Source organism: Bombina bombina, chromosome 1 (assembly GCF_027579735.1).
Source record: "Bombina bombina isolate aBomBom1 chromosome 1, aBomBom1.pri, whole genome shotgun sequence".
NCBI lineage: Eukaryota > Metazoa > Chordata > Amphibia > Anura > Bombinatoridae > Bombina > Bombina bombina.
In genome coordinates, this window is record NC_069499.1 from 1277376282 (window position 1) to 1277448370 (window position 72089).

Below are 72089 nucleotides of genomic sequence, written 5' to 3' on the forward strand. Positions count from 1 at the left end.
TTGCATTGGGGGCCCATTTGAAATCGAAGTTTATCTCTAATAACTTTTTAGTGTGGGGAGGGAGGTGCACTTCTATGGCTTCACATTTGTCATTATTAATTTTGTACCCAGACAAATTGCCAAAGTTAGTTAGGAGGTCGTATAGGATTGGGAGGGATAGCAGGGGTTTACTTATTGTTAATATAATGTCATCTGCAAACAGCGAGAGTTTGTGTTCTGTTTTGCCTACCATAATTCCAGCTATATTGCTCTGGTTTCTGATGCTTGCTGCTAAGGGCTCAATGCACATGGCAAAGAGCAAGGGCGACAGGGGGCAACCCTGTCTGGTGCCATTATGAATATGTATTCTTTTAGATTGGTATCCTGCTATCCTAAGATACGCCGTTGGGTTTGTGTATATGGCTTGAATTGCTTTAACAAAGGAGCCCGATATGCCGAACTGCGAAAGAGTCTCAAGCATATAGTCCCAATGGATCCTATCAAAGGCCTTCTCTGCATCTAAAGAGAGAAACAGAGAAGGCACTTTTTCGTTTGTTGCAAAACTGATAAGATCAATAACCTTCCGCACATTGTCAGGAGCCTCCCTCCCCATAATGAATCCCACTTGGTCATTTACTATTAGTTTGGATATATGTGAGTTTAGTCTCGTGGCCATAATTTTAGTAAGGAGTTTGAGGTCTAAGTTTATGAGTGATATTGGTCTATAGTTTTTACAATGTAACTTGTCTTTCCCTGGTTTAGGGACCACGCAAATTCTAGCCGTTAATAAATCATTTGGGATTGTGCCTCCCTGCATTATATAGTTAAACATCTCCGCTAAGTGGGGGGCAAGATCCATTGAGAATTTTTTGTAGAAGCTACCTGAATATCCATCAGGCCCAGGAGCTTTGTTGCTTTTAAGTTGTTTGATAGCTATAAGAATTTCTTGGGTTGTAATGGGAGCATTCAACTGGTCTAAGGCTGTTGAGTCAAGGGTGGGTAAATGGCATTCTTTTAAAAACTCCCGTATTTTATTACTTCTAGATTCTGTATGGCACTTTGGTAATTGGTATAGAGACTGGTAAAAGTCCGCAAAGGAGTTGGCGATGCGCTGGGGATCGTTAGTTATGGAACCTGATTTAGTCTGTATCTGAGGAATGGAAGACGCTCTAGTAATATTTCTGATTTTTCTGGCAAGCATTCGGTCAGGTTTATTTGCGTATATAAAATACTGAGCATCAACCATCCTCAGATTTGCTATTGCTTCTTCATCAAGTAATTTATTTAATTCTGCCTTTTTGGATGCAATTAATTTAATTAAGTTGGGGTTTCTATCCGCTATTACTTGTGTATTAAGCTTCTCGAGCTCTTGTTTTCTCTCTATAATTATTAGTTTTTTCTGCTTGTTTAGGTTAGCTTTCTCATGAATTAGTACTCCTCTAAGGAAGGCCTTGAATGCACCCCAAATATACAGAGGGTTCGGGGTTGAATTTTTGTTATCTGTCCAAAAGTGACTAATTTGTTGGGTGAGTTTTTGACATATAATTTCATTCCTTAATAATGAGGGGTCCAAGGACCAAGATCTGTCTCTAGAGGGGTCGAACAGGCCTTTAATTGACATTTCCACAATAGAGTGGTCGGACCAGCTAGTTTGCGCTATATTTGCATTGGTTATTAGTGGACATAGGATCTGACTGGCAAAAATATAATCAATTCTGGAAAAAGAATTGTGGGCTGCAGAATAGTATGTGTAGTTCCTAACCCCTAGATTACGGATTCTCCAAGTATCTAACAAGTTGTGATCTAGGATAAAATCACTTAATATTTTTTTTGAAGATAGTCCAGTGGCAGGGGATCTGTCCAATCTGTCATTTAGAGTGAGATTAAAGTCCCCCCCAATAATAATTTTGTGTTTTTTCCATGAGGTTAAGAGTTTACTGATTTTAGCTAGGAAGTGACCCTGGTTATCGTTCGGGGCATATATATTTCCCAATACTATTGAGTTCCCATGAATTTTCCCCCTGAGTATTATAAATCTACCCTCTGGATCTCTAATTACTTCTTCTTCCTGGAAGTTTAGGGATGCGTGCAGAATAATAGAGACTCCTCTTTTTTTCTGTTGACCAAAGGAATGGTATTGTATCGGAAAGGCCTTGTCCCAGTATTTTGGGTTTTGTGTGGAAGTGAAGTGGGTTTCCTGTAATAGTATTATATGTGCCTGTTTGCTTTTGTATTCTGCAATAGCTTTTTTTCTTTTGACGTGTGAGTGGAGCCCTCGCACATTATGAGATAGTATGTTAATTGACATTATGTAGTAGGGTTGTTAAGCTAATATGTGATCTAATAGTGACCTGAAGAGGCCAGAACAAATGCTGTTTGTGAGACGTCTCAGTCCTACCTTGTAGTATCAGTGCGTTATACCACCACCTTTGTCTCGTAGATTTGATCCCCCAGATGCTCAAAGAAGGATAGAAAAGAACTGAAGAGAAGAGAAAAACATAAACTGTGAACAAAACATTGCGTATAAATATAAACATTAGTATCAGTGCGAGATACCTAGTTTCCCTATATATAGGAACATTGGCTACAAGGTGTATACATAATATCAGTAACAGCGACAGATAATTTAGTTCTATATGGAACAAGAACGACAAACCAGGATAATTTAGATAAAATCTATTAAAGTAAACAGGGGACAGTGTTTAGTCTATACTCGTCTTGGTTTTCAAACTAACTGCTCTATCAGCGGCTAATTGGGTTAACTGATAACAAAAGAATGTGGCCTGGATGTATTTTAGTGCGGCCAGGAGGGGCCGCCTATTACCAGTGATGATAGTAATGTGCCACTTAATATTAAGCTGAGCTATTATAAATAGACTAGTGTGAGTAAACTAAGCTAAATAGAACTATAACTCTAAGGAAGCTGCCTTACTGTTAGGCAACTATTTGACCATGAGAACAGTAGTCATACAGTTTATATATAGAACCCGGACTTTCATAATTTAGATGTTTCTCATAAGTTCTGCAACTTGGTGTGGAACACACGACACTCACTAGTGTCCAGCTTACAGTCTCTAAGGAGCACCTGAGGCAGGAACTTTTATCAGTTAGCCACAGCCTGCGATTGATGGGTTGGTTCTGTATCTAACAGTGTTTTTTTTTATCTCCCTCCTGTGATAAGAAAGGATTTGTTTTTATGCTCTTTAGCCATTATACACTAACCAGGCTGTAGATTTTTTTCTTACCAACCAATAAGTTGTCTACCCCACAGACCAAACCAACACAAATGTATGCACTTTTCCAAATTAAAATTTACATCTTTATTGTAATGATTTTTTACATGAAAAATATATTATGCATGATGGAGCATTTTAAGTTTAATATCCCTTTAAATGGCCATAATATTGGGAATATGACACGTATTTCGTTAGAGCATGTGATTTTAAGACTATTGGCCCTACACTACTGTGTGTTTTACCCACCAAAAGGGGTTTAATACATAGTAGAAGTACTGCTGGGGACCCACAGAGCACTGCTGGTCCAGAGTGAAAACTGTCGTGGGTCCAATCGGCATCGCTAGTTGCATGACTCAGTTGTGTAACTAGCACTGTTGATTGGATCAGTAGCAGATTCTGTTTGGGACTAGCAGTGCTTTGCAGGTCCTGAGCAGTACTTATAATATGTGTTTAACTCCTTTACGGGACTTAAAGGAACACTGAACCCAATTTTTTTTATTTTGTGATTCATATAGAGCATGCAAATTTAAGCAACTTTGTAATTTACTCCTATTATTATGTTTTTCTTTGTTCTCTTGCTATCTTTTTTTGAAGAAAAAAAAAAGGCATCTAAGCTTTTTTTTGTTTCAGCACTCTGGGTAGCACTTTTTTATTGGTGGATGGATTTATCCACCAATCCGCAAGAAAAACCCAGGTTGTTCACCAAAAATGGGCCGGCATCTAAACTTACATTCTTGCATTTCAAATAAAGATACCAAGAGAATGAAGAAAATTAGATAATAGGAGTAAATTAGAAAGTTGCTTAAAATTGCATGCTCTTTCTGAATCATGATATAATTTTTTTTACGTTCAGTGTCCCTTTAAACACACAGTAGTGCAGGGTCGCTAGTCTTAAAATTACACGCTCTAATGAATTAGAGCATATCATTTTTTTTTACTAATAATTTGCTTTAATATTTTAATTTAACTAGCAAAGGAATACATTTGAGCAGTATATAATGTTTGATTCTGTTCATTCCCAAAGTAATATATGATTTCACATATTTTGTCAGTGATAACCAACTTCTCAACACATGAGGGCCACAGATCAATAATTAAGAAGCCTTAAGGACTACATATCAATGTATGGTTATTAAATAAATAATATATTTCCAAAAAATGTCTAGTGGCACAGGAACAGAGTCATAGTCCCCTTTGTATGACGTTCTTAACTCCATAGGGCTCTTTTTCTTTTTTTTTTTTTTAAATAAATTTTTATTGATGGCAACAAACATATTATAGTGTACGGGATACAAAATGCAGAGAGGACCACAGGTCCAGACATAATAAGAATGGCATATTCAGTTTACATAGAAATCAGTGTCACAGCATAGCAAGTGTCTGAACCTTAGAGTCCATCTAGAAGAGTCCCTATTTTCCTTTTTGGTGCAGTAAACATAAGAAAAAACATGTATATGTATATATAAATTAGTAGGTGATGGGTACTGCTTCCCATATCTGTGGGCTTATACCACATCATTTAGGATAACAATGGTAACAACATATAAGCAAGCATTGGATCAGCCACATTCATCGTCAAATGTCTGTGATATCATCAAAGTAAAACATACAAAACCGGGTGTGTATGGGAGAGGGGGTAGGGGGAAGAAAGAGAAGGGAAAAGCTCAGAAAAGGGGGAGAAGGAAAGAATCATGAAGGGAAGGAGAGAGAGAAAAGCTCTGGGAAGTTCTCAGGTGAGAATGCGACTCAGTCTATCTTAATCTCTGGTTTTTGTTTGTGTGTAGAGAATTTCAGGGCTCCCATATTTGAAAGTGCAAGTCAAGGGTACCTCTATTAATAGAGACCGCCTCCTCCATGCCTCTGATGTAATTGATCATTTCTAATATTTTATGTAGTGCGGGGGGGGGGGGGGGTAACCTGTTGCTTCCAGTGTCTCGCTAAAGTGAGTTTCGTTGCCATCATGACATATATAAATAGGTGTTTTTGGGCCTTGGTACTCTGGGGAAGCTCTATGTGGAGTAAGCATCTTTTTTGGGGTTCGCACTGTTGGGATGCCTAGTTTGTCGCATAAGTCTAGTACCTCTTTCCATAAATTTTGTATGTAGGGGCATTCCCACCATATGTGCCTATCATCACCTCTATTTCCACAGTTCCTCCAACACAAATCCGAGTTAGTGTGTGAGAGCCTGTGCAATCTGTCCGGAACCCAATGCCATCTAGTCAGGAGCTTGTAATAAAGTTCAAACAGTGTGACATAGTGAATTGTTGTTTTAGTCAGTATAATAGCACTCTCCCTGCTTTCCGGCTCCCCAACAAATTTAAGGTCTCTTTGCCAAGCTAGAATGTTATGGGTCTTTTTTAGCTTTAGGGAATCCATTAAGCATTTGTAGTGTATTGTCATAGGTCTCCATCCCTGCAGTCCTGCCTTTCATCTTGTTTCCCATAAGGTCATATCCCTAGGGGTCTAAGTAGTAAACCCACAGCTATGTATAATGGATCGAAATCTCATTGATTCGAATGTGAGTTTTTTGGGGACATCAAATTTTAGGTTCAATTTGTTAGTAGAAAGCCAACTGGCTCCATCGTATAGGTCTGTGAGGATTTGCATTCTCGAGGTTTCCCAAAGTTTGGGGTTAGATTCGGGGAGGCCCAAGATCAGGCCCCTGATACTATGAATTGGGGAATGGTGAGGGGCTACCTGAGGGTAATGTCTTAGCTTGTGCCATGCTTTTAGGCAATCAAGTATGACTGAGTTAGTGATCAGGAATTTAGCTAAGCTGTGTTGGGGGAGACATGGGAGGTCTTGGAAAAGAACATTGGCAGGAAGCGATGCTTGTTCTATCTTGTACCATCTGGGGCGCTCACCTGACCCTTGCCAGTTAGAGATATGCGTCAGCATTGCAGCGTCATAATAGGATTTTAAATTGGGTAACCCTAGTCCGCCTTTTGCTATTGGCGTTTGTAGGATAGCATGCGCTATACGGGGTTTGGTGTTGCCCCAAACATAGGTGTTTAAGACCGATTGAAATCGGTCCAGGAGGGCTTTCAGAACTCTCAGGGGCAAGCTTCTGAAGAGATAGGTAAGCTTTGGGAGTAGCATCATCTTGAAAGCAGAGATTCTCCCCATCCAGGATATCTCTCTGTATCTGGGTAGCGTGACATCGTGGTTTAGGGATTGTAAGATGCAAGAGTAGTTCCCCTCCACCACCCTTTTCGGGTCATGCGATAGGAACACTCCTAGATGCTTAATGCCATCTCTATTCCATTTGAAAGAATATTGCTCCCGGAGGCTGAGAACTTGGGTCTCAGGTAGGTTCAGGGAATAAGATTCAGTTTTATCTACATTTAGTTTGTAGCACGAGAGAGAGCCGAAGAGTCTAACTGATTCTAAGAGGGGAGGCAATGATCTAATGGGGTCTGATAAGAAGACTGTGAGGTCATCAGCGAAGAGGCTCAATTTCTGAAGGGTACAATGAAGAAAGAGGCCTTTAATGTCTGAATGTTGACGTATCGCGGCCGCTAAGGGCTCAATGGCTATAGTGAACAGGAGTGGGGATAGAGGGCACCCCTGTCTAGTCCCATTACTGAGAGAAAAGAGGTCAGAACAGAAGCCCAATCCTCTCACTCTGGCTGTGGGGACAGAATAAAGGGCTCTAATGGCCACTTGAAAGGCTCTCGGAATACCCAGATGCCTCATAACTTCATCCATATAATCCCACCTGACTCTGTCAAATGCCTTCTCTGCATCAAACGAGAGGGTCAGGAGTGGGAGGCCCATTCTATGCATCACTGTAAAGATATTTAGAAGTATCCTAGTACTATCAGAGCCCTGTATAAACAGGGTAAAACCAACTTGGTCTCTATGGATGATAGCAGGTTACAGTTTAGATAATCTACTAGCTAATATTTTTGCAAACGGTTTGACATCTATGTTTATGAGCGATATGTGTCGATAGCTAGAACACAGCTGTGGGTCTTTCCCTTCCTTAGGTATGGTTAAGATACTGGCCTCAAGAAACTCAGGGAGTAGCGAGCCCGATTCAAAGGCTTGGGTGAAGAGCCTCTGTAGGTAAGTTGCAAGAATGTCACTATAGGACCTATAGAATAGAGGGCAAAAGCCGTCATGGCCAGGGGTTTTATGGGCTTTAGCTGTTTGATTGCTTTCTTAATTTCAAGTAAGTTAATAGGTTCAGATAGTTGTTCGATCCGATCCTCAGTCAGTTTAGGCATGTTTAACGATTTTAGAAATTTAGCTATAGTCGGGAGTTGTGCTATGTCCATGTTTTCCTGTTTCCCAATATTGTATACATTTTCATAATAAGTTCTAAATGCCTCACCTATCTCTTTCGGGGAGTAAACCACTTTATTTTCTATTTTTATTCTTTGGATTTGGGACGATTTAAGTCTAGCTCTAAGTTTATTCACCAGAAGTTGATCTGCTCGGTTTCCTTGATAATAGAACAATTGTTTGAACCGAAGGATATTTTTCTTTACCTTTTGTAATTCTTTATTTGTTATTTCTGACCGAACCTCCCCGATGCGTGCGGCTAATGTTCTAGTAGGGCTTGTTTTATTGTCCCTCTCTAGTGCTCTTAATTCTCCAAACAACTGTGCTAGGGCCGCCCCTTTTTCTCGGCGTAGCCGAGCTGCCCTTTTTAGGAAAGTCCCCCTCATGTACGCCTTCATAAGATGTCATCTTTAGTCTGTCCTAGGTCGTTGAGAGAGAAAAATTCTGTTAAATCCTTGGCTGTCTGACTCGCCCACGGGTTTTTAATTAGGTAATCTGTAAGTCTCCATGTCCCTTTCCCAACCCCTTTTGGAGAAAAAGTTAGGTCGATCGAGACCATATCATGGTCCGACCATGGACACACTGTGATCTGTGCTTGGGAGATACTGTCGAGAGACCAAGAGTCACAGAAAACCGTGTCTATTCGGGAGTAAGAGTTGTGAGCTCTGGAAAAGAATGTGTAGTCACAGTCAGAGGGATTTAGGCACAGTCAAATAGGTTATACTGTGTCATGATGTTTTGGAATTTCTTAGACTCCATCACTACTTTATTGTCAGGTTTGAGTTTCTTGGGGTGAATTTTGTCTAAGAGTGGGTCCCAGGTGATATTAAAATTTCCTCCCAGCAGAAGAGGCCCTCGTCTAACTTTTGTAGCTCGTTCTAGTATTTGCTGCAAGAATGGGCCCTGCTTCTCATTTGGAGCATAAATGTTCACTAAGGTACAAACCACATTATCTAATTCACATACAATAATGATAAATCTACCCTCTGGGTCTATATCAATAACACTCAGAGTATAGGCAATGTTTCGTCTCAGGAGAATCGCTACTCCTCTCTTCTTAGAGCCATGTGTGGTATGTATACAAGAGGTATATAAATGTGACTTAAAGGTGTGGTGAGGTGAATCAGTCCAATGAGTCTCCTGAATGAAGGCAATGTCAATGTTGGATTTCTGTAAGTGTCTTAGTAGGAGGCTTCTCTTAGTAGGGGAATTTAAGCCCTTAACATTAAGGGTGGCTAGTCTAATTGGAGGCATAGAGGTAGTATTGATATGGGTCTGGATTTCCAACTATGTCCGCTTCTGAGAGGTAGATTATGAGGCCAAAACAAGGCCTGAGTAGTGAAATACCTAGGCGTAGGAGATTTTGAGAGAGAGAGGAAATAAAGGTAGAAAAAAGATAAGAGAAGAGGGGAAAGAGGGGAGGGGAAGGTGAGGTACTTACAAACATATATATCTCTGATTTTATAATGATAGTTATCATAACAACAGTGAATAGACTCAGCATGCTTTCCGTAAGCGCATAGAAGCGCTGTTCAAGGTCACGCTGGAAGACTTTCATCAAAGGGATCAGCGTGGCTCTATGGTAAGTATACATATACTTACACTGTGGGGGGGGGGGGAGAGGGAAGGGGGTCTAGGATGCCTTAAAGTATAAAACATGTTAATTAGTCTTGGGTAGTCTATTAGTTTATCTATTTACATCTAGCTACCTTAAAGTATATTGTACGTAGTTTCTAGATGTGGACCCCGTATGAGGTATAGGGTATCTCCCCAGCCAGGGAGGGATTTCTAATGTGGCTAGGATCATAGGAGGGTTTCTTTATCTGGGCCTTGAAAGGAGATTGATCCTCGGTGAGTAGGACCGTGGGTTTAGATAGTGGTGATCAAACCCCTTAGGGTCACTTACTTCGGATCATAGAGGGTTGTATGAGAGTTTGGGGTAGCCCCTCTTGAAGGAAACAGGAACAAATCACAGATTCTAGAGCTAGACATGAAGGGGGTGTGGGTGTCTTGGTTAAGATTTGGTAGTGGTACACTAATGATAGGTGTGGTAGTCCTGTACGGGAGGACCCCGCTACTTTAAGTAGGGGCCTGTATTGGACTTTTGTGCATAAAACAGAGGAGGGATGTAGTATAGTGCAAATAGTATAGAAAACCTGTGTGATTCACATCATCTTGAGCAACTTTGTAACGTTACATTTGAACCTAGTGCAAGAGAAGAACAATAAAAAACAAACAGACAAACAAAAACAAACAAGCAATAGTCATATAAAATATGATACAAGTAACATGCTAAAATTGTCACTCTAGCCATAGACTGAGCATGACAATCACGGTGGCACTAAGATTGAGGAGGTAATGTGTGGAAGGAGGGGTCAGGCGCTCCCAGTTCAGACAGCATAGTCCCGGTCCCTCGGTAGAGGAGAGCATCCCACACCTCTCGATCGACCTATCATGAGTTCCAATATCTGGTATACCTAACCTTGAGAATCATTTACATTACCCAACATTAGAACTATGTAACTTTGACATTCACTAAAGCCTGAAAGAAAAACAAGATCAACAAGAAAGAAAAACTTTTTTGAAAAGGATATTTGCAGAAGGGTGCTTTAGAGTCCTTCTATTCAGTGTGTGGACCTATCAGTTCTTATGTCTCAGAGCATCAAGGGGGCTTCTTTTTGTTCAAGACAGGTCTTTGACTTTTCTGGGGTACTCTTTGAGGTTGAGGTTGCCACTCTGGTACATTAATCCCTAGGGCTGGAGGACCCGAAGGGATGATGGCCGGCTCATCAGCAGAGGGTTCCAGAAGTTTCCATCTCTGGAGAAGCGAGTGGGCCTGCTGAGGCATCGAAGCTGTGTAGAGTTGACCATCTTTTGTGATAAGTAGCTTCACTGGGAAGCCCCATCGATATCTGATCCCTTGAGTACGGAGGATTCTAGTATAATCAGCGTAAGTTATCCTCAGATAGAGGGTATGAGTAGAGAGATCTGGAAAGATCTATATATTTCTCTGAGAGGGCATTTCCCTTTAGGGAGGTGCTGAGGAGTTTATTCTTGAAGACAAAGTAATGAAGCCTAGCCACTACATCCCTAGGTTTGTCCATTGCTATGTTTCTGGGTCTCGCAATTCTGTGAGCCCTGTCCATCATGAGATCGCTGTCTGTGGCTTTGGGTATTAATTCCCTAAACAGCTCTTTCAGATATGGTTCTTTGTCCTGTGGTTGGACCTTTTCTGGGATGTCCCTGATCCGAACATTATTTCTGCGGGACCTGACTTCCAAGTCCGCCATTTTCTTTTCCATATCTGACATTTGGTTAGCGAGAGATTCTGTATAAGCTAGGAGGTTAGAATGGTCCACAATGAGATCTTCCTGTTTTCTCTCTAATGTGTCCGTCCTATCACCTATGTAGGCAATGTCTCTTTTCAATTCAGCTGTGGATTTGTCAAATCTCTTTGTTAAAGAATCATGATGGCTCGCCAATAATGTTGTAATGGTTTCAACTAGATCCGGATGGGATTCTAGGCTAGCCACTGTGCGAGATAGAGAGGTCCTCAGAGTTTTATCTGGTATAGAATTGGAATAAGAATTATCTTCATCTGAAGCCCCTTGGTGGATAGATGTGGTAAAGTGATAGTGCTCTAGCATAGATTTCTTCTGTGTACCAGTCTGTTTAGACTTCTTTTTTTGGCTGTGTGACATTGTTAGGCTGTAAGCATGGTGGGTCTCTTAGCATTCACGTTATATACAGAGTTTCTGTATCCGTTGGTCCAAACCTAAGATTTTCCAGTAATAAACAAATGGAATAGGCCAGGGAGATATGACTTTTTATGAAATTTCATCTGTGTCCATATTTAAGGAGCCTGACTACTTAAAGGTATAGCTCTCTCTCAAGAATAGGTTGGAGACCACCAGTGACAGGCTATTAGAATAGAAGACATCTCTATACCCCCTTCCCAAGAAATATCAAAAGGCAGATGACATTTAGGGCGACTTGGAGGGAGGGGTAGGTGTCATCAAAGCAGCAGGCCCCTGGAGTAGTAGTGGACCTAGGGTAGTGGTTAGCAAGGAAGTGATCAAACCACATTTCTTTTCCAACAGGTATCTAGGAATAATATATGGTTTCTTCAGTCTAGTTGCAGACTTCTGTGTTAAGTAAAATTAAAGATGGCATTTTTCCCGCCCCTCCAAATCCCTGCTGTGTGTGGGTTTAAGTAATGGTATACGTGTCTATTATTTTTTTCTGTTTATCCAGCGTTCCCTTACTTCATGTACTGTTATTTCTTCTTAATCCTCTTAACAGAGAGGGGTCAGGTCTATGTAATTATCAGAACGCTTGTGGCCTCCTGCCAGCTACCTAGGCTTGTAATCAGGGAATGCACTGTTTAAATAGGGATCTTAACCTATCTTTGTGGGTCCGTTGTGGTCCCTGGATTCTAATGTCCTTATTTGCTTACCCCTTGCAGGCTACTGTGCACCGGAGAATGGTGGGTGCTATCCTGGGTCTTTGTGATGTTTAGGCCCACTTTCAGGTTGCAGAGTAGGCCGAAGGCGCAGTCTTTCCTGAGGCTGTATCGGTCTTGTTTGCTCCAAGAAATTTCGTTGCACTTTTTCCTTCAAATACTCGCTACCGGATCATCCAGTTTGCTTTCAGATGGTGCTGTCACGGATTTTCCTTCTATTTACCGTGTTTTTTCGCCTTTTATAAGTAGTTTTTGAACACTTTTTGACAGAGCTCTTTCTCTTTGCTTCTGCTCACACTGGCGGTTAGTTCCGCCCCCCATAGGGCTCTTTTGAGTTGTAGTCACCCTAAAACACACATTTTTAGTTCCGATTTTTTCCTGAGGCCACAAAACTATGCTACAAAAACAAGGGCAGAGGGCCACATGTGGCCCTCAGCTGCAAGTTGTTTTAGGACACCAGTAGGGCTCTTTTGAAATTCCTGGGTGGCACTTGATTTATATTTTATATGCCTGGGACAGCCAAGGATTCCATTAACCTAACATTCATATAAATATTGGCCTTGATATAAATAAAACAATGTTACTTTATACTTAATTTCCATGAACGGTGATGTTTCCTAAATGGCATTTCTCCAATAAACAATAAACAACAATAATAAGCTTATTACATTAACATGCAATTTGCATATATTACATGAATGAAAAACAATTCTTTATGACCATTTACACAGCTGTTTTATTAATATGGTTTATTTAAATTGGGCTGCTAAACTGCTACCATTTCTATTAATCATGTTACTAGTTTGCATCTCCTCCTCCAGATTAATTAGCCTCAAGTTGTTTTGTATTTTCCTGGAATAGGTGTGAAAACTTTCTTTATATGTTCTGTCTAATGAGAATTCCCCACATGCTGTGTGAGACTCTGAGTAAGTGAGAATGTCACATAAGTTTAGTAATTTCATATGTTTATTAAATCTATTACTGAAACCACCACATACTCAGTAAAGGGCTACATCCTTAAATAACACGGAAGACAATAAACATAACATTTCCATGTTTTCACCTTATTCCATTAAGTCATTAATGATTAATTAAGCGAGAGTTAACTCAGAAATGTCATTTTCTATGAAGATCAGGCAGCAACTGCTAATATACAGTTATAATGAAAGCAACATACAGTATATAAATATTTTTAGTATAAATTTCTGCAAACCCTAAATTTTGACAAATAAAGGCTTCACTTTATGGACTGTCAACCTGAATGCATCTTCGGGTTTCTCCGTTACAACGATTTTGAAAAGCGCAACGTGCAGACATGGGGTATGCCAGGTAGAGTAGCTTACCAATTTATTCATATGTCTATGTGGATTATCATTAGAAATATGTAGCTGTTTCTTCTGGTTTCATTTTAGGAACCTGGATTGACACAAAAAATATGGCCAACCTTACAGTCGAAAACTAATAGGAAATATTCTACTTTATTTGTTGTCTTGATAATGTACTGAATTTCATATAGATCAAGTGAATGAGCCAAACAAATGTTAAAAGGCACTTATTAAACTCTACAGTAGTTCCTGAACACCTCCTTTCGTATCATATTTTGTACTATGGACTTTTCCAATAACTTGGAAATGAGCAAAATCCAACAGGATAGTAAATATGGTTTAAAAATAGGACTATTTTCTAAAGACAGCAGTTTTTATACTTATTTTTACCTCTGGTCATCACAAATTTGATTCCTTTGCGGTGATCAAGAAAAGCGGTCAGGCAAAGGGGAGCTGTGCTTTATATTCAGGATAGAAGGTAATTAATACAGGGGCTGGTTTTGTCTTGGAGCATTTTCTTAAATTTTTTCCCCCTAGAAAGTGTGTTCTCAAAAATGGACTTCCCTCATTATAACCGTTCTGGAGATGTAAACTTTCTTCTGGTCCTTTCAGTATTGGAGTTTAAATTATGTTAATGTAATGTTATAATTCAAAGCAGCTGCATGCATAAGTTGCCAGCAATGTAATATAAATGTCAGACATAGTGAACTAGGAAACAGACTTTCTCAGGTACTAAAAAAAAAAGATATAAGAAAAAATAAATAACAGAATGAATGGCATTCCCAAAAATAGAACTAGAACTTCTACTAGAAGCAAATGTCTTACAGCTTCTAGATGATATGATCATCACTTGTCAGTTCAGCCCAGATTACAGTTTTCCTTCAAAATGCTAAAAATAAAAGAGAAAGACAAACATGAAACATAAATAAAGTCGATTTTCTACCCCAGGCATTTGTTGGCTATTTTTGTTACACATTGATGCCTTTGACAGCTTAAATTCTGAATCCTTAACCTTCAAGAGACAGTAGAAACTTCTTAAGGATGCTAGGTAGGACCAGGGGCACAGTAATGCACTACTGGGAGCTAGCTGAGATAGCTGGTAAATGGTGGTCTACACATATACCTCTTGGACTTGGCTCACAAGATGTAGGTCCCATTAGTTCATTGCTGCTCTGGAACTATGTGTTTAATGCCTTTACAGGGGTTAAACACATAGTTATATGCCAGCAACAGTGCAATAATAAATTGCTCTAACGCATTATAGTATTTTCTTTTTACACTTTTATGCCCCTTTAAAGTTACATCAAATACAAAACTTATGGCTAGATTACGAGTTTTTGTCGGTAATGGTGTGCGGTGATAACAAGCCTTTTTTTCTCACCGTTCACTTAAGACAACGCTGGTATTATAGTTTTTTAAACCCAGCGTTAGCCACAAAAAAGTGAGTGTAGAGCAAAATTTAGCTCCACATCTCACCTCAATACCAGCGTTGCTTACGGTAGCGGTGAGCTGGCTAAACGTGCTCGTGCACAATTTCCCCATAGGAAACAATGGGGTTGAGCCGGCTGAAAAAAAACCTAACACCTGCAAAAAAGCAGCGTTCAGCTCCTAACGCAGCCCCATTGTTTCCTATGGAGAAATACATTTTATGTCTACACCTAACGCCCTAACATGAACCCCGAGTCTAAACACCCCTAATCTTACACTTATTAACCCCTAATCTGCCGTCCCCGACATCGCCGACACCTACATTATAATATTAACCCCTAATCTGTCGCTCCGGACACCGCCGCCACCTACATTATACTTATGAACCCCTAATCTACTGCCCCCAACATCGCCGAACCCTACATTATATTTACTAACCCCTACTCTGCCCCCCCAATGTCGCCGCAACTATATTAAATGTATTAACCCCTAATCTGCCGCCGCCAACGTCACCGCCACTATAATAAAGTTATTAACCCCTAAACCTAAGTCTAACCCTAACACCCCCCTAATTTAAATATAATTTTAAATATTCTTAATAAAATTACTACAATTATATAAATTATTCCTATTTAAAACTAAATACTTACCTATCAAATAAACCCTAAGCTAGCTACAATATAACTAATAGTTACATTGTAGCTAGCTTACGGTTTATTTTTATTTTACAGACAACTTATTTTAACTAGGTACAATAGTTATTAAATAGTTATTAACTATTTAATAACTACCTAGCTAAAATAAAGACAAATTTACCTGTAAAATAAACCCTAACCTAAGTTACAATTACACCTAACACTACACTATCATTAAATTAATTAACTAAACTACCTACAATTAATTACAATTAAATTAAATAAACTAAAGTACAAAAAACAACAAACACTAAATTACAGAAAATAAAAAAATAATTACAATTTTTTTAAACTAATTACACCTAATCTAATCCCACTAATAAAATAAAAAGCCCCCCAAAATAATAATAAATTAAAAGGGCCTCTTGCGGGGCATTGCCCCAAAGTAATCAGCTCTTTTACCTGTAAAAAAAATACAATACCCCCCCAACATTAAAACTCACCACCCACATACCCAACCCTACTCTAAAACCCACCCAATCCCCCCTTAATAAAATCTAACACTAACCCCTTGAAGATCACCCTACCTTGAGACTACCTTGATCCAATCAGCCAATAGGATTGAGCTCACATTCTATTGGCTGTTCCAATCAGCCAATAGAATGCGAGCTCAATCCTATTGGCTGATTGCATCAGCCAATAGGATTTTTCCTACCTGAATTCCGATTGGCTGATAGAATCCTATCAGCCAATCGGAATTGAAGGGACGCCATCTTGGATGACGTCACTTAAAGGTATCGTCATTGTTGAACAAGACTCCGGATGAAGAGGATGTTCCACGTCGGCTGTATTGAAGATGGACACGCTCCGCATGGATGAAGATAGAAGATGCCGCCTGGATGAAGACTTCTGCCCCTCTGGAGGACCTCTTCTGGCCAGATCGGATGAAGACTTCTGCCCCTCTGGAGGACCACTTGTGCCCGGCTGGGTGAAGACGTCTCAAGGTAGGGTGATCTTCAAGGGGTTAGTGTTAGGTTTTATTAAGGGGGATTGGGTGGGTTTTAGAGTAGGGTTGGGTGTGTGGGTGGTGGGTTTTAATGTTGGGGGGTATTGTATTTTTTTTTACAGGTAAATTTATTTCTCTTGTGGTGTATCCAGTCCACGGCCCGCCCTATCATTTTTAAGCGATAAAGTTCAGGCTTTCACAGAGAAGACAAGGCACATGCACTGATTATGGTCGCTCTTCACAGTCAGTGCTCCTTTAAACCGTTGTTTCTTTTAGAGCCACCGGCATTTTTGCAGTGGAAGCATTCTTGGTGAGAAAGTTGCCCGGGGATATGCTTACAAGGTGAGGCTGGAGGAGAAGACAGATATGCTGCCTCCCCTTGTCAGCTGTGGTGGGTCTGCAAGCACAGTGCTTATCGTAGGTCTTAGTAACTAACAGACTGGATGCGTCTGTGCACTGCTTAGATCAGCTTGTTATGTCTAATCATAAACTCTCAGCGCTAATGAATGCTAGTTACTAATAGCTATATTTCTCTGCATTTATGAACTCACAGAGTAAATAGTAAATGGACACTTAAAAAGTTTAATTACTTGAATGATTGTAATTACTGTATGTGGCATGTGAAGGGCAGAGATTGTTTCAAAGTGTATTTTTATTTCCCTCCCTCTCTCCCTTCTTTCCCTTTTCCCCTCATCTCCCTTCCTCCCTCAACTCCCTCCCTTCCTCAACTCCCTCCCTCCCTTCTTTCCCTCCCTCCCTTCTTTCTCTCAATTCCCTCCCTTGCTTCCTTCTTTCACTCCTTTCTTTACCTCCCTTCTTTCCTCCCCCCCCTTTTCTCCCCCCCCCACACTTTTCTATTCTCTCTCTCTCTCTCTCTCTCTCTCTCTCTCTCTCTCTCTCTCTCTCTCTCTCTCTCTCTCTCCCTCCTTTCCCTCTCTTTTCTCTCCTCCCCTCCTTTCCTCTCCCTTCCCTCAGGGAGAAAATGGTATGAGATGCATGCAATTCAACCTACCTGTATGCAAGTGTTTTGCTAGCCCATTTTCTTTTAAATTGTTATGAAAAAAAATTAAAAAAAATTGACACACTGACCCAAAAAATATTAATGGTAAAACCTTTTTTTTTTTGGAGGGGGCAGCAGGGTTTTGAGTGCCTATGGCAGCAAAAAAACTAAATTTATGCTTACCTGATAAATTTATTTCTCTTGTGGTGTATCCAGTCCACGGGTTCATCCATTACTTGTGGGATATTCTCCTTCCCAACAGGAAGCTGCAAGAGGACACCCAAAGCAGAGCTGTCTATATAGCTCCTCCCCTAAATGCCACCCCCAGTCATTCGACTGAAGACAAGCAAAAAGAAAGGAGAAACTATAGGGTGCAGTTGTGACTGTAGTTTAAAATAAAAAACACCTGCTTAAAAATGATAGGGCGGGCCGTGGACTGGATACACCACAAGAGAAATAAATTTATCAGGTAAGCATAAATTTTGTTTTCTCTTGTAAAGGTGTATCCAGTCCACGGGTTCATTCATTACTTGTGGGATACCAATACCAAAGCTTTAGGACACGGATGAAGGGAGGGACAAGGCAGGCCCTTAAACGGAAGGCACCACTGCCTGTAAGACCTTTCTCCCAAAAATAGCCTCCGAAAAAGCAAAAGTATTGAATTTGTAGAATTTAGAAAAAGTATGAAGCGAAGACCAAGTCGCCGCTTACAAATCTGTTCAACAGAGGCCTCATTTTTAAAAGCCCATGTGGAAGCTACCGCTTTAGTGGAATGAGCTGTAATTCTTTCAGGAGGCTGCTGGCCAGCAGTCTCATAAGCTAAGCGTATTATACTTCTTAGCCAAAAAGATAGAGAAGTTGCGGAAGCCTTTTGGCCTCTCCTCTGTCCAGAGTAGACAACAAACAAAGCAGATGTTTGACGAAAATCCTTCGTAGCTTGTAAATAAAACTTTAAAGCACGAACCACATCCAGATTGTGTAAAAGACGTTCCTTCTTTGGGGAAGGATTAGGACATAATGAAGGAACAACAACCTCCTGATTGATGTTCTTATTAGATAGTACCTTGGGAAGAAATCCAGGTTTGGTACGCAAAACTACCTTATCTGCTTGGAAAATCAGATAAGGGGAATCACACTGTAAAGCAGATAACTCCGAAACTCTTCGAGCGGAGGAGATAGCCACTAAAAACAGAACTTTCCAAGATAAAAGTTTAATATCTATGGAATGCAGAGGTTCAAATGGAACCCCTTGAAGAACCTTAAGAACTAAATTTAAACTCCATGGCGGAGCAACAGGTTTAAACACAGGCTTAATTCTAACTAAAGCCTGACAAAACGCCTGAACGTCTGGAACCTCAGCCAGATGTTTGTGCAAAAGAATAGACAGAGCAGAAATCTGTCCCTTTAAGGAACTAGCAGACAATCCTTTCTCCAATCCCTCCTGGAGAAAAGATAATATTCTAGGAATCCTGACTTTACTCCATGAGTAACCCTTGGATTCACACCAATGAAGATATTTACACCATATCTTATGATAGATTTTCCTGGTGACAGGCTTTCGAGCCTGAATTAAGGTATCAATGACCGACTCGGAAAAACCACGCTTTGATAGAATCAAGCGTTCAATCTCCAAGCAGTCAGAAGCATAGAAATTAGATTTGGATGTTTGAAAGGACCTTGAAGTAGAAGGTCCTGTCTCAGCGGTAGAGTCCATGGTGGAAAGGATGACATGTCCACCAGATCTGCATACCAAGTCCTGCGTGGCCACGCAGGAGCTATCAAAATCACCAAAGCTCTCTCCTGCTTTATCTTGGCAATCAGACGAGGGAGCAGAGGAAACGGTGGAAACACATAAGCCAGGCTGAAGGACCAGGGCGCTGCTAGAGCATCTATCAGCGCTGCCTTGGGATCCCTGGACCTGGACCCGTAACAAGCAAGCTTGGCGTTCTGACGAGACGCCATGAGATCCAGTTCCGGTTTGCCCCATAGATGAATCAACTGGGCAAATACCTCCGGATGGAGTTCCCACTCCCCCGGATGAAAAGTCTGCCGACTTAAAAAATCCGCCTCCCAGTTCTCTACTCCTGGGATATGGATAGCTGAGAGATGGCAAGAGTGAACCTCTGCCCATAGAATTATCTTTGAAACCTCCAACATCACCAGGGGGCTCTTTGTACCCCCCTGATGGTTGATATAGGCTACAGTCGTGATGTTGTCTGACTGAAATCTGATTAACCTGACCGCAGCTAGCTGAGGCCAAGCCTGAACAGCATTGAATATCGCTCTTAGTTCCAGAATGTTTATCGGAAGGAGGGCTTCCTCCTGAGTCCACGAACCCTGAGCCTTCAGGGAGTTCCAGACTGCGCCCCAGCCCAGAAGGCTGGCATCTGTCATCACTATTGTCCATTCTGGCCTGCGGAAGCTCATTCCCTTGGACAGATGGACCCGAGATAGCCACCAGAGAAGAGAATCTCTGGTCTCTTGATCCAGATTTAGCAGAGGGGACAAATCTGTGTAATCCCCATTCCACTGATTGAGCATGCAAAGTTGCAGTGGTCTGAGATGTAGGCGGGCAAATGGAACTATGTCCATTGCAGCTACCATTAAGCCCATTACTTCCATACACTGAGCCACTGACGGTTGAAAAGTGGAATAAAGAGCACGGCAGGAAGTTAGAAGCTTTGACAACCTGACCTCTGTCAGAAAAATATTAATTTCTACTGAATCTATCAGAGTTCCTAGGAAGGAAACTCTTGTGAGAGGGGAGAGAGAACTCTTTTCTTCATTCACCTTCCACCCGTGAGACCTCAGAAAGGCCAGAACAATGTCCGTATGGGACTTGGCTATTTGAAAATTCGATGCCTGAATCAGCATGTCGTCTAAGTAAGGGGCCACCGCTATGCCCCGTGGTCTTAGAACCGCTAGCAGGGACCCTAGTACCTTCGTAAAGATTCTTGGTGCCGTGGCTAACCCGAAGGGAAGAGCCACAAATTGGTAATGCCTGTCTAGGAAGGCAAACCTGAGAAACCAATGATGATTTCTGTGTATTGGAATGTGGAGATAAGCATCCTTTAAGTCCACGGTAGTCATATATTGACCCTCCTGGATCAGAGGTAGGATGGTTTGAATAGTCTCCATCTTGAAGGATGGGACCCTGAGAAATTTGTTTAGGATCTTGAGATCCAAGATTGGTCTGAAAGTTCCCTCTTTTTTTGGGAACTATAAACAGATTTGAATAGAATCCTTGCCCCTGTTCCTCCCTTAGAACTGGGTGGATCACTCCCATGACCAGAAGGTCTTGAACACAACGTAAGAATGCCTCTCTCTTTATCTGGTTTGCAGATAATTGAAAAAGATGAAATCTCCCTTTTGGGGATGAGGCTTTGAAATCCAGAAGATATCCCTGGGAAACGATCTCCACAGCCCAGGGATCCTGGACATCTCTTGCCCAGGCCTGGGCAAAGAGAGAAAGTCTGCCCCCAACTAGATCCAGTCCCGGATCAGGGGCTACTTCTTCATGCTGTCTTAGAGGCAGCAGCAGGTTTTTTTGGCCTGCTTTCCCTTGCTCCAAGCCTGGTTAGGTCTCCAGACTGGCTTGGACTGGGCAAAATTTCCTTCTTGTTTTGAAGTAGAGGAAGCTGAAGCTGCGCCACTCTTGAAGTTCTGAAAAGAACGAAAATTAGTCTGTTTGGTCCATAATTTGTTGGACCTATCCTGGGGAAGGGCGTGGCCTTTCCTTCCAGTAATATCAGAAATGATCTCCTTCAGTCCAGGCCCGAATAGGGTCTGCCCTTTGAAGGGGATGTTGAGAAGCTTAGACTTTGAAGTAACGTCAGCTGACCAGGATTTAAGCCATAGCGCCCTACACGCCTGAATGGCAAAACCTGAATTCTTAGCCGTTAGCTTAGTTAAATGAAAAACGGTGTCAGAAATAAATGAATTGGCTAACTTAAGAGCTTTAAGCCTGTCTAGGATATCATCCAACGGGGTCTCCACCTGAAGAGCCTCTTCAAGAGACTCGAACCAGAAAGCCGCTGCAGCAGTGACTGGGGCAATGCATGCAAGAGGCTGGAGAATAAAACCTTGTTGTATAAAGATTTTCTTAAGGAAACCCTCTAATTTTTTATCCATTGGATCTAGGAAAGCACAACTGTCCTCGACGGGGATAGTTGTACGCTTAGCTAGGGTTGATACTGCTCCCTCCACCTTAGGGACCGTCTGCCACGAGTCCCGTGTAGCGGCATCTATGGGAAACATCTTTTTAAACGCAGGAGGGGGAGAGAATGGTAAACCTGGTCTATCCCATTCCTTCTTAACAATTTCTGAAAACCTTTTAGGTATTGGAAAAACATCAGTGTAAACAGGCACTGCAAAGTATTTGTCCATTTTACACAATTTCTCTGGGACTACAATGGTTTCACAGTCATCCAGATTGGCTAAAACCTCCTTGAGCAACAAGCGGAGGTGTTCAAGCTTAAATTTAAATGCTGTCATTTCAGAGTCAGACTGGAGTAATGCCTTCCCTGAATCAGAAATGTCACCAACAGATAGAAGCTCTCCTGCTTCGGCTTCTGTACATTGTGAGGGTATATCAGACATAGCTACTAAAGCGTCAGAAAGCTCTGTATTTGTTCTAGCCCCAGAGCAGTCTCGCTTTCCTTGTAACCCTGGCAGTTTGGACAATATCTCTGTGAGGGTATGATTCATAACTGCCGCCATGTCTTGTAAAGTAAACGCATTGGACGCGCCAGATGTACTTGGCGTCACTTGCGCGGGAGATATAGGTTCTGACACATTGGGAGAGCTAGGTGGTTTAATCTCCCTTTTGTCAGTCTGAGAAACCTCTGGTGATAAATCCTTAAAACACATGATATGGTCTTTATAACTTATAGAAAGGTCAGTGCATTTGGCACACATTCTAAGAGGGGGTTCCACAATGAACAAGGAGTTTCCTCTATGTCAGACATGTTTAACAGACTAGTAATGAGACCAGCAAGTTTGGAAAACACTTTAATAAATGTGAAAAAGCAATTAAATAAAAACGGTACTGTGCCTTTAGGAGAAAAAAACTACCTCATAAACTGCAAAACAGTGATAAAAAGTAGTAAACTCTACGAAATTTTTACAGTGTGTATAAGAGACTAAAGCAGCATTGCACCCACTTGCAAATGGATGATTAACCCCTTAGGCCCCAAAATGGATTAGAAAAACGGAAAAAACATTTAAAAACAGTCAAACACACTGCCACAGCTCTGCTGTGGCCCTACCTGCCCTTAAACACGATATTTGCAGAAAAAAACACCCTCTAAAGTGGTCCCAGATGCCAGGGGACTCCTTTAGGGAAGCTGTATGTCTCAGTCTGAATATCAACTGCGCATAAAGTGCTCGAAAATAGGCCCCTCCCACCATGCACTGAATGTCAGGGTTTTTTTTTTAGGAGTGATCTAATAAGCCATGTGGAAAACTAGGCCCCAAAATAAAGATTTATCACCCTCAGAGAAAAAACGTTTTTACTATAAAACATGCAAACGTTTTACACTAAGTAATATACAGGGAGTGCAGAATTATTAGGCAAATGAGTATTTTGATCACATCATCCTCTTTATGCATGTTGTCTTACTCCAAGCTGTATAGGCTCGAAAGCCTACTACCAATTAAGCATATTAGGTGATGTGCATCTCTGTAATGAGAAGGGGTGTGGTCTAATGACATCAACACCCTATATCAGGTGTGCATAATTATTAGGCAACTTCCTTTCCTTTGGCAAAATGGGTCAAAAGAAGGACTTGACAGGCTCAGAAAAGTAAAAAATAGTGAGATATCTTAAAATTGCAAAGCTTCTGAAGCGTGATCATCGAACAATCAAGCGTTTCATTCAAAATAGTCAACAGGGTCGCAAGAATCGTGTGGAAAAACCAAGGCGCAAAATAACTGCCCATGAACTGAGAAAAGTCAAGCGTGCAGCTGGCAAGATGCCACTTGCCACCAGTTTGGCCATATTTCAGAGCTGCAACATCACTGGAGTGCCCAAAAGCACAAGGTGTGCAATACTCAGAGACATGGCCAAGGTAAGAAAGGCTGAAAGACGACCACCACAGAACAAGACACACAAGCTGAAACGTCAAGACTGGGCCAAGAAATATCTCAAGACTGATTTTTCTAAGGTTTTATGGACTGATGAAATGAGAGTGAGCCTTGATGGGCCAGATGGATGGGCCCGTGGCTGGATTGGTAAAGGGCAGAGAGCTCCAGTCCGACTCAGACGCCAGCAAGGTGGAGGTGGAGTACTGGTTTGGGCTGGTATCATCAAAGATGAGCTTGTGGGGCCTTTTCGGGTTGAGGATGGAGTCAAGCTCAACTCCCAGTCCTACTGCCAGTTTCTGGAAGACACCTTCTTCAAGCAGTGGTACAGGAAGAAGTCTGCATCCTTCAAGAAAAACATGATTTTCATGCAGGACAATGCTCCATCACACGTGTCCAAGTACTCCACAGCGTGGCTGGCAAGAAAGGGTATAAAATAAGAAAATCTAATGACATGGCCTCCTTGTTCACCTGATCTGAACCCCATTGAGAACCTGTGGTCCATCATCAAATGTGAGATTTACAAGGAGGGAAAACAGTACACCTCTATGAACAGTGTCTGGGAGGCTGTGGTTGCTGCTGCACGCAATGTTGATGGTGAACAGATCAAAACACTGACAGAATCCATGGATGGCAGGCTTTTGAGTGTCCTTGCAAAGAAAGGTGGCTATATTGGTCACTGATTTGTTTTTGTTTTGTTTTTGAATGTCAGAAATGTATATTTGTGAATGTTGAGATGTTATATTGGTTTCACTGGTAAAAATAAATAATTGAAATGGGTATATATTTGTTTTTTGTTAAGTTGCCTAATAATTATGCACAGTAATAGTCACCTGCACACACAGATATCCCCCTAAAATAGCTATAACTAAAAACAAACTAAAAACTACTTCCAAAACTATTCAGCTTTGATATTAATGAGTTTTTTGGGTTCATTGAGAACATGGTTGTTGTTCAATAATAAAATTAATCCTCAAAAATACAACTTGCCTAATAATTCTGCACTCCCTGTAAGTAGTAACATGAATATTACCCTTTCTTGCAAGCATGATCTCAGTTGCTGTTAAATCACTGTATCAGGCTTACCTCAAATACACCAGGCACTGTCAGCATTTTCTAGACCTTATCATCTCTCTAGAAAAAAATATACTGAACATACCTCAAAGCAGGCAATCTGCAGACCGTCCCCCCAACTGAAGTTTTCTTTCCATACTCTTCAGTTATGTGTGAGAACAGCAATGGACCTTAGTTACAAACCGCTAAGATCATCAAACCTCCAGGCAGAATTCTTCTCCAATTTCTGCCTGAGAGTAAAAACAGTACAACGCCGGTACCGTTTAAAAATAACAAACTTTTGATTTAAGGTAAAAAACTACACTACACCACATCTCTCTTGATACTTCCATTCACCACATCTCTCTTGATACTTCCTTTCTTGTCGAGAGCTGCAAGAGAATGACTGGGGGTGGCAGTTAGGGGAGGAGCTATATAGACAGCTCTGCTGTGGGTGTCCTCTTGCAGCTTCCTGTTGGGAAGGAGAATATCCCACAAGTAATGGATGAACCCATGGACTGGATACACCTTTACAAGAGAAACCTAAATATGCCCCAGGGTTCAGGATTTGTCTCATTTGCAGATATGCAGCTGCGGCTTCTGAGTTCTTGCAGTACAGGCTTGCTTCTGAAAGCCTGAAGCTGCAAATTAATTTGTGGCAGTTTTAACACCTCTGTTTGATTCTGCCACTTCGGAGGATTGAAATCATCCTGTACTGATTCATCCATGATGATTGACAACACAGAGCAGGGGGAAGGACTACATACTTGTACAGTGATAAATATGAGAGGCTCACTCCAGCATCTAATGCAGGGGACAGGTTTTAGAATGCAAAAGATATTTTTAACATGCTTAATTAGTGATCTTTGTCTGCATAATAGAAATGTTTTTTCTATCCCTTGATCTGAAAACTAGATCAGCAAACTTACTAGAAACAGCTGAGATATTATGTCCCCATTTAGGTCAATCAAGTGCAGCATTTGATCAGTGCTCTGAAATAATTAGCCATTCACTCTTAGGTGGGTATCCTTAAAAGTTTCAGTAATTACATTTTAAAAATGATAATTTATTATCATCAATATACTGTACTTAAATTTTCAAAATATACAAACTGAAACTTCTTGTTTTAATGTACCCTTAATGAATAAAAGATAATTTACTGACTTTAAAAGGTATATAAAACCCAAAAATGTTGTTTTGTGATTCCGAAAGAGCATTCAGTTTTAAACAACTTTCTAATGTATTTTTTCTTTGTTCTTTGGTATTTTTTGTTGAAAAGCAGGGGCATAAGCTTAGGAGCTGGCCCGAGTCTGGAGTTATCCATTTGCAAGAGTACTAGATGGCAGAACTACCTAGGTATCTCTTCAACAAAGAATAACATTAAAACAAAGCAAATTTGATAATATAAGTAAAAAATGGTATGCCCTGTCTAAATCACAAAATAAAAATCTTATCCCTTTAAGTATCACATTCCAGTTGAAATAAAGCATTACTATGTTTTACTAGCTTAATTCAATGATTCACACTAGTTTTTGAGAATTTCAGCAGCAATGATACTGTCATATATACTCCAACATAATTATACATTACAAGCAATTAGGAAATCTCTAGCTGTCAGTCACATAGCTAAACTATTCAGAGACATTTCATTTGAAAGATTTTCTCTCATTTCTATCTTCTCTACATGTGTAACGTCATCTCTGAAACATCACCATATATGTACTGATTTCTGTGTATCCAGAGATTTTCAGTATGAATATTAACAGCAATTGTAGCTGATCCTTTGTGATCCTGGTTAAATATAAATGCAAAATAGGCACTTCAGTTGCTAAGGGTTGGTCCACGAAGAGCTTTAAAAGCAGCAATTCACAAAGCCTTCAATTTTACAGGTAGCAGTTTACAGTCTGTTTTTCCTATTAGATTAGTTTTGTCAGTAGAATGAGGACAGAACAAACAGCTGTACGCTTCTTAGATGCAATGACAGTGCCATCTGCTGGTAAGATAGCAGCACTAACAGTCATGTAAAAAAATAACACAATTATTTTATTTGTTGACAGATTTAGTGAAGGGCTATCTCACTTTTTGAATCCACTCAAAATAGATTGCAACATTTAGGTACCCTTACCACTAGCAGCAAATCAGAAATCTACCTCATGCTGATGATTACATTAAGGTTTCATCTGGTCGCAAGAGTTTAATAAGGATGAGCAAAAGTATTGGTTTTATTCATTAAAAATAACAAAAGTTAGCCACGTTTGCTTGTTTTAAACTATATTTGAAATGAATGCGACATTCAAATATTCAAATGTGTAGACTGTCCCTTTAAACAAAAACCCTAACTTTCACTGAAGAAATGCTGCAAAGCTAAAAAATAAAATAACAATGTATTATTTGTGCAATATATAAATGCTCTTTTAACTCCTTCCCACCCTTAGGACGTTATATGCCATCCTAACCCCACTAGGCTTTAATGCCCTTAGGATGGCATAGAACGTCCTAGCCTTTTGGCTGTGCGGAAGTCAAAGGTGTTTCCTGAATGGGATCGCGGGCTGGAGGGCGTGCCTAGCATCATAGGTACTCCCCCCAGACACAATCCCATTATTGAAATCGCCTGATCACATGAACAATCGCGTGATTTAACTTTTTAACTTATTTGTTTACATCAGAACTTTGTTCCGATGTAGACAAATAAGTCCGGGGGGCGGGAAGGGGTTAAAATATTTTATTAAAATATTAAAGTACCTGAAAGTCATTTAAAACCTTATTCAAAAGACATAATTTTGATGGATATATTAATGAGAAAAAAAATTATACTTGCTCTCCATAACACAAACTTAGACGCACAGCTTTTAAAGATTATGATAAAAATAATGCAGACTAAAAAATAATTAGCATTGCAAACCAATTGACTTTGTGTTTGAAAACACTTAGGTTACAGAAATCTGTCTAAGCATCTGTTTAGGACTTCAGACTTCAGTTTAGGGTGGGATCCCTGCAACTCCAAACAGGTAATTTCTGTACCTGAACATTCTTAATTAGTGTACAGACACAGAGGAAAAAACAAAAGTTATCAAATGCAGAAGAACCTACCAAACAGAATAACTGAAAGACCCAGCAAAAATGTAAGTTTGTAAATTTAATGTAGTATAATAGTTATCTATTTATTTATAAAATATTTTACCAGGAAGGGTACATTGAGATTTCTCTCGTTTTCAAGTATGTCCTGGGTCCACAAAACATTGCATAGATACAATAGGGTACAATAAAATACAAAAACAATATTAATACATAATATATGCAAAATTTAACATAGAACAGGTATAAAATATATAATCAACCATGACAGGTGCATTCTGTTTTGAGATATGTAGAGAGGGATCTCTTAAAGGATATTAGGCTTGGGGAAGGTTTAAAAGTGTGTGGGAGGTTGTTCCATAATTGTGGTTCTCTGTAGGAAAAGGAGGATCGAGTTGCTTTCTTTTTGTATTCACTCATTGAGGCAAGCTAAATAATTTGCTGGTACTGGATCGGAGGTTATAGGAGGTGGGAATAGCCGGGGAGAGCATTCTGCTCAGGTAGGGTGGGAGCTTCCCAAAAAAGCCCTTAAACACAAGGCAGGAAAGATGGAGGGTGCGTCTGGATTTCAGCGACAGCCAGTTTAGTTCTTTTAGCATGTCACAATGGTGGGTCCTGTAGTTACATTGTAGCACAAAGCGGCAGAATAGGTTATACAATCTATTAAGTTTATTAAGGCGAGTTTGCGGTGCAGGTGCATATACTACATCCCCATAATCCATGATTGGCATCAGCATTTACTGTACAATCTTTTCCTTTACTGTATGGCTGAAGTAGGATTTGTTTCTGTACAGGGCACCTAGTTTTGGATAAAGTTTAGATGCAAGTTTTTCTATGTGGAGGCCAAAATATAGATTGGGGTCTAACAACATAGCCAAGTATTTAAAAGAGTGGACTGCGATCTGCGTGCAATTTGATTTTGCATACAAAGAGAGAAGCGCTCTACCAGGAACGAACAACAGCTCAGTGGCTTGTTCTATGGCGATTTACCACCCGGAAGCAGCCTCTTTTAGACCAGTGTGCTTTTCACAGAAGAAAACTTTCCTGAAGTATATCAGTCTGATCCTGCCAATTAAGGTCAGTCCAGCCCCGAAATACCAGGCAATTCTCCTCTGAACAAGGAACATGACAACCCCAGACGATCGTTTCGGCCTCCTATGGGCCTCGTCAGTGAGGTGCAGCCACATTCCTCTAAGCACACTGGGCAAGGAGTCCACGTCTGGTTTCCCCCATCACCCATAGGGAGACTTCCCCAGGGTCATAATAATTTGCATACAAAGAGAGAAGCGCTCTACCAGGAACGAACAACAGCTCAGTGGCTTGTTCTATGGCGATTTACCACCCGGAAGCAGCCTCTTTTAGACCAGTGTGCTTTTCACAGAAGAAAACTTTCCTGAAGTATATCAGTCTGATCCTGCCAATTAAGGTCAGTCAAGCCCCGAAATACCAGGCAATTCTCCTCTGAACAAGGAACATGACAACCCCAGACGAGCTGTTGTTCGTTCCTGGTAGAGCGCTTCTCTCTTTGTATGCAAATTATTATAACCCTGGGGAAGTCTCCCTATGGGTGATGGGGGAAACCAGACGTGGACTCCTTGCCCAGTGTGCTTAGAGGAATGTGGCTGCACCTCACTGACGAGGCCCATAGGAGGCCGAAACGATCGTCTGGGGTTGTCATGTTCCTTGTTCAGAGGAGAATTGCCTGGTATTTCGGGGCTGGACTGACCTTACTTGGCAGGATCAGACTGATATACTTCAGGAAAGTTTTCTTCTGTGAAAAGCACACTGGTCTAAAAGAAGCTGCCTCCGGGTGGTAAATCGCCATAGAACAAGCCACTGAGCTGTTGTTCGTTCCTGGTAGAGCGCTTCTCTCTTTGTATGCAATTTGATTTTGTTTTGATGCATAGATGGGAAGTTTGTGTAATGTAGGTCCCGTTCCAAAGATCATTGTGACAGTTTTGTCAGTGTTTAGGAAGAGTTTGTTTTTTGAGATCCACTTTTCTACCTTTGTGAACTGTGCTTCAAGCTGCGGCAGATCGGGATTGTTTGCATAGATTACCGTGTCATCTGCGTTCATGTGTACAGTTGAGGATTTGCAGACATTAGGCAGATCATTTATAAATAATGTGAAACCACACGTGACTGGGAGAGGGAGGGAGTCGCTGTCAGAAATGGAGACATATTGTGATCAATCCGATACATATGATCGAAACCAGGTTAGCGGATGATCAGCAATACCTGAGTTTTTTAGTTTGAGCAGTAGTGTGTTGTGGTCTACTGTGTCAAAGGCCTTTGCAAAATCAAGGAAAATAGCTCCAGTTAGGTCTCCTTTTTCCATGCCAGTTTGGATGATGTTGCAAATTTTTAGGAAGGGCAGTTTTAGTGGAGCGATTCGGGCAAAAACCTGATTGATCAGGGGTCAGATAGATAGATTGTTGGTAATACTCACATAATTGCGTATGGAAGCATTTTTTAAAGATTTTTGACAATACTGGGAGCAATGATATTGGGAGATAGTTAGTAACCAAGGTTATCTTCCCACTTTTATGGATAGGCACTACTCTTGCAGTATTCCAAAGTTTAGGTATGTATCCAGACACCAAGGATTCGTTAATTAGGATTGTGAGAGGTTTAGCAATTGCCGGCGCACTGAGCTTCAACAGCATCGCTGGGATTTGATCAGATCCAGACTGGTTTTTCATTTTTAGATTGTTAAGGTGTTTCTTAATGACATTGATGGGTGCAGGTCTAAAATTGAACTTCTCTGAACTTCCGCTGATTTAGTGGGGCCTGATCCACATTTGTAGTTTCAGGATGCATGGTGGTGGAGCATCCGACAAAATAATTGTTAAAGGCATTTGTTACTTCTAAGGGGAGTTGCAGGGTTTTGTTGTCCACATTGACAGTGGAGGTTTAGGAGTGGATTGGTGGAGTTTGTAAGTTATTTATGACTTTCCAAAACTTTCTAGGGTTTGATATGTTATTGTTCTGATTTTCACAGAAATATTGGGCCTTGGCCAATTTTGTTTGTTTAGTGCATATATTTCACCATTGTCTATATACACAGTGAACGTTCATAGAGCCAGTATGCATGAACATTGACCACAATGAATCCCAAAACTGGTAGGTTTGAATGAGGTCAGCTGTGATCCAATTCAAATGTGCTCCTTTTACTCTCGCCTTACACAGCGGGCATGTAAATTCCAAACTTGTAGGAGTTGGGACTGAAAGAATTCAACTGCAGAGTCTAAATCCGGGATTAGGTTTTATCTGTACCAGGGAAGTTATCAGGGCAAAGGTTGAATATTTTATATAATATAACTTGTAAAGTTATTATAAGCTTATGCAGTATAATAACTTGCAAAGGCATAGACTGTATATGCTCATTTAGCATAATAATGTGCAAGGACAAAGAATAATAACTTAAAAGAACATAACTTGCATAAGCAAATGTAATATAACCTGCAAGGACTTGCAAGCTTGAATATGCTCATGTAATACGATAACTTCAAAAATAAATCTTGCATATGTTCATGTAGCTTGATAGCTTGTAAAAATACAGCTTGCCTATATTCATGTACTATGATGGCTTGCAAATATATCTTAAATATGCTCTATATAGTATGAAAGCTTGCAAGGGTCTAACTTATATATTCTCATGAGTATAAAGCATACAAGGATAAAACGGATATATGCTCATGTAATGTAAAAACATGCAAAGCTATAGCTTACATATGCTCATGTAGTATGAAGGTGTGATGTACAGGGTTAACCAACCCTTTAACAGTCACCAGTTTGTCACAGAATGGGTTAACCAACATTTTCTACTTTAACCAGTTTGTCACAGTCTAGCTACTCCAGCCAAGCCTGTGACTTACTTCAGTGGGTTCAAGGGTTAAAAAACTCTTTTGTCTGTACTAGACCAAGAAAAAAATCCCAAACTCCCTTTAATGCCACCATCTCTGCTGCCACCACTTTAAGATTATTATATAGGGTATCCTAAGGAAAACCCCAGACTAATAGATTAAAAATCTCAAAACACAATTTGGCAAAATTCAATCTAAAAACACAGTACTGTTATTCTATCACTTCGGTAACATGGTTCAAATATCAGACAAAGGCAAAAACTTAATGAAGGAACATTTATGATAAACAAAAAAAGAGTCACAGTGCATTTATATAAAAAAGGAAGGAGTTAAACACAATTACACACAAGAGAAATATATCAGAACCTATAACTTTACCAGAAAAGTATATGATCCAGAGAAATAGCAGCGATATTGTCAAACATGCTGCTACACGCAGTCTCCCATGCAGAATTAACAAAATTATTAGTTCTCCTGATTATTTTAAGGAATATATGGGAGGGCACACAGAGGAGTCTGGGATGGGCTTTCATAAGGGGCCATAAACTTGTGCCAAAACTACCTAAAAATATATATTACACTCTATTTTATATTCAGGCGCTGCAAACCCAGAAACTCTATAATGAACCATACAGGAAATATTATACAAATTAATTTGGTCTAGCAGAAGAGATTACTTAAATGCATAATATTTAGAAAAATAGTATTGTGATTTGACTCAGCTCTAGCACTTAATTGTCCTCAGGACTATGTGGTGAAGAGGGGCTCTGTCTCATCACTTTGTGTTGATAGCCCACTGGCTTCAGGCACCAGACCACTGGACATGTGTGCACTCTAGTGAAACTTTGAAAATATTTATGACAGGAAATATGTTTTTTTTAAGGCTAAACTCAGGGAAATACTGATCAGAAAAAACAAGGCACCAGGCCTCTGGATGTTTGTGCACTCTAGTGAAATTTGGAAACTATTTGAGACCAGAGGTCTGTTTTTAAGGATAAACTCAGAGAAATATTTATCTGAAAAAAACAAAACAAAGTAATTACACAGAGATTTTTTTTTAACTCATCACAACCTAAAATCATGATGGCTTACAAGAATATAGCTTACATATGCTTATGTAGAAAGATAGCTTGCAAAAACACACGCCTAGATTCAGAGTTTTGTCGGTAAAGACCCCCGGTGCTAGCGCTGCTTTTTTTCCAGCGCACCCTTAAGACAACGCTGGTATTTAGAGTTGTCTGAGTGGCTGTGTTAGGCTCAGAAAAGGGAGCGTTGAGCATAATTTAGCGCCACTTCAACCCTCAATACCAGCGTTGCCTACGTAGCGGTAAGCTGGAAAAACGTGCTTTTGCACGATATCCCCATAGGAAACAATGGGGCTGAGCTGGCTGCAAAAAAACCTAACACCTGCAAAAAAGCAGCGTTCAGCTCCTAACGCAGCCCCATTGATTCCTATGCGGAAACACTCTCTAAGTCTGCACCTAACACCCTAACATGAACCCCGAGTCTAAACACCCCTAACCTTACACTTATTAACCCCTAATCTGCCACCCCGCTATTGCTAACACCTACATTATATTATTAACCCCTAATCTGCCGCTCCGGACACCGCCGTCACCTACATTATCCCTATGAACCCCTAATCTACTGCCCCTAACATCGCCGACACCTATATTATATTTATTACCCCCTAATCTGCCCCCCCCCCCCAACGTCGCTGCCACCTACCTACACTTACTAACCCCTAATCTGCCGACCGGACCTCGCCACCACTATAATAAATGTATTAACCCCTAAACCGCCGCACTCCCGCCTTGCAAACACTATAATAAAGTGTATTAACCCCTAATCTGCCCTCCCTAACATCGCCGCCACCTACCTACAATTATTAACCCCTAATCTCCCGGCCGCAACGTCGCCGCTACTATAATAAAAGTTATTAACCCCTAAACCTAATTCTAACCCTAACCCTAACACCCCCCTAACTTAAATATAATTTTATTTAAACTAAATAAATTTACTATTATTAAATAAATTTTTCCTATTTAAAACTAAATACTTACCTATAAAATAAACCCTAATATAGCTACAATATAATTAATAGTTACATTGTAGCTATTTTAGGATTTATATTTATTTTACAGGCAACTTTGTAATTATTTTAACTAGGTACAATAGCTATTACATAGTTAATTACTATTTAATAGCTACCTAGTTAAAATAAGTACAAAATTACCTGTAAAATAAATCCTAACCTAAGTTACAAATACACCTAACACTACACTATCATTAAATTAATTAAATAAATTACCTACAATTAGCTAAACTAAAATACAATTAAATAAACTAATCTATAATACAAAAAAAAAACAAAAAAAACTAAATTACAGAAAATAAAAAAATATTACAAGAAGTTGGCTGTTCCAATCAGCCAATAGCATGCGAGCTCAATATGATTGGCTGATTGGATCAGCCAATCGGATTGAACTTCAATCTGATTGGCTGATTGAATCAGCCAATCCGATTTTTCCTACCTTAATTCCGATTGGCTGATAGAATCCTATCAGCCAATCGGAATTGAAGGGATGCCATCTTGGATGACGTTGCTTAAAGGTACCGTCATTGTGTTAGAAGACTCCGGATGAAGAAGATGGTTCCGCGTCGGCTCCTTGGAAGATGGCTCCACTCCGGATGGATGAAGATTGAAGACGCCGCCTGGATGAAGACTATTACCGGATGAAGGAACTCCTCTGCGCACCTTGGATGAAGATTTCGGCCCGGTTGGGTGAAGACGACTCAAGGTAGGGAGATCTTCAGGGGGTTAGCGTTAGGTTTTTTTAAGGGGGGTTTGGGTGGGTTAGAGTAGGGGTATGTGGGTGGTGGGTTTTAATGTTGGGGGGTTGTATTTTTTTTTTACAGGTAAAAGAGCTGATTACTTTGGGGCAATGCCCCGCAAAAAGCCCTTTTAAGGGCTGGTAAAAGAGCTGATTACTTTTGTAATTTAGAATAGGGTAGGACATTTTATTATTTTGGGGGGCTTTTTTATTTTATTAGGGGGCTTAGATTAGGTGTAATTAGTTTAAACTTCTTGTAATATTTTTTTTATTTTCTGTAATTTAGTGTTTGTTAATTTAATGATAGTGTAGTGTTAGGTGTATTTGTAACTTAGGTTAGGATTTATTTTACAGGTAATTTTGTACTTATTTTAACTAGGTAGCTATTAAATAGTTATTAACTATTTAATAGCTATTGTACCTAGTTAAAATAAATACAAAGTTGCCTATAAAATAAATACAGTATAAATCCTAAAATAGCTACAATGTAACTATTAGTTATATTGTAGCTATATTAGGGTTTATTTTCTAGGTAAGTATTTAGTTTTAAATAGGAATAATTTATTTAATAATAGTAAATTTATTTTGTTTGGCCCTTTTCAAAGTCAGATTTCTTGTGAAAGTGCAACCACACTAAGATCTGTTGAAATGCAGCTAAGAAAGTGTGTAGCACTTTCAAAAGAATAAATCGAAAAAGAGCTGAATGCCGTGAGCAGCCTCCTTCTTCCACTTTCAGCGGCTAACAAATCTGCCAAAAGCACATGCCTTTTATGTAGTAAGATAACGTAAATACATATCTTATATATGCTTATGTAGTAAGAGAACTTGGAAAGCCATAGCTTGTATATTTATATATACTATGGACCATTCAATGAAGTAGGATTGCATAATTAACAAGTACATAATGAAAAGACAATGTTTTAACACCTATTTTAAATTTCAAATAACAGTAGATTTTTTCTGACAAATTGATTTTTTCTCCCATTTTCTGGCCCCCTGTATCATGTGACAGACATCAGCCAATCACAGACTAGTATACATATACCCTGTGAGCTTGTGCATATACTCAGTAGGTTCTTGTTCCCCAGAAAGTGTGTATATAAAAAGACTGTGCAAGGAGGGACTCCAGCCTCAGAACAATCACTACATAGCCAAAAATTCAAGCTAGTAATATGAATTATGCCAATAACTCTTCCCAGAAAATATCTTCAGTATCCATCCATGTAGACATATTTTAGGTGCTGATTAAAGCAGGGGTCCAATAAGCCCAAACAAGCCTGGGTAAGGAACGTTGCCAAGAGACTAACTGGGAAATACCAGCCACCTAAAATGGGATGTTATGCTGCCTGTGGGTCTTTAATAAAGTCATGAAAAATTAGATAGCATAATTTTGCATGCAGTGGGCACATGGAATGGGTTTACCTATTTCCCTAGGGCCAATATCTCAAATTCAACAGGCAACCCAGATCAGTGTGAGATAAGATGCTCAATAGCTAACTACCCCTTTGGAGGGTCATGTAACCTGGACTAGGTATAAAGTAGTGTTTAATTGTAACACAAAAAGAATTCCACTTAACAGCAGAAAGGAACAACAGAAGAATTTGGGAATTTCAACAGTCACCATTTTACTTTGTAAATTTAGGGTTTCTGTGTTTAATCCATTTATAATAATTGTGTATCTATTGTTTAATTAACCTTTTTTTATTACCATCAGATTACATGTATTTCCTTTTTCATTGTTTATGCACTGTTTACTTTTTGTCAGATTATATAAATTTAACCAGATCTGAATTTGTGGTTTAGAAACTGAATTCATGGCTTCCTTGGGCTTGGGAATAACATTACTAAAGTATTATTTTTATATATGTAGTCCAAAAAGCCCTGAGTAATAGGTTTTTGGGTGGTGGCAGTGAATGTTCATGTTTGGGGAAGTGTAGGTAGGATTTTGGGGACTAATCTCGGTTGTCTCTTAAGCCCTGGTAAGGATTTGAAATAAGGCAGCTTGAGACCCTGTGAGGTTAAACCCTTAAAGTAATATTTAACTCTTACAATTTCTCAGTAGCATTATATAGTACATTAAAGGGACAGTTTAAAAGATAGATAGTCCCTTTATTAGTCCTTCCCTTATTGACGTCTGGTGGAGTGTTATAAGACTACTGTAGATACATTAGTTCTTGAAAAAAAGAAAGTATTAATCAATCATAGAGAATCTGTGTCAAGGATTATATACAACACCTTAGAGATAATAATAATAGGCTGTTGTGTAGTAAACTACAAATCAAAGTATAGCTCCTGGATATAATCTAGTCCATTATTGGCAAGTTATAGAAACAGCATTTTAGCTATGAGATATGTATGCTTGTGTTCAAAGGTATAATATCTGGAGCTTACCAATATATAAAGGAAATATAATAAAATAACAATATTATCAATGAATATTCAGCTTCATATAACATCATATTATCATCAACAATGGTATGCAAGGTAGTAAATAAACTGTTAAATAACAGACTATGGGGGGTAGTTATCAAGCCGTCAACCTCAGATACGCTGGAATTCCGCAGCGTATTTGTGGCGAGGCTGATTCGCCTTAGTTATCAAAGGCTCAAGACCGGCAAAAGTAGAATTTTGTGACGTAAACTTCGATCCGCCAGACTCAGTCCGACACAGATCGATTCTTACGTCACTCCAGATGTTCCGCACACAAGTGCGGCACAATCTGACTACTTTTGCTAGGTATCAAATGACTAGCAGGTACGCTCGGCACTTTTACGGCCCAGCGTACCTGGTTTTCAAACCGCCACCCCTGGAGGCGGCGGACCCATAGGAATCAATGGGAGTCTGACCATAGCAAAAGTACAAGTTCGCTGCTGACAGACATCCCATTGATTTCTATGGGAGCTGTCTGCACCTAACACCCTAACATGTACCCCGAGTCTAAACACCCTTAATCTGTCCCCCCTACCCCGCCGCAACTAAATAAAGTTATTACCCCCTAAACCGCTGCTCCCGGAGCCCACCGCAAGCTACTCTATACATATTAACCCCTAAACCGCCGCTCCCAGAGCCCACCGCAACTATAATAAATGTATTAACCCCTAAACCGCCCCTCCCTGAGCCCGCCGCAACCTATATTAAACTTATTAACCCCTAATCTTCCCCCCCTACACCGTCGCTACCTATAATAAATTTATTAACCCCTATCCTGCCCCCCACTACGCCGCCGCCACTGTAATAAAATTATTAACCCCTAAACCTAAGTCTAACACTAACCCTAACGCCCCCCTAACTTAAATATTAATTAAATAAATCTAAATAATATTTCTATTATTAACTAAATTAATCCTATTTAAAACTAAATACTTACCTTTAAAATAAACCCTAATATAGCTACAATAAAAATAATAATTATATTGTAGCTATCTTAGGATTTATTTTTATTTTACAGGTAACTTTCAATTTATTTTAACTAGGTACAATAGCTATTAAATAGTTATTAACTATTTAATAGCTTACCTAGCTAAAATAAACTGAAATTTACCTGTAAAATAAATCCTAACCTAAGTTACAATTACACCTAACACTACACTATACTTTAATAAATTATTCCTATTTAAAACTAAATACTTACCTGTAAAATAAACCCTAATATAGCTACAATATAAATAATAATTATATTGTAGCTATCTTAGGATTTATATTTAAGGATTTATATTTAAGGGACGTCATCCAAGATGGCGTCCCCTCAATTCCGATTGGCTGATAGGATTCTATCAGCCAATCGGAATTAAGGTAGGAAAAATCTGATTGGCTGATGGAATCAGCCAATCAGATTCAAGTTCAATCCGATTGGCTGATCCAATCAGCCAATCAGATTGAGCTCGCATTCTATTGGCTGATCGGAACAGCCAATCAGATTTTTCCTACCTTAATTCCGATTGGCTGATAGAATCCTGGATTGGATGACGTCCCTTAAAGGAGCCTTCATTCGTCGTAGTCCGTCGGTGAAGAAGGATGTTCCGCGTCGGCGGGAGGAAGATTCAGGACCCGGCTTGGAAGATGACATCGCCCGGATAGAAGACCTCTTCAGCGCCTCTTGGAAGATGACATCGCCCGGATCGAAGACTTCTTCAGCGCCGCCTGGATGATGACTTCATCGGATGGAAGATTTCTTCAGCGCCGCTTGGAGGATTAACTACTTCCGCTCCGGATGTCCACTTCGGTTCCATCGCTGCTCGGCTGAGTGAAGACGACTCAAGGTAGGATGATCTTCAGGGGATTAGTGTTTTTTGTAAGGGGGGTTTGGGTTAGATTAGGGGTATGTGGGTGGTGGGTTTTAATGTTGGGGAGGGGGTTGTATTTTTCTTTTACAGGCAAAAGAGCTGAACTTTTTGGGGCATGCCCCCACAAATGGCCCTTTTAAGGGCTGGTAAGGTAAAAGAGCTTTGAACTTTATTTAATTTAGAATAGGGTAGGGCATTTTTTTTATTTTGGGGGGGGGTTTGTTATTTTATTAGGGGGCTTAGATTAGGTGTAAGTAGCTTAAAATTGTTGTAATATTTTTAAAATGTTTGTAACTTATTTTTTTATTTTTTGTAACTTAGCTTTTTTTATTTTTTGTACTTTAGTTAGTTTATGTAATTGTATTTAATTGTAGTTATTTGTAGGTAGTTTATTTAATTAATTTAATGATAGTGTAGTATTAGGTTTAATTGTAACTTAGGTTAGGATTTATTTTACAGGTAATTTTGTATTTCTTTTAGCTAGGTAGTTATTAAATAGTTAATAACTATTTAATAACTATTCTAACTAGCTAAAATAAATACAAAGTTACCTGTAAAATAAATATAAATCCTAAGATAGCTACAATATAATTATTATTTATATTGTAGCTATATTAGGGTTTATTTTACAGGTAAGTATTTAGTTTTAAATAGGAATAATTTATTAAAGTATAGTGTAGTGTTAGGTGTAATTATAACTTAGGTTAGGATTTATTTTACAGGTAAATTTCAGTTTATTTTAGCTAGGTAAGCTATTAAATAGTTAATAACTATTTAATAGCTATTGTACCTAGTTAAAATAAATTGAAAGTTGCCTGTAAAATAAAAATAAATCCTAAGATAGCTACAATATAATTATTATTTATATTGTAGCTATATTAGGGTTTATTTTAAAGGTAAGTATTTAGTTTTAAATAGGATTAATTTAGTTAATAATAGAAATATTATTTAGATTTATTTAAGGGGCGTTAGGGTTAGGGTTAGACTTAGGGTTAGGGGTTAATAATTTTATTACAGTGGCGGCGGTGTAGTGGGGGGCAGGATAGGGGTTAATAAATTTATTATAGGTGGCAATGGTGTAGGGGGGGCAGATTAGGGGTTAATAGGTTTAATATAGGTTGCGGCGGGTTCAGGGAGCGGCGGTTTAGGGGTTAAACTATTTATTTAGTTGCGGCGAGGTGCGGGATCAGCAGGATAGGGGTTAATCATTTTATTATAGAGGGCGACGGTATAGGGGGGGCAGGATAGGGGTTACTAGGTATACTGTAGGTGGCAGCGGTGTCCGGCAGCGGCGGTTTAGGGGTTAATACATTTATAAGAGTTGCTGCAGGGTCTAGGAACGGCGGTTTAGGGGTTAATACATTTATAAGAGTTGCGGCAGGGTCTAGGAGCGGCGGTTTAGGGGTTAGTAACTTTATTGAGTTGCGGGAGGCTCCGGGGGCGCCGGTATAGGGATAGAACAGTGTAGTTTAGTGTGAGTGCTTAGTGACAGGCTAGCAATAAAGCTGGGAAAAAGCCGAAGAGCAGCGAGATCGGATGAGTGATAACTCTCACAGTCCGCTGCTCATCGCCCCGCGGCTTTTTGACAGCTTTATTTGATAACTTAGGCGAACGTATTCAAGGTCCGCGGCGGCGAAGGTAAGCGAGCTTAGGCGGGCGTATTGGGCCGGCGAAGGCAGAAAAGTAGACGGCTTGATAACTAACCCCCTTAGTGTCAATGTTGACAGGCAGTGTTTTTAGATTAAAAAGCGGGACAAAAACCAAGGGAATGTAGCAGGGATTCAGGTATAGTTTAGGTACTTGTGATTGGCAGTGGTAGGGAATCAGGCACGGCGCCACATTCTATTCATCCTCACAATCAGAGCACTCGATAAGAGATCCCTCTCAGACCTTGCATCCGCAGGTAAGTATGAAAAATTTGTTGCCGCCCTGGGCCTTCAGCTTGTGAAGATAAAAATCCCACGCAAAGATTCCTCTGATCCTTTTTGATAGCGTTCCCTGGTTCAGAGATGTCAACCACTTAAAACAGATACACCAGGTAGGGCCTCACTTAGCTCCGGTCGTGGCCCTGGCGAGAAGGCCTTACATGGCCTGGATTAACTTCTGAGGTGGTCCTAACAGCATATGGATGATCTAGGGCACAGGTCTGTATGATTCTGTACCAATAACGGACACCTTGGGTGAGGCGAATACCGAGAACCGCGTGCAGTTTTGCATAACCAACACAGTTCTTTTAATATACCTTTTACTTCTGTGATTACCTTGTATCTAAGCCTCTGCAGACTGTCCCTGTATTTCAGTTCTTTTGACAGACTTGCATTTTAGCTAATCAGTGCTGACTCATAAATAACTCCACTTGAGTGAACACAATGTTATCTATATGGCACACATGAACTAGCACTTTCTAGCTGTGAAAAACTGTCAAAATGCACTAAGATATAAGGTGACCTTCAATGGCTAAGACATTAGCATATGAGCCTACCAAGGTTTAGCTTTCAACAAAGAATACCAAGAGAACAAAGAAAATTTGATAGTAAAAGTAAATTGGAAAGTTGTTTGAAATTGTATGCCCTATCTGAATCATGAAAGTTAAATTTTGACTAGACTGTCCCTTTAAATTGCAAAGTATATTGCAATATGTTGTTATTATCAATACGTTTTTTCGTTTTTTAGCATTTTACATTTTAATAATAAAAGCTAGGCCCAGCACTCCAGAACCGAATGTGAAACTGCCAATGAATTTAATTGTATGCACAAACTATAAAATCTTCCATCATTGGCCCCCGCATGTGCGCAGTATGAGCTGTAAAGCGCTACAACATCACAATCTAACTCATATAGTTCCAGGGTGTTATTGTGATCATCTCAACTGTTAATAGCCACAAAATTGCTACAACTCTAGGGGGCGCTAATTTCTAATTCCCTGTATGTAATTAAGATACTTAAATGATTCCTGCACAAAACCAAGTGTTGCAGACCACATGGTACAGATTAAAATCAAATAAATGAGAATACAAATAAAATAAAGTAATACAAAAATAATAAATAATAAAAATTAAAAGTGCTTATGAGAATCCAACTAAAACACAATTAATAATAAAAAATCGTTAAAAACACGGGTGCAAAAAATAATAATAAAACCAAAAAAAAAAGAGAAAGACAAAAGAAATGGACCCCAAAAGGGTTAACGTAATGTCTTATCTTGTGAAAGATTCCAATGGTATCCTATATCTTGCAAGGACTCTGTATAGATCCTTTCCCTGGATCAGCCGATTTTAGTTGTAGGCTGCTCCTTGTGAAAAACACTGCTTGCTCTTTCTGTGAAAAGGAATCGCAAAACAAGGGCGCCTCCTAGTGTAACTCAGATGGTAGAGATTTGATATATACTATAACAACATACTCACAAGTAAGGCGGCACCCAATTGTGCTAAGTGAGGCATTCTGGGAACTCTCAGTGTCCCAGCTCACTGAACCAGAGAGCAGGGAAAATCCTCTTGACCGCTCCCAGTGCTGGATGATAAAAGCTCAGACTTCCAGAAATCTCCAAAAATTAAGATTTTATTGTACAAATTCGTTATATAAAAACAATCGGGCACCACATGTACCCTATATGTATTAAAAACTGTAGCGCAATGCGTTTCTCAGCTATCCTGGCTGTTTCCTCAAGCTTCTGTTAATCATCTGGAAGTGCTGGTTTTTACAAGAACAACTATCCAATCACAAAACATTTAGACACCCCACCCCCTAAGACAGGTGTGTTACCCTAATTACCTATTTCCTTTGAAAACCAACATTATTCTATAAATGTCAGATGTTGTTACTAAATTCATTTGTATACAATATTTGCACCACTGTACAATATACATTTCTCTCCACATGAAAAAACAGATATTCATATATCCACATAAACATCGTCATTCCGTCCACATAGATGTTTACAAAATAACTATTCCTCAAATGTGACAATCATGTCCCCCATTGTGTATTTAATGTCTGTCATTTTAAAAAAAACGATTCGTAATCAAGATTACCAGGATGTGACCTATTAATGCCTATGGGTTAATTCTAAGACCTGGTCTATTACTCACCGTGTAGCTCTATGCCACTTTGTTTACTCCTCTATTGATAGAAAGCATGATTGATTACTAGTATTCCATTGTTAATATATGTTAACCGGAATATCCTAAAGAACTCACTGTGACCAAGCGAAATGTATAAGAACACGATCTATACGCTTTTAGCTCTAAACCAAGATATGTGGCCAAACGGAACTTCACTTCCGCATATGTGAGCTGTCATTCTAAAGTGACACCTCTAAACTCCAAAGCGTGAATATCTCATTGGTGTGTTACAATTACGTTTGTAATACCTGTAATTGTTAACACGCCTCCCCAGCGTATATATACCAAAAATATATTGAATTGCTTATGTGTTGTATATAAATTGACCGTGCATAGCTTTAATGATCAAACATCTAAACCAAAAAGGGTATATTTAAAATAGAGGTATTAGGATTGCACCCCTGCTGCCACCCTCATTGGCCCACTGTGTTGTGTCTTCACAGGCACTATAAAAAAAAAAATGCCAGTTATCATCTATATGTGTGATATTAACCCTCATTGGCTAACTATGTCATGCCTTTATAGACATCCTAGAAAACAAATTGGTCCGTTGTAGACCATATGTGTAGGTCCGTTGTAGACCATATGTGTAAGTGAAATATTGTAGTGTTACTACTAAAAGTGTATGTGTTAAAACATATGTATATCCGTTCTAAATAACAAAAACCTATATGTTGTTCTAATGATAAAACCTATGTGTGTGGATGAATAATGTAGTTTTACTACAGTGTGTACTACTAAAGGGGCGTGTGTGAAACAAGGCGATATATTTGAGATCTTATCCTAACTGTATCCATCTACAGAACGATGTCACTCGGGTAGTTTGTTAGCAGTAATGTGAAATAAACTTAATAGGTGTAGAATGGGATTTTAATGATCATAGAATACAATAGGGGTGTTCTGTAAAATATGATTAATATGGTCGTACCCTAGTGGGATCATTACCCTAATAAATGATGTGTGCTGTTCTAGTTTATATGCTTGTCCTATGTAGTGAAATTAATATAGTATTGTGAACCATGAAATGTTTTCCTAACTTTACCTTTCACATTGGTTTATAGATGCAATCACTGACATACAGGTAGATTATGAGTTATGCGCGCTATAGATATTTAACGAACGCAACAAAAGTTGCGTTATTTAACCCTCTATAGCACAGCCATTACAAGTTTTGAAACAGCCGGCTTGTGTGTGCGATATGGTGGTTTTAAGCTCCATACCGCACAAAATAGAAGCTCTGTTTTGACGTGCTCGTGAACGCTTTCCCCATAAACATTAATGGGGAGAAGGTGTCAGAAAAAACCTAACACCTGCGATCGCAGGATGAAAAGCTCCGTAACGCAGCCCCATTGATGTCTATGGGGAAAAAAAAGATACGTTTAAACCTAACACCCTAACATAAAACCTAAGTCTAAACACCCCTAATCTGCCGCCCCAAACATCGCCGCCACCAAAATAAATCTATTAACCCCTAATCTGCCGCTCCCGATATCGCCGCCACTATACTAAAGTTATTAACCCCTATTCCCCTGCACCCCAACATCACCCACACTATAATAAATCTATTAACCCCTATTCCGCCGCTCCCCAACATCGCCTCAACTAAATAAAGCTATTAACCCCTAAACTTCTGGCCTCCCACATCACTACCACAAAATAAACCTATTAACCCCTAAACCACCAGCTGCCCCTTCCCAACAACCTAAATTAAACTATATTAACCCCTAAACCTAACCCTAACGTAACCCTAAACCTAACACCCCCTATCTTTAACATAATTAAAATAGAGCTAAATTAAAGTTACAATTATTAACTAAATACCTATTTAAAACTAAATACATACTTACCTGTGAAATAAAACCTAAGCTAGCTACAATATAACTAATAGCTATATTGTAGCTAACTTACGCCTAGATTTAGAGTTCTGCGTTAGCCGTCAAAACCAGCGTTAGGGGGTCCTAACGCTGGTTTTGGCCTACCGCTGGTATTTAGAGTCTTGTAGGTAAGGGTCTAACGCTCACTTTCCAGCCGCAACTTTTCCATACCGCAGATCCCCTTACGTCAATTGCGTATCCTATCTTTTCAATGGGATCTTTCTAACGCCGGTATTTAGAGTCTTGGCTGAAGTGAGCGTTAGAACTCTAACGACAAGACTCCAGCCGCAGCAAAAAGTCAGGAGTTAAGAGCTTTATGGGCTAACGCCGGTTCATAAAGCTCTTAACTACTGTGCTCTAAAGTACACTAACACCCATAAACTACCTATGTACCTCTAAACCGAGGTCCCCCCACATCGCTGCCACTCTATTACATTTTTTTAACCCCTAATCTGCCGACCGCACACCGCCGCAACCTACATTATCCCTATGTACCCCTAATCTGCTGCCCCTAACATCGCCGACCCCTATATTATATTTATTACCCCCTAAACTGCCCCCCCCCAATGTCGCCGCTACCTTACCTACACTTATTAACCCCTAATCTGCCGACCGGACCTCACCGCTACTATAATAAATGTATTAACCCCTAATCCGCCTCACTCCCGACTCAAAAACCCTATAATAAATAGTATTAATCCCTAATCTGCCCTCCCTAACATCGCCGACCCCTAACTTCAAGTATTAACCCCTAATCTGCCGACCGGACCTCGCCGCTACTCTAATAAATGTATTAATCCCTAAAGCTAAGTCTAACCCTAACACTAACACCCCCCTAAGTTAAATATAATTTAAATCTAACGAAATTAAATAAATATTATTAAATAAATAAATCCTATTTAAAGATAAATACTTACCTGTAAAATAAACCCTAATATAGCTACAATATAAATAATAATTATATTGTAGCTATTTTAGGATTAATATTTATTTTACAGGCAACTTTGTATTTATTTTAACCAGGTACAATAGCTATTAAATAGTTATTTACTATTTAATAGCTACCTAGTTAAAATAATTACAAAATTACCTGTAAAATAAATCCTAACCTAAGTTACAATTAAACCTAACACTACACTATCAATAAATTAATTAAATAAACTATCTACAATTATCTACAATTAAATCAACTAAATTAAATTACAAAAAAAAAAACACTAAATTACAAAAAACAAACAAACACTAAAATGTGTTAGGAGCTGAACGCTGCTTTTTTGCAGGTGTTAGGTTTTTTTTCAGCTCAAACTGCCCCATTGTTTTTGAAGCTGGCCGCGTCCGAAAGCAACGCTGGTATTGAGAGTTGCAGTGGCGGTAAATATGCCTGTACGCTCCCTTTTTGGAGCCTAATGCAGCCCTTCTGAGAACTCTAAATACCAGCGTTGTTTAAAAGGTGCGGGGGAAAAAAACCACGCGTAGCTAACGCACCCCTTCTAACGCAAAACTCTAAATCTAGGCGTTAGATTTTATTTTTATTTCACAGGTAAGTTTGTATTTATTTAAATTCGGTAGACTAGTTAGTAAATAGTTATTAACTATTTACTAACTACCTAGTTAAAATAAATACAAACTTACCTGTGAACTAAAACCTAAGCTGCCTTACATTAAAACCTAAGAAGAAGAAAAAAGCAGGCAGGTGACAGCAGATATTAATTCATTTATTAAGGAGGTAAAAAAGGCAACGTTTCGGGATTAGTCTCCCTTATTCATGCCATACCTGATACAAACTAACAAGTGACTTATATACATGTATACCACTAGGTGGCGCTCAAGTGTATTTAACACTTTCTTATCCAACACTTTAACTTACTCATAACTTAAACTTACACTTATATATTACCTATTCCATATACAAAGTAGTATTTCCATGATTAGTTAAATTACTAGTTTCTTATCAAACCTTCACAACAATGAATTATAATTTACATCTTAACAGTAATAATCATAGAAATACTGTGAGGTCCCAGTCTCTATTCAAACCTTTAGGCTCAAGACTCCCCAATTCATATATCATATTCATATATGCTTCTTTTTGTTTTAATAGAATTTCTCTATCCCCTCCCCTACGTGGGATATCAACTTTGTCAATTATTTGAAATTTCAACTGACTTATAGAATGGTTTGCTTTTATAAAGTGGTCAGCTAGGGGGGCTTTTACATTACCGGTTCTAATATTGCTCTTATGTTCAGTAATTCTCTCCTTAGCGGATCTGGTAGACTCCCCTATATAGACATTAAAACCTAACATTACAAAAAATAAAAAAACACTAAAATTACAAAAAATAAAAAACGCTAAAATTACAAACAATAAAAAAAAACTACCATTACAAAAAATAACAAATGAAAGTATCCGAAAAAATAAAAATTATTTCTATTCTTATACCCTTTAAAAAAAAAAAACACCAAAAATATAAAAAACCCTAATCTATAATAAACTACCAAGGGCCCTTAAAAGGGCCTTTTGTGGGCCCCTTAAATTCTATTGGCTGATTTGAATAGCCAATAGAATTTCAGTACCTCTCATTTTGAATCGCGTACCTTGCATTGAAGATTCAGTATATTACGGCGACCGTATGAAGAGGATGCTCCGCGCTGGATGGCTTCAGGATGGACCCGCTCTGCGCCATCCCTCTCCATGCCGTCGGGATGAAGATATGCTGCCTGGATGAAGATGGAGCCGTCTGGATGAAGATCCTTCAAGCGGGACTTCAGCAACTGTAAGTGGATCTTCGGGGGTTAGTTTTAGGATTTTTTAAACTTTTTTGGGTGGGTTTTTTTAGTTTAGGGTTTGGGTTTTTTGTAAAAGAGCTAAATGCCATTTTCAAGGCAATGCAAAAGAGCTAAATGCCCTTTTAAGGGCAATGCCCATACAAATGCCATTTTCAGGGCAATGGGTAGCTAAGGTTTTTGTTAGAGTTAGGTTGGGTGGTGGGTTTTACTGTTGTGGGGGTCTTTGTATTTTTTTTTACAGGTAAAAGAGCTGTTTAACTTAGGGCAATGCCCTTACAAAAGGCCCTTTTAAGGGCTATTGGTAGTTTATTGTAAGCTAGGGCTTTTTTATTTTATTTTGGGTGGGCTTTTTTATTTTTATAGGGCTAATATATCAGGTGTAATTCTTTTTTATTTTTGATCATTTTATTTGTTATTTTTCGTAATTTAGTATTTTTTATTTTTTGTAATTAGATAGTTTGTTATTTTTATAGTAGTGTTAGGATTTTTTTAATGTGTATTTTAGTTTCTTTAATTGGTAGTTAGTTTAATTTTAGTTTAATAGTTATATTAGTTTAATTGTTAATTTAAACTTAGTTTTTTTAATTTGACAGGTACATTTTAATTTAATTTAAGATAGGGAAATTGTAATTTTAATATAAAGTTAGGCGGGCATTAGGTTTAGTTGTTACTAGTTTAAATTAGTTTATTGCGATGTGGGGGGCTTTCGGTTTAGGGGTTAATAGGTTTATTATAGAGGAGGCGGTGTAGGGCTTAATAACTTTAGTATAGTGGAGGCAATGCGGGCGGCAGATTAGGGGTTAATTATATTTAAATAGTGTTTGCGATGCGGGAGCGCGGTGGTTTAGGGTAATAACTTTATTATAGTGGTGACGATATCGGGGAGCGGCGGAATAGGGGTTAATAAATTTTATTAGTCGCAGGTTGTCAGGAGCGGCAGATTAGGTGTTAATAACTTTAATATAGTATTTGCGATGCAGGAGGGCCTCTGTTTAGGGGTTATTTGGTAGTTTATGGGTGTTTAGTGTATTTTTTTAACACTTTAGTTATGAGTTTTATGTAACAGTTTTGTAGCGTAAAACTCATAACTACTGGTCTCAGATTGCGAAACGGATCTTGTTGGTATAGGCTGGAACACAAGCCTTTTAGCCTCACTGCAAAACTTGTAATACCAGCGCTATGGAAGTCCCATGAAAAAACGTCATTTTTTTGAGTGCAGGACTGACATTGCATTACAGGCTAAAAGGCTTGCGGTACAGTTATACCGACAAGACTTGTAATGGCTGCGGTGCTGTTTTACCATTAAATTACCATTTTTTCAGCGTTAAAACCCGAACACAAAACTTGTTATCTAGGTGATAGTTAGGAAAACATTTCATGGTTCACAATACTATATTAATTTCACTACATAGGACAAGCATATAAACTAGAACAGCACACATCATTTATTAGGGTAATGATCCCACTAGGGTACGACCATATTAATCATATTTTATAGAACACCCCTATTGTATTCTATGATCATTAAAATCCCATTCTACACCTATTAAGTTTATTTCACATTACTGCTAACAAACTACCCGAGTGACATTGTTCTGTAGATGGATACAGTTAGGATAAGATCTCAAATATATCTCCTTGTTTCACACACGCCCCTTTAGTAGTACTCACTGTAGTAAAACTACATTATTCATCCACACACATAGGTTTTATCATTAGAACAACATACAGGTTTTTGTTATTTAGAACGGATATACATATGTTTTAACACATACACTTTTAGTAGTAACACTACAATATTTCACTTACACAAATGGTCTACAACGGACCTACACATATGGTCTACATTGGACCAATTTGTTTTCTAGGATGTCTATAAAGGCATGACATAGTTAGCCAATGAGGGTTAACATCACACATATAGATGATAACGGACAAATTTGTTTTTTTATAGTGCCTGTGAAGACACGACACAGTGGGCCAATGAGGGTGGGCAACAGGGGTGCGATCCTAATACCTCTATTTTAAATATACCCTTTTTGGATTAGATGTTCGATCATTAAAGCTATGCATGGTCAATTTATGTACACCACATAGGCAAACTACATATATTTTTAGTATATATACGCTGAGGAGTCGTGTTAACAATGACAGGTATTACAAACTTAATTGTAACACACCGATGAAATATACACGCTTTGGAGTTTAGAGGCATCACTTTAGAATGACAGCTCACATATGCGGAAGTGAAGTTCAGTTTGGACACATATCTTGGTTTAGAGCTAAAGCTTATAGATTGTGTCCTTATACATTTCGTTTGGTCACATTGAGTTCTTTAGGATATTCCAGTTTACATATATTAGTAATGGAATACTAGTAATCAATCATGCTTTCTATCAATAGAGGAGTAAAGAAAGTGGCATAGAGCTACACGGTGAGTAATAGGCCAGGTCTTAGAATTAACCCATAGGCATTAATAGGTCACATCCTGGTAATCTTGATTACGAATCGTTTTTTTTAAAATGACAGACATTAAATACACAATGGGGGACATGATTGTCACATTTGAGGAATAGTTATTTTGTAAATATCTATGTGGACGGAATGACGATGTTTATGTGGATATATGAATATCTGTTTTTTCATGTTGCGAGAAATGTATATTGTACAGTGGTGCAAATAAAAATATTGTATACAAATGAATTTAGTAACCGCATCTGACATTTATAGAGTAATGTTGGTTTTCAAAGGAAAGAGGTAATTAGGGTAACACACCTGTCTTAGGGGGTGGGGTGTCTAAATGTTTTGTGATTGGATAGTTGTTCATGTAAAAGCCAGCACTTCCAGATGATTAACAGAAGCCTGAGGAAACAGCCAGGAGAGCTGAGAAACACGTTGCACTACTGTTTTTAATACATATAGGGTACATGTGATATATATATAATATATATAATAATAAAAATAATTTGCGATTTATATAGCTCTTTTCTCTCTGTGAGACTCAAAGCACTTTCCAAATATACCAACATAAAGACATAAACGTTAGGAGTTTCTGAAGGTCAGATAAGCGGACTGAATGCCTGATGAAAGAGGTGGGTCTTTAACTTTTTTTTTTTTTAAGTCTGTAAGGATGGTGCCTCTCTGATTGCGCACGGTAAAGAGGTACAGAAAGTAGGGGCAGCGTGGCCGAATGCTCTGCAGCATGAGTTTGTCCTTATTCTTGGCACTGAGAGGAGGGGTGTGTTGGTTGACCTAAGTGAGCGGGTTGGGATGTAGGATGTCAGGAGCTCTTCCAGGTAATGTAGGCCTTGGTTGTTTAAGGCTTTGAAGGTCAGGAGGCCAATTTTAAAATATGTTTGCCATTTAATTGGAAGCCAATGCAGGGAGTGGAGAACAGGTGTTATGTGGCAGGAGCGAGTTTGATGGGTCAGTAGTCTGGCTGCTGTGTTTTGTACTGTCTGAAGGCGATGGAGTTCTTTTTTTGGGAGGCCCAAGTAAAGTGCATTGCAGTAATCTATCTTAGAGGATACAAATGCATGGATTAATGTTGGCATATCATCCGGTGAAATTTTATGTGTTGTATCCTGGCTATGTTTTTCCGATGAAAGTAGGCAGATTTTATTACGAAGGAAATCTGCTGTTTAAAAGATAGTCCAGCATCAATCAGCACTCCAAATTTTCGTACCTTTGCTGAACTAACGAGTTCAGAGCCTCCAAGCTCCAGGCCAATTGGGTGATCGTGGGATATTTTTGATGCCCGGGGTCCCCTCACCAAGAGTAACTCTGTTTTGTCCGGGTTCACTTTGAGACAGCTAGCATTCATTCATTCTATGAGGTCTGTTAAGCAACTGTTTATGCGGCATGCTGGGTCTGTAGTATCTGGAGCAAAGGAGAAGTAGAGTTGTGTGTCATCAGTGTAACAATTATACCTTAGTCCATGTTGGTTAATGATGTCCCTCAGTGGTAGTAAGTAAATTGCGAATAGCATGGGAGATGGGATGGATCCTTGTGGAACTCTGCAGGCTTGTTCTGATGAGCTTGATCTTGATATTACTCTCTGTGATCTACCAGTGAGGAAAGATTTAAACCAGTTAAGGACTGTGCATCCTAGACCACAGATGTGCTGCAAGTGCTCTATTAGAATCCTATGGTCAATAGTGTCAAATGCAGCTGAGAGATCGAGGATTAGGATGTAGTAATCACCTTTGTCTCTTGATATGAGGGGATCATTTAGCACTCGGACTAGCGCTGTTTCAGTGCTGTGGCAGCATCTGAAGCCTGACTGGAAAGGATTGAATATGTTCAGGCATGATAGATGGGCTTCCAGTTGAGTTGCCACTACTATTTCAATTATTTTCCCCAGAAATGGGAGGTTGGATACTGGTCTGTAATTAGTCATGCAGTCTGGGTCTAATACAGGTTTGTTTAAGAGTGGTTTTACCACAGCTTCTTTTAGAGGATCTGGGAAGTCTCCTGTTTTTAGTGAACATTGCACTATTTTTGTGAGGGCTGGGGCGAGTGTTTCAATGCATCCAGATATGAGCTGAGTTGGAGCAGGGTCTAAGTCACACATAGTAGGGTGCAACTTTTGTATGGTGTTTTTAACTCCTTTTATATCCACATATATGCCCAATTGTTTTTATATAACTAATTTGTACAATAAAATCTTAATTTTTGGAGATTTTTGGAAGTCTGAGCTTTTATCATCCAGTACTGGGAGCGGTCAAGAGGATTTTCCCTGCTCTCTGGATCAGTGAGCTGGGACACTGAGAGTTCCCAGAATGCCTCACTTAGCACAATTGGGTGCTGCCTTACTTGTGAGAATGTTGTGATAGTATATATCAAATCTCTTATATACCATCTGAGTTACACTAGGAGGCGCCCTTGTTTTGGGACTCCTTTTCACAGAATGTTATTGTGATCAAACAGTCTGGAAGAAGGGGAATAATCTTCAAGTGCTAGACTCTCCCAGATGTTTCCTAAGAAACCGTTTAGTACATACTCAGACCATTTAGTTTTACTGCATTGATCGTTTTTTTAATGAGCCCTTATCCAAGCATAAAAAATACATTTACAATTTTTTTGTTTCTTTTAAAACTATTTGTATAATCACGTTGTATAAACATTTATTAAGTTTATTTATAATAATGTTTAAAAATGTGTAATAGTTTGCCATATGACGGCATAGGACCAGATTAGAGTGGAGCGCTAGAAGTAAGCCTTTTGCACTCGCCGGGTTGCGCTCGTATTATGAGTTGGAAGTAAACTGTTTTCACTCTCGCACTAACCCAATGAGCTCAAAAAGCCGAAGTTAGAATATTGTGTGCGCATTCACATATTCCCCCATAGAAGTCAATGGAACAAAAAAGACGATTAAAAAATACCCTACTCGTGCATATTCTCATGTGCGCTAACCCAACATGAAAATTTCACATATCAATGTTCTTCAAATAGCATAATATATATATATATATATATATATATATATATATATATATATATATATATATATGTATTCATATCTATTTATGGGAAATATTTACAGTAAATACATAGTATAGCACCTTATTGAAAATATATTACATATACATCTTTAGACATGTATATGTATGTATCTCAATGTTAAAGCCCTTTGCCTGCCTTTTTTTTTCCTAATACCTGAGACCTCATATCTTTGAGCCCGTATGTGCCCTTTTGTGTGCAATATTTCTTTTATAGGAATCATTTTTATTAGATGTGTAAGTGTACTTTGTAATGTATTTTTGATGTGTTTTGTGTCATTTTTTTTTGTTTTGAGAAATGTCTAAACAGAGCTCTGAGGACGTGGTAATCATTCTAACGTAAATCGCGATTGGATTCAAGCGATGATGTTTACTTTCAACTTGTAATACGAGCGGTAAGCCCGACAAGTGCAAACACCCGCAATAAACCGTAACTCCTCTCATAATCTGGGCCCAAATAAATTAATCATCTCTAAAACTTTTTCATACGCAGCATGCACCGTCAATCACTTATTCAAACGGCAAAGCTTAATTTGCAATGTAGTCAAAAAACTAAATGCAGGGGTTGTCAATCATGTATTTCAAAGGCACTGACCAATTTGAAATGGAAGCTTTCTCAAGAACACCCCCCCATGTAGACAGTAATTCTTGCATGACCTACATCTAGAAAGGAAATAGGTAGTGATTGGCTTCTGATCAGAGAGTGCCAGAGTAAACCTTTTATGGAGGACAAGTAGTCCTGTGTGTGGCAAATTGGAGGCAGCAGCTGGTGTTTAGTCCTACCTGGAGTAAATAGACTGTTAAGTTCAGCTAACCATGCGTTGTACACTGGTTATAGTGAATAGGGGTTTGGGAGTATTTAGCCCCTTGTTACCCCTTATCCCCTTACAGCCTCACGAGCAGAAGTTGTATTGGTATAGTGGCACACCCCTATTTGAGAAAGGCAATAAAGAACCCTTCTGCCATTTTGTATGCAGGAAACTCAGCCTTTGTTACAGTAAATGAATAACATCAGCCGGTGCAGTCATACACTATTCAGGACTTTCAGCAATATAGGCTCTCTGCAAAATGCAACATAACAAACTGCAGCACAAACGCTTGTGTGCACTACTCTCTGAGCCCTCCCAGATACATCACCACTGGGAAATCATGCCCATGCACACCCCAAACCTTAATGTAGCCACCAATTGGCAAGCGCTATCCATAGTACTGAACCAAAAATGGGTCAGCTTGTAAGCTTACATTCCTGCTTTTTCAAATAAAGAAATCAAGAGAATGAAGAAAAATTTAGAAAAAGTCAGAAACATGTGAGAAAAATTACATGCTGGTTGTAAGTTGTCAAAATGATAATGATGCTTAAAAGTTTTGTATTTTCTTAAATGTTTGTTGTTCTTGACCAGACCAGAGCTTACCATTTTTTTTATATGCATGTGTTTTACAGGCTATAATAACTCTTCTGTATCTTTAACCCTTCGTGCTGGGACTCATTTGTCTACATCGGAACAAAATTGACTGAAACTGAAATCAGCTGCCAGCCTGCCAGTAAAAATCAAACGTTGATATGATTGTCCACTGTTGTAGGGTAAGACTGCACCAGTAGTGTTGTGATTGGTTAGGGGGCAGGTTGAAGGGGCGGAACAATAGGGTGTGCAGGTACTTCCTGGAAATTCCTGGCCCCTGCTTTGAGGCACATGCAGGAGCTAATGGCCACACTGTCTGGAGGACTCAGCAGGGTGGGAAGCTTGACCGTCTTTGAGACTGACTGAGAAGATTCTGGCTTGGAAGACAGCAGCAACAGGTAACTGTACTGTATATTTATAATATATGGAATTTAAAGACTTAAGATATTGTTTTACTTTAAGTTAAAATGCAAAGTATTATAGATTATAAATAACCCTTGCCAAGTCGCCAATTCCATTATTCTTTTTCTCAATGTGTTTGCTTTCGATGTGTATGTGTTTGCAATGGCAGCTATGTCCCTTACACTCTATTTTGTGCTGATAAAGAATGCAGTACGTTGTAATATTGACTGAGAGATTTGGAAATCCAATAGCCAATAAATAACCTGAAATTTGTCCTTCTTACTTCTGCAAACTACACTGACACAAACATAGACAAAAAATCCTTTGTGCCCACAATAGACCTCCATTTGATGGCATTCCTAAGAGTCAACTAAAAAGCCTTTCATCAATGGAAGCTTCCACGTCTTTGAGAATATAATATATTCACTTTTATAACTCTGTTGTATCACTTATTACAAAAAAGATTTTTGTTGTGTTTTGATGGATATTGCCTATATTATGTATGAGATTTTGGCCAGAGTCCTGCTGAAAAAAAATAAACACTTATCTTCATGTTTAGGGTCCTATTTATTAATTTGCGAGCAGACATGATACGATGTAGCGTATCATGTCCGCTGCACATCGATAAATGCCGACAGCATACGCTGTCGACATTTATCATTGCACCAGCAGTTCTTGTGAACTGCTTGTGCAATGCCGCCCCCTGCAGTTTTGCGGCCGCTAGTAGGGGATGTAAATCAACCCGATTGTATTCGATCGGGTTGATTTCTGTCCGAGGCCTCAGAGCAGGCGGACAGGTTATGGAGCAGTTGTCTTTAGATGATTAGGGATTTATTGGGCACTCTTAAAAGAGCTGAATGCCCTTTTAAGGGCAGTAAAAGAGCTGAATGCCCTTTTAAAGGCAGTAAAAGAGCTTAATGCCCTTTTAAGGGCAATGCTCATACAAATGCCCCTTTCGGGGCAATGGGTAGTTTAGATTTTTTAGTGTTAGGTTTTTTTATTTTGGGGGTTTGGTGGGTGGGGGGTTTTACTGTTAGAGGGGGGAGTTAGTATTTTTTAAGGTAAAAGAGCCGTTTAACTTAGGGCAATGCCATACAAAAGGCCCTTTTAAGGGCTATTGGTAGTTTAGTATTGGATAAGGGGTGGTTTTATTTTGGGGGCTTTTTTATTTTCATAGGGATTTGGTTTAATTTATTTATTTTTGATAATTTGGTTTATTATTTTATGTAATGTTAGACTTTTGAATTTTTGTAATCTTAGATTAATTTAATCTCAGGTTTTTTTATTTTTTATTAATGTTAGTTTTTTATTTTAATTGTATTTTTTTTTTTTTTTAATTATATTTTTTATTGAGGTTGTAAAAGACATTACATAAGATATTCATATATAAGCAGAAAAAAAAAAAAAGAAATAAGAATGAGATAATACATACACCCTTAGTTGATAGGCATAGCACAAATACTGTGTAATAGAGACTCAAGACATGCAATCTGTGCATCTCTGAACAAGTTTAAACACTCTATTTGTATAATATACCACTTAAGCTATTATTCTACTGATCATGAGAAAGATAAAGGAAATTACACTATGGATCCGGTCAGTGAAGATGGTAGTCTGAAACAATTTAAGGTAGTATACCCATGTTAACTTCTTATAGGGTTTAATGGAACCTCTTTTTTTATGTTATATGGGAAAGAAAAATTAGCCCCTCATTGCTATAAAGGGTATTTATTAGGTTATTTGTTCTAAAGGAATGGAGCAAGAGGGGGTTAGCTATTTTGTTTTTTTGGGGGAGGGAAATGCAGCGGGCAAGAGCCGCTTGAAATGAGATAAGGGAGGGGGAAGAGGGGGCGGGGCCGGCCAGGATGTCAGACCATGGGTACTTCTGGGCCACTAAACTATGTAAATGCAGGGCAAGCCAGTATATCACCAATCAGTGCTGTGCATAGAGAAATGGAACTGAGATATGTTTTAATCTCTTACATCATGTACCATATATAACAACAATATGCCATAGTCTAAAAGTTAGTTACTTCCTTGTGTCATTTATGAAACAGGGCCAAGTGAGGTCTGGGGAGAATTAGGCGAAAATGTATGGTTTTTCTCCTCAGTACGGAGTTTTCCACTGGCTATCATAGGTGATGCACTAATAAATTAATGCTAATGAGAGTTAACTATACATGGGAGGTGAGTTCCAAGGCCCAGGGTCACAAGTGTAAAAACGTTTCATGGCTAATATCTTGAAAAAAATTTAAAATAAAAATAAATAATTGCAGTCTTGCACTAATAATTACACATGTGTGCCAGAATTATCTACCATGGACCATAGGAAAGCCTAACAAAACTTGTAATGATAGCCAGTTAAACAATTAGCTAACAGAGGCGTACAGAGAACTATAAAACAAAGCAATTAATAGAACCTTCAAGCAGAACATTTATGTTGACTAGCTGCATATCAATTATGTAAGTTATTGTATGGTACATAGGAAGGGTGACATAATAATAATAGGAGAAGAGAGCAAACCAGTATCTAACACTAATGTGGATTTCCCCTAAATATATATGAAGGGGCTATCTCTGACACCTGACCCTTGTATCTAAATCTATACAGTATAATAGCAACTATGGAAAAATCACTTTAGTAGTCTAAATGAGAAGAGTATAGCCCCTTATCTCAATATATATGAATAACACCTAGATCCCTGCGGGGCTATAGGAGGGAATTAAGTTTTCCTTCAGCTAATATAAGGAATGTGCTCAGAGTTTTGATGTTAATGAGAAATGCATAGGCAATGTATTCTATAGCGCAGGGTCTCAGATATGGTTCCTGAGTAATATAATGAGAAATGATTGCAGGTTTGCATTAACAATTATATATTGCATTAACAATTATATATTGGAAGATATGATATGACACAATATAACTAAGATGTCCATAACAATACTGATGCACAGTTTTACTAGTATATATAGGAGAGCTGCCTGCTCCAGGTTATGTCTGCAGAGGAGCGTTATGCTGGGCATTCCAAGTGGGGGGAAGGAAGCTCAACACAGTCCCTGGGGCAGTTTATAAGGGGCTGACGGTCAGTGCTAAATAAGAGACGATTAGTATATTTTGTGAAATTAGCTTACTATTAGGGTAGGTTAAGATACTAAGTGTGTAGGACCTGTATTAATAAACACAGCAAACAGGCAATCTCTACATAGCAAACCTATATAACCTATGGCAAGAAATAATGTCCAGGGTGCTGGCAGGCATAACCTTTGTGTCTGTGCTAGGATCCCTTTATTTAGCCCTATATGTCAGGCAGATAAACAATACCACTCGCCACCTGGATCAAATAGATTATTCGACAGTCCTGTAGGAGCTAGTATGGAATCTTGTCTAGGGGACCCATGTTTCTTGTAGCGCTGCAAATAATCTGCGCTAAAGGCATTGCGGGCTATCGTAGGTACGCAGCTTGACAAAGGACCCTGCAAAATTACTTCCACTAGCTGTCCGACAGATCCTATTCTTATCGCTTAAAGATCTTGTATTCGGAATTGGGTGGCTGGGTTTGACGGTGTCTCCTGCTCCACACTCAGCTGATAGACTGGGGAGCCTGAAATGTCTCTAAGGTTAGATAGTTGTGTAGCCGCTCCAGGAGCTAGATGCATAAGAGGAGGGAGATCGGGTTCAACTGTGATCTGCTCAGAAGGAGAGCCTTCCCCCTTGTCCCACAGACAGGCTGCGGCTTCCGATAATAAGGAGATCAGGGAGCTGCAGGAATTTATAGAAATGTGCTGTATTATGGCAGTGTTTCTTCTGGTGTGTGTCTGAGCTTCTATGTCTTGCTCTTCTCGACGCTGCCCTACTGGCGTCTCATCTCTTATGGTATGGATGTTGACGCTGTCTTCCTTGGTGCCTAGTGAGCGGATATCAGCAGACAGTTGGCAGTATCTTAGATCCATGCGGTGTCCCAGACCCTCGATGAGGGCCAACACTGCAGTCATCTCCACCTCCATAGTCCACTGAGGGTGCACTGTTAGAGGGCGGCTGGGGACAAGGGGTATTGTGAAAATGGCTGATGTTCTCTCCACTGAGTATCCTAGGCTATATGACCGAGTAAATCATCCGCATCAATGTCACTCGATTAGCCAGAGTAAGGAAAGTGCAAAGATCCACGTGGCAGGCCCTCACCACATATCTATCTGCCCAAAATCACGTACTCAAGCTGCAGGATGGCAATAAAAGATTATATGTCGGTTGTGTGTTGGTTCCATAATAATTATTATATTTGGTTGTCATCCATCGGAGCTGCAATATTTTCCGTCCACCATGACTGCCTCCTGGCCACGCCCCCTTAATTGTATTTTTTAATTTAGGTAATTGGGGTTAATTTAGGGGGTGTTAGGTTAGGGGGCTTAGTAATTTAATTATTTTTTTGTGCTGTGGGGGTTTGGTGGATTAGGGGTTAATAGATTTATTAGGATTATTGCGTTGTGTGGGTTTGGCGGATTTGGGGTTAATAGTTTTATTAGGTTTATTGCGTTGTGGGTTAAAGGCAGATTAGGGGTTAATAGTTTTATTAGGTTTATTGCGATGTGGGTTAATGGCGGATTAGGAGTTAATACATTTATTAGGTTTATTGTGATATGGGTTAAAGGCGGATTAGGGGTTAATATATTTTTTTAGTTATTGCGGTGGGGGTTGGCGGTTGACAGGTAGATAGATATTGTGCATGCGTTAGGTGTTAGTTAATATTTTCAGGCAGCTACGGGAGTTACTGTGCTTATATTTTCAGTGCAAGGCTTGCTGCACCTGCCTATGTGTGGCGAGTTGAAAATGGAGAAAAATGTCTCCATTTTCGCCACGCTGAATATGTGATACCGATTTGCGACGTGGTTCTACGTTAGCTTATGGGAGTAAAAATTGCGGACGACGGGTGAAATATACGCACCACATTTATATGCGGCACCGTATATGTGATACCAAAATTGCATAAAAAACGTCGTCGCTGGTGACGCCGCAAATGTAATCTTGCCCCTGATGTTTTAAAATGTTTCCTTTTCTATAATAAATCATCATTTCTTTTTATTTCATGTTGAATCTGTAAATTCACATTTTACCCAATTAAGATTGAGGACCTTGCTGATCCTTATTCTCATTATTAAAGTTTCTATGTTAAAGGGACAGGAAACTCCAACATCTTCTTCTTATTTCTTGATTTGGATACAACTTACAATTTTTAAACAACTTTCCAATTTTCTTCTATTATCAAATTTGCTTCATTATCTTGTTATCCTTTGCTGGCTAACTAGATGTGTTTAGCTAGCTGCATTGCACTACTGGGAGCTAGCTGAACACATCTACCTAGGCAGACACAAGAGACAAATGTGTGCAGGCACCAATCAGCAGCTAGTCTCCACTAGTGTAGGATATGTGCATATTCTTTTTCAACAAAGGGATACCAAGAGAACAAAACACATTTAAAAACAGAAGTGAATTTAAAAGTGTCTTAAAATTGCATGCTCTATTTGTTTTACACACAAGGATTGTACTGATGATTATGTCATGTGCTGTCTATATTCGCTAATGAGTTGATTGTGGTAGTAGGGTTATTTATATTAGGTCACTTTTGTAATGTGTATCATTTGCTGCTTGAAGAAGCAAGTTGTACTTGCGAAACGCGTCCAGCTTTGTTTTTAATGTGTATTGCACATTTTAATAAATTATTTCCAAGTTTACTTGGGATACTTTTTATACAAATTGGTTATCCTGTATGGTGATTTTTAGATCGCTGGGGGACTTCCAGTTCATCTACATAAGTGACCTATCCTGATCCCTTTGTGGCCGGTGGTGAGCTAGCTGGGGAGTTCGAGGACCCAGACTGCCTTATATTGCACTTTGAGATAAGTGTTTAAACTGTATGAGTAGCCTATATCAGGGAGACCTGAGTGAGGGGGCTTGAACGCTAAAGTTATTGTGCCATTGGAGCACCTTCTTTTTTCTTTTTCATATATAAATCATGCAAGTTTAATTTGGACTTTCCTATCCCTTTAATACATTTTTAGCATTACAATTAATAAGGCATTATAGCTCTGCAGTGCTGAAAATAGGATTAATTCATGATCCAACACAGCTAATAACAAACCCAATATGTATCCTTAGAAATAACTGACACACACACACAGAGGTCATACTCTAGTGGTTTCACCTATAAAAACTGTGACTGTGTATGTTTATACCTAACAAAAGCATGTGTCAATAGTGAAGCCATCACTTTTATTAGGTACTGAATGGAGGCTGCTTGTCCTAACCCTGCAAATCAAAATAGTATTCCTCCTGCTATTATTTTACTAAACTTTTCAATATGATGCGGTCTTTAAAGTGGTGGATTAAGCTGTATGAAATAGTAGCTTAACTCAATGATTTCACAGGACGTGTTTAGTGTTTCCAACACACCGCAGCTCTCTTTGTTCAGTTGCCAAAAACATAAATATTAAAAGAGATCAGTTTCAAGAAGTCAAAAATTGCTCTTAAAAGGATTAGAAGAACAATTGACTTGTTTAGAGTCAGTGCTTGTGATTTTTAAAGTCTGCTTGCTACAAATCTACACTTGATATACTGTATCTATGTATTTGTCCTTCTACTACAAACCTGCTCCTAGATTCTAGGCTTCTTTTCATATGAAAATGTAAAACTTAAAAGGACATCATTAAAGAGACAGTAAAGTCTAAATTAAACTTTCATGATTTAGACAGATAATGCAGTTCTTAAACAGTTTTACAATTTACTTCTGTTATCTAATTTGATTATTTTAAAATCTTTTGTTATCCTGTATGCTCAGGAGCAGCAGTGGGAACTAGCTGCTGATTGGTTGCTGATAATATATCCATCTTGTCATTGGCTCACCCGATTTTTTTTCATATAGCTCTTAGTAGTGCATCCCTGCTCCGATTACAAAGGACACCAAGAGAACAAAGCACATTTGATAATAGAAATAAACTGGAAAGTTGTTTTAAATTGTATGCTCTAGACCACTGGTTTTTAAACCTGCCCTCTGGCCTCCCTAAAGGTTGTGACACACTGCAAGCGGAGCGGTGCGCAGCGTGTAGATGCGGCTGTGCGTGCTCAGTGTGTCCTGCCTTTTCATCTCTGAGCAATCTGCTGCGTCAGGTCGCATAGCTGAGCGCTCAGAGATGAAATAATTGAACTTCAGAAGCGATGTGAAGCGGTGCGAAACTGCTGCATCGCCTCGCGCCGCATCGCTTGCAGTGTGTCACAGCCTTAACAGGCCACTTTTTGAGGTTATCTGAACTGTAGTACAGGTGAACCAATCAGCTCATTAGTAACCATGGTTATTTTACCTGCTGTCACCCAAGGAAATCCTGAAAACCTGGCCTGTTGGGGAGGCCGGAGGACGGGTTTAAAACCAATGCTCTAGACTCATGAAATAAAATGTTGGGTTTCATGTCTCTTTAAACTTAAAATTGAATTCCCTATAAAATACTTGATTATGCACAGAGAAAGACAACAATCTGATGTTATTATTTATTTTGCCTGCATTTTCTGTAATTTAAATCTAAACATTGTAGTTTTGCAATCTGCAGATTTAAAGAACTGGGGCCCGATCACATATGCGGCATCCGGGCAAAGAAAGCCAACGTCGGCAATTTGTTTGCTAATCTATCGATCACATATACGGCGCCACATATAAGTATGGTGCATATATTTTACACGTCACCCGCTGTTTTTACTCCCATAAACTAACATAGAACCAGAGTCACAAGTCGGTATCATATACTCAGCGAAAGGACTTACGTGGCGAGAATGGAGAAATTTTACTCCACTTTCACCTCGACACACATAAGTAGGCGCAGCAAGCCTTGCGCTGAATATATAAGTACGGTAACAGCCTAGAAGCCTTAACAAACACCTAACGCATGCACAATATCCACACCCAATCTGCCATCCCCCATCGCAATAACTAATAAAATGTATTAACCCCTAACCCGCCAACCCCACCATTGCAAAGTACCTAATAAAGTTTTTAACCCCTAATCTGCTAACCCCCCACATCACAATCTTCCTAATAAACAGCTAGATTACAAGTCTTGCGTTAGGCTTAAAAAGCAGTGTTGGCCGGTCCCAACGCTGCTTTTTAACGCCCGCTGGTATTACGAGTCTTGAAGGTACAAGTGTACCGCTCACTTTTTGGGCCAAACTCGGAAATACCGCAAATCCACATACGTCAATTGCGTATCCTATATTTTCAATGGGACTTGCATAGCGCCGGTATTACGAGTCTGACCAAAAGTGAACGGTAGACCCTCTCCTGTCAAGACTGGTACTGCATTTTAAAGTCAGTAGTTAAGAGTTTTACACTACAACGCCATAGCATAAAACTCTTAACTAAAGTGCTAAAAAGTACACTAACACCCATAAACTACCTATTAATCCATAAACCGAGGCCCCCCCACATAGCAAACACTAAAATAAAAATTTTAACCCCTAATCTGCCGAACCGGACATCGCAGACACTATAATAAATATATTAACCCCTAAACCGCTGCACTCCCGCCTCGCAAACACTAGTTAGATATTATTAACCCCTAATCTGCTGTCCCTAACATCGCCGACACCTACCTACATTTATTAAACCCTAATCTGCTGCCCCAAACGTCGCCGCCACTATATTAAAGTTATTTACCCCTAAATCTAAGTCAAACACTAACCCTAACCCCCCTAACTTAAATATAATTTAAATAAATCTAAATAAAATAACTATCATTAACTACATTATTCCTATTTAAAGCTAAATACTTACCTATAAAATAAATACCTATAAAAGTTACATTGTAGCTATCTTATGGTTTATTTTTATTTTACAGACAAGTTTGTATTTATTTTAAACTAGGTAGAATATTAATTCCAATTGGCTGATAGATATTCTATCAGTCAATCGGAATTGAAGGGACGCCATCTTGGATGACGTCATTTAAAGGAACCTTCATTCCAGAAGAGCCGTCGGATGAAGAGGATGCTCTGTGTCGGGAATTAATTTAATTATATAGTAGCTAGGTGGTTATTAAATAGTTAATAACTATTTAGTAACTATTATACCTAGTTAAAATAAATACAAACTTGCCTGTAAAATAAAAATAAACCCTAAGATAACTACAATGTAATTATTAGTTATATTGTAGCTAGCTTAGGGTTTATTCTATAGGTAAGTATTTAGTTTTAAATAGGAATAATTTATTAAATGATAGGAATATTTATTTAGATTTATTTAAATTTTATTTAAGTTAGGGGGTTAGGGCTAGACTTAGGTTTAGGGGTTAATAACTTTAATATAGTGGCGGCGACATTGGGGTGGCAGATTAGGGGTTAATAATTATAATGTAGGTGGCGGCGATGTTGGGGGCAGCAGATTAGGGGTTAAGTATAATTTAGGTGGTGGCGATGTTGGGGGCGGCAGATTAGGGGTTAATAAATATAATGTAGGTGTCGGCGATGTTGGGGGCAGCAGATTAGGGGTTAATAATATAATGTAGGTGTTGGCGATGTCGGGGATGGCAGATTAGGGGTTAATAAGTGTAGGAATAGGGGTGTTTAGACTCATGTTCATGTTAGGGTGTTAGGTGTAGACATAAATGTATTTTCCCCATAGGAATCAATGGGGCTGCGTTAGGAACTAAACGCTGCTTTTTTGCAGGTGTTAGGTTTTTTTTTAGCCGGCTCTCCCCCATTGATTCCTATGGGGAAATCGTGCACGAGCACGTCTAGCCAGCTCACCGCTAACGTAAGGAGCGCTGGTATTGAGGTAAAATTTTGCTCTACGCTTACTTTTTTGCGGTTAATGCCGGGTGTGTAAAAACCCGTAATACCAGCGCTGTCTAAGTGAGCGGTGAGCATAAACTGCTCGTTAGCACCACACAGCCTCTAACTCAAAACTCGTAATCTAGCCGAAAAGTTATTAACCCCTAATCACCAACCCCTCACATCGCAAACTACCTATTAACACTATTAACCCCTAAAGTGCCAAACATACAACGCAAGTATCTTCTATTTATTTTTTGTAATCTTATTTTTTTTTTTTATGTAATCTTAGTTTTTTTTTATTTTGAATAAGGGTAGATTTTTGTATTTTCAGTAATGATAGAGTAATTTAGTTTTTTATAATTTTGGTAAATGTTTAATATTTTTAAATGCATTAGATTGATACTTTGCATTGTGGGGGATTGGCGGTTTAGGGGTTAATAGGTTAATTAGGTAGTTTGCGTTGAGGGGGGTTGGCGATTTAGTGGTTAATAGGTTAATTAGGTAGTTTGCATTGTGGGGGTTGGCGGATTAGGGAGTAATAACTTTATTAGGTGGATTGCAATAATGGGGTATGGCAGTTTAGGAGTTATTACTTTTATTAGTAGTTGCAATGTGGGGCAATGGCGGATATAGGGGTTTTGAAGTGTCAGTTTAATTTTTGGAAGGCGGGTTCGAATTTTACAGGAGATTTTAACTTTTTTTTTAACTTTTTTTTTTTGTACTTAGGCGCCAGCAGTTCATAAACTGTCGTAAGTCACTGGCTGGATAAAAACAAAAACGCAAGAGGCTTTTCAATGGCTGTGTCCCTGGACTGCGTATTACACCTCGCTGTTATAAACTTAAATGGACATGAAAGTCAATATTAAATGTTCATAGTAAATACATAGTATATAATATTACGCAGCTTTTTAGTTTGTTTCTATTGTCAAACTGACTTTATTTTTTGGTATCCTTTGTTGAAAAACATGCCTAGATAGACTAGAAATGCATTACTTTGGTCTAGCTGGTGATTGGTGGCTACACAATTATGCCTCTTGTCATTGACTCATCACAGCTGTTCAGCTAGTTCCCAGAAGCTCATTACTGCTCTAGAGCTGACTTTAAACAACCACTAAATACAGTAGAATTGAATAATTGAAAAAATACACAATAAAAAGATAATGCAATAGCACTTAATTGAGCAGTAGAATATTTTCTGCCAAATTTCAAAGTTAATCCAATTTCCCCTCCCCCTGTATCATGTGACAGCCATCAGCCAATCACAAAATGCATATACATATATACTGTGCACTTGCTCAGTAGGAGATATAGCCTCAGAAAATGTGCATGTAAAAATAATGTGCACACTTTAATAATGGAAGTATATTGGAAAGTTTCCTTAAATTGTATGCTTTATCTGAATCATGAAACTTTAATTTTGAATTTAGTGGCCCTTTTAACTATGCGCTTAACCCCTGCAGGCAATAGTGCAGTAATAAAATGTTCTAACACATTAAAGCATTTTTTCCACACTTTTGTGTCTCTTTAAACTTCCCGTAGAGCAGAGGTCTTATAATTTCCATCAATAAACTTTATTTGAAATTGTTAAATGTTTGATTATTATATTTAGAAACATATTTAAGAGGACATGAAACCCCCAAAAAATTATTTCATGATTTAGATAGAACATGTGATTTTAAACAACTTTCTTCTATGATCTAGTTTGTTTCATTATCTTGATATCCTTTATTGAAAAGCATATCTAAATAGGCTCAGTAGCTGCTGATTGGTTGCTGCACATACAGTAAATGACTGCCCACCCATGTGCATTGCTATTTCTTAAACAAAGGATATCTAAAGAATGAAGCAAATTAGATAATAGAAGTAAATAGGAATGTTGTTTAAAATTGTATTCTCTTTCTGAATTATGAAATAAATATTGTGTATTTATTTTTTCCTGTTGTTTCTGTGAGCCCAGACTAAAGGAGAACTGTCATTCAGGACCAACCCATTCTTGCTGTCATAGCAGCAGCTTGAACATGGCTGAGTTGCTAAGTGTCAGGTCTCTCACTGACAGACCTCAGCCCTTTGCACACATGCTCTGGAGCATGAGATAATTTGTACCAGCAAGCCACTCATTTTGCTCTGTGTAGTTTTTCATCTACTGGATCCTGCACAAGAAATATCAAAAGCAATTGCACTGGGGTTTAGATGATAAATATCACAACTTTGTACTTTAGAAGTAACTTTTCAACACCAACAGAACAGGTAAGATAAACTGTGATCAATGAAGTTAAATGATTTTGTTTGTTTTCTTGATTTTCTTCACAAAACACATACAGTATCAGCAGTAAATGTGCATACATAGCTACATACATTCTTACACACGTACCACTTTTAAAAGTAGTTAATACGAATCTCTAACTTAAAAATTAGCATATATTTATTGAAAAATATAAATTGGTTCTATACTCATTTGATTTACAGATAATGTTTGGTAGGTTGTTATTTATTTATTAAGACTTTTAGAAATTATATTTTTTCTAGAATTATATTCAGATGTCATAGCCAAAATCTCTTTAAAATAACTTTATATTTAAAAAAAAAAAAAGTCACATGAAAGTCAGCATTTGAAGTCTGCATCTGTTTAACAAACTCTTTTTTTAGATTTGACATTTAAAGGGACATTACGGTCAAAATTTAAACGAACATAGAAGAATTACATCTTTAAATAGAAACTAATTTGCAATATACATGTATGGGCAAAAATGCTTCTAGTAAAAGTTATCACTGTTTCAGTGTGAACATTTTTGGCATGTTCATGTGATATTCTCAATGCACCAGCATTTTAAATGCTGTAGCTGCTCATATCACCAGTGGGACTTGTATAATGTCAGCAATTAACAAATTGAGTCATTACCAGATGGTACAAGCACTTTAGGCTCTCTGAGCAAGTGCTGTGTTTAAAATGCTGGTGCACGGTGCATACTTAAATATACTTTTAGCTTGCATTAGAAGCATTTTTGCTAATACATGTATAATACAAAAATGCTTCTATTCAAGACTGAAATGCATTTATGTGGATTCCAATTTTGATTGGAATGTCCCTTTAATTTAAACGTATCTTACACTTGCATACTTAAATAATCACAGTTTGTGTTTTAATTTATTATTTTGCAAATTCATTCAGATCTTGGCTTCCACATGCCACTGATAACCTTTGCTGGCAGTCAAGGGGTTTAACCACCTCACTTGCATTATTTTATCATAAATAATGATCTAATAGAACAATTCTATAATTATTATTTTTTTTTTATATAAGTATATCAATAACACATATGTTATTTTTTTTTGTTTTTAAACAAATTCCGATTTTTTTTATTCCACAGCAAAAAAACATGTTACCGCCAACATTTGAGTTTTCACTTTAGTAAAAAGGCAGGAAAATCCTAGGCTTCAGCTTAATGTAAACTTGATGGATACTCACTATACTCCTCCATATGCTGCATATGCACACATATAATAACTATACCACTACAACCAGGAGCTTTTTTTTTTTTTTTTTTTTTTTTTTTAATTAACAGAGAGGGAGTTTAAGTTTCAATCTAACCTCAATGTAACTTTTTTTGTCATCAGATTTGCAAAGTTAGATTAAAAGATATATAATAAATAAAAATGTCATTATTGCTACACAATATAAATGCAAATATCCCAAAATGTCCTTAAACAATTGGCTGTATTGCAATGATAGGCAATAATTTCCAATCAATTAGTTAAAGTTAGTAGATCTTGATCTATATATTTTTATGAGTTGTGGTCATTTCTGTAGCAACTTATATCAGACTACCATCAAAAGAGTGATTTTTACTGTCCAACGTTGTTCACTCTTTGATAAGTCCTTTAACAGTTTTATATTTCATAATGACCTTATAGACATGATTCATCAAAGACACAGGTGAAATGTGTTCAAAAGGAAGTGTTTTATGCAAGTTTTTAACACTATACATGCTCTTTCTTCTTAAACCATGCATAAAATGTGCTGACATCTCTGTTAGTTTAAGACATCTCAGTCTTAGCTCTAATACAAGAAATTAAAATTTAAAAATGAAAAACAAAATGTATGCTTACCTGATAAATTATTTTTTTTCGGAACAATTATGGTCCACATTCCTTCATAACGTATGGGATATATTTCCCGCCACTAGGAGGAGGTCAAGAGCTTTAATACCCTCCGATCTATCTCTTAGTTTTTACGTATAGCCAAAGTAGAGAATAAGAAGGAAAGGTAGGAAAGCCAAAGCAGGGTCATTAGAACTAGAGGTGTCATTAGAACTGTCGCCTAAAAATTAAAACGGGCGAGGCCTGTGGACCATCATTCTGAAAGAAAATAATTTATCAGGTTAGCATACATTTTGTTTTCTTTCGTAAAATGATGTTGGTCCACAGTCCTCCAGAACATATGGGATTAATACAGAAGCCAACGTTCTATGTTAGGGAAAGGACGGGACAATTTTTCTGCCAGTTGTTATTTAGCTGACACTGAGTCCTGCCAAAAGCTGCTTGCTAAAAAGCTAAATCTCCCGCAATAAGCTCTGAAAAAAGTACACAGTTAAGACATGTTGCAGCTTTGCAAATCTGCTCCAAAGATGTTAAATCTTTCAAAACCCCACAATGTTCCAATTGCTCTTGAAGAAAGAGCTGTAATGCTTTTAGAAAGTTGACCTTCCCAATGTTAAGAAAGTCTTTAATCCCTTTTTATAGGCAAACACTACCTTAGTAGTTTTTTGCACCTTAATAGACTTAGTAGTGAAAAAACAAAAGTTTGACTGAAATCTATAGTTGCTTGAAGATAGAACTTCAAAGCGTTTATTTACTATTATGAAATTATGTAATATCGACTACCTAGAGTTAGCAGGATCTGAACACAATGGAGTAACAACCATCTCTTGATTGGTATTTTCCTTTAGGAAGAAAATTATATTTAGTGCAACGTTTAGCCTTCACCTTGTGATAGTGGAAAATGTAAAATCACAGGTAAGGTTAACAATTTAGAAACTCTTTATGTTAAAGAGATTGCCTAATGAAATAGTACTTTTCCCAGGTAATAGACATTGACAATAGCAATGTAATACAAAGGTTCAAGTGAAGAACTTTGTAATATATAGAAAAGTAAGTTCAGATTCCAGGTGGATTTATAGGTTCCATCAATGGCCTAATTCTAACTAATGCCTGAACAAAATTCTGAACTTTAGGAAGTTTATCTAACTTCCTATTAAAAAGAGATAAGGCAGAAACTATTGGAAAATCTGTTGACCAGTGGATCCTGAAGGATTCTAGGCTTTCTGGCCTGCATTAAAGTTCAATGACTTATAACAAATAAATCTCTATGTACCAAAACTAGGTGTTCAAACTCCACGCTGTTAAATTAGAGATTTTGATAGAAAAGAGAATCTTCAGACAGCAGAGTTTATATCAGAGGAAAAGAGCTATGGAAAGCAAAAGGACATATGCACTAGGTCCACATACCAAGTCCTGTGGTTCCATGTTGGAGCAACTAATATTATGAATGATGACTCCTGATTGGTCCCGGAAAGACTCTTGGAATAAATACAAAGTAAACTTGTATGCTAGATGAAAATAACCTTTCACTAGATAATATTAGCCAGATAAGGAGCAACTGAAATGTCCTGATTCTGATTACCGGCAAGAGTGTATCCTACACAGAGTGGAAAACTGGCAGAGTTTTGCAGATATACAAAACCTCAGTAACTGAAAATAATCCCTATGTATAGGGAAGAACATATAAGAATCCTAGAGGTCTATAGTAGTCGTAAACTGACCCTTGATTAAGAGAAAAAGACTGTGAGGGATTTTCCCATTATACAAGAGGGAATCTAGATCCAGTAGGACTGCAAATCCCTTGGATGAAAAACAGATTGGGGTAAAATCTCTTGACCCTGAGATTAAACAGATACTAGGATTAAATATGTCCCTATCCTCCAAATCCTTTTGTAAATGTTGTGCTCTTAACAATCATAGACAACAATTATATAGGACTGCTAGTCAATCAGAAGGACTCTGCTTTAAAGAGACCCAAAACACTCAATCTCTTGAAGGATAAGAGACTCAGTCCCGATATTTAAAAACATTTCAGGGTAGTACCTACAAATAGCTTCTGGGCTGTGTCTGTGCTGTGTAAAAGGCACTTACCTTATGCAGCACCCCTCCACTGGCTTACCAGACACGTCATTGTTAATGCAGCTGCAGCAGTATCCAGTAGAGAGCCCATCCAGTGAAGGTATCGAATACCACAGGGAATATTAGTAGGAAATACCAGAGTCCCTCTGGAGTAGGCTAAGAGTGAGTCCCAGTGACACCTGAGGGTAGTTATGGCTGAAGTCCCATTAGGAAAATGCTGTGCACATAAAAAGGTATTCCTGTGTCCATGTATCATTCAGCTGCTGTGAAGAGTATTTTCTGTCTTCTTTGTAAATGATACTCCTCAGGGACTCTGGGTTTCACATAGGTCTGAGTTCCCAATTTGTAATTCATAAGCAAGTAGCTGGATCAACCTCTATTCTAAACCATCTCCTGCGAGGCCAAGAACAAAACTAAGAGATAGATGGGAGGTTGGAAGGGTTTTAAATGCTTTTGTTTGGGTTCTTGACCTCCTCTTAGTAGCGGGAGATATATCCCATATGTTATGGAGTTTTAAAAAAAATATATATATTTTGAGGGTAGGAGTATTCCAGTAAACCCCTTGAGAAAATTGGGGTGTGTGTATTCTACAAACTCAATGGAAAATAGGGCTGGTCTTTAATAGAGCTTTTAATTCTCAGTCCAGCCCTGGAAATAGGGACAACTACATTACCCAAACCCTTCCTAATGAATAGCCTAGGCTGCCCATAAAACTCCCTGCTCAGCCTAGGCCTACCAGCCCATATGCCTTCTGGGAAATCAAACAAAATTCTAAGAATTTGAAAATCAATGTTAAACTTTTATTTTTTAAATATTTTTATTTAAACCTAAACAGAGCCTGCTTCACATTGCAGATGTAAAGCAATTGCTTTATCTGATACTTAAGTGACATAATCATTTGTATATCAAATTAGACTAGCTTACAGATCTAAAAGAAGGGATACCATAAAAGATATAGCAAAGAACATATATGCCATCTTTAACGAAACAGAAAATAGCTAACCTGCAATAGATTGTGTTATAATTCAAGTCTGAATCCATCATTTGCACACAGTGAGAATTCCATGTGATCATTATTTTCATCTACTGAATGTTTGCACAATTGGAAGCGCATACTGTACCTTGAGCCAAGAATATCACCTTTTTTACGATTGTATCAGTTTGTACACACACTCAAAACAATGTTTCAAACAGCCGTTTTAATTTGACATCTCTGTGACCATGAACGCTATAGCAATATACTGTACATAAGACATATGTGTCTGGTTACAGATGATAGAGTTAGGTAGCATACAGAATGTTAGTTACTGTGCAGTGTTCTCTTATTTAAATCAAAGAATGCTAACTATTTATACATTTTAAAGGGGCAGTAAAGCAAAAAATGAGACATTCATTCAGAAACAGCATGCAATTTAAAACAAAATTCCAATCTATTTCTATTGTAAAATTAGCTTTGTTCTCTTGGTAT